At 55.4% G+C, this 69,897-nt stretch overlaps 3 protein-coding genes across 3 annotated transcripts; all 3 read right to left on the reverse strand.

Annotated features, from left to right (window-relative positions):
- Positions 1-423: 423 nt before the first annotated feature.
- Positions 424-18,891, reverse strand: ESS2 (ess-2 splicing factor homolog). Its single transcript, XM_038763103.1, has 10 exons — positions 18,699-18,891; positions 8,881-9,049; positions 8,478-8,579; positions 7,428-7,597; positions 6,895-7,012; positions 4,074-4,210; positions 2,710-2,812; positions 2,477-2,586; positions 1,588-1,703; positions 424-952 (listed from the first exon to the last, which is right to left on the reverse strand). Exons 1-10 carry the CDS (start codon positions 18,867-18,869, stop codon positions 676-678), a joined length of 1,473 nt encoding a protein of 490 aa, XP_038619031.1. The 5' UTR covers positions 18,870-18,891; the 3' UTR covers positions 424-675.
- Positions 18,892-23,310: 4,419 nt separating this feature from the next.
- On the reverse strand, positions 23,311-25,060 carry GSC2 (goosecoid homeobox 2). The gene is made up of 3 exons (XM_038762300.1): positions 24,732-25,060; positions 23,952-24,231; positions 23,311-23,412 (listed from the first exon to the last, which is right to left on the reverse strand). The coding sequence occupies exons 1-3, from the start codon at positions 25,058-25,060 to the stop codon at positions 23,311-23,313; spliced, it is 711 nt and encodes a 236-aa protein (XP_038618228.1).
- A 10,023-nt stretch (positions 25,061-35,083) lies between these two features.
- Positions 35,084-48,614, reverse strand: SLC25A1 (solute carrier family 25 member 1). The gene is made up of 9 exons (XM_038762910.1): positions 48,469-48,614; positions 41,248-41,355; positions 40,913-41,012; positions 39,442-39,580; positions 39,253-39,337; positions 39,030-39,134; positions 36,620-36,735; positions 35,940-36,013; positions 35,084-35,837 (listed from the first exon to the last, which is right to left on the reverse strand). The coding sequence occupies exons 1-9, from the start codon at positions 48,542-48,544 to the stop codon at positions 35,723-35,725; spliced, it is 918 nt and encodes a 305-aa protein (XP_038618838.1). The 5' UTR covers positions 48,545-48,614; the 3' UTR covers positions 35,084-35,722.
- Between the last annotated feature and the right edge of the window lie 21,283 nt (positions 48,615-69,897).

Raw genomic sequence — 69,897 nt, forward strand, 5'->3', positions numbered from 1 at the left:
ACCAAGCCGTGAGGCGACTGAAACATTTAGGGAAGTGGTGGTAAGGGGGGTGCTGGCTAGAGGGGGGGGGGTGGCAGTGGGAAGCCCTGGCCGAACTGGGGTGGTGGAAGTAGGGTGAGCACCCGACGCGCCGGGATGGTGGGTGACAGGAGGGGCACTGGATGCACCGGGGCGGTGGTGGCAGGGGGAGTACCGGTGACACACCAGGGAGGAGGTAGCAGGAGGAGCACCGGATGGACCAGAGTGGTGGTGGCAGGGGGAGCACCGTACGGACCAGGGAAGCGGTAGCAGGGGGAGCGCCAGGTGGACCTCAGGACCAGGGGCCCCTAACGCCCCGGGCTCCGAGCAGGCCGAGCGCCCGGTGGCTCCCGAACCCAGGCCGAGCAAGGGGGACTTGTTCGCTTTTAATGACGCAAACGGTTCCATTTCCACAAAAAATACCCCGCAGCAATCCAGGCCCCTCGACCCAGCGGCCGCCGGCCCCAGGAGGCTTCCGTGCAGTCTGCAGTCCCGCCGCCGCCGCCGGCCAAACCCCCGGTACCGCCGGCCGGGCCCAGCCCAAGCTGGACGCCGGGGCGCCCGCAGTCGCTGTAGGGGCGGGCGCAGCCTCCCCCGTGGCTCCCGGTCCGGCGGCCCCCACGTGCCGGCGGACCCCGTCTCCCCGGCCGGCGGGGGTCAAAAGAAATCGGACGCCTTCCGCCTCTTGGGGAGCTGCAGGAGATTGTCGGTGATGGAGGCGGGGTCCTGGGTGACCGGAGTCCGAGAGGCGGCCCCGGGGGCCGGGGTGCCGGTGGGGGTCTGGGGCCCGGCGACTGGGGTCTTGAAGCCAGGGTGGGCCGGCGACGGGGTGTAGCTAGCCCGCAGGGCCTTGTCGGTGAACTTGCTGGTCGTCCTGCTGACCAGGCGCTGCAGGGCGGGGGACACGGCTGGGCTCAGGCCTTTGGGGGTGAAGCTGGGGGGCAGAAAGACACCGGAGATCACGGAGCATTCGGGGGGGGCTCCCCGGCACCTACGACAACACCCCCCTCCGAGCCATCTCTATCCCGGGGGCCGGCACCCCAGCCACCCATTAAGCTCCATCGCTCCGGCCGAAGCCCCCGGGCCCGGATTGATCCAGGTTTTCCGTTCCCCGTGCCCACCAACCCCCCGCCGTCAACGGCTCATTCTCCTTCCTGCCTCTCCCCTTCTTTGTATCCGGCAGGTTGTCTTGTCTGCCCAATTCCCCGTCAGGGGCCGGGGCGGGGTCTGTGACTTTTATCTTATTCTTCCCGGCGTCCAGGGAAGCGCCCCACGGATTGCGAACACCCATAAACGCATCTAATCGGTCGGCTGGCTGATATATCCCATCTCTGAGGGTCCGGCCGGGTGCCGGGACCCAACCCCTCGTCCAGAGGCCGCCACGGCCCGCTCTCCCTCTGCCTGTTCCTGCTCCGAAAAGGGGCCAGGACCCCACGGCAGCCCCTTTTGGTCCGGAGAGAATTTCAACGGCTTCACGAGAGCTGCTCGGTGGGGCGCTGGGGTCCAGGTGTCGGCCCCGAGCCCACCCCCCAGGCTTCCCCGCCTGGGCTCCGCGCCGGCCGCGCTCACCTGGCCAGGTTCTCCGTGGCCCTCCGAAGCGCCTCCTGCTTCTTGGCTCGGTTTTTGGCGGCAGCCTCGTTGGCCATCTTGAGCCCCAGGCGCTCTCTGCGGCCCGGCTCCAGGATCTGCGGTCACGGGGACCGGTTCGGAGCCCCATTCCCCTTCCCCGGCGGCCCGGTTCCCCGCCCCACGTCCTCCCCCGGTCCCCAGCCGCTGCCCACCTCGTCCCCCAGGTCAGGCCTAATGGGCCGAGTCCTCGGGAGCCGGGATCAGCAGTGTTCTGAGCAGAAATGGGCGAACCCCCCGGGACTCACAACTGGACCCCAACACACTCATGCTAGCAGTCCACTAGACCACAAGCCGCTCGTGGGTGGGGATCTCATCTCCTCCAGCTCCGCGTCGGACTTTTCCCAGGGCTCAGGACATCCCGCCGACCGGCCGCCCCCGGGATCGACTCAAAGGCTGACTCTGGAGTCACATGTCGTGGGTTCAAAGCCCTGCTCTGCCGCTTCATCATCATCATCAATCGTATTTATTGAGCGCTTACTGTGTGCAGAGCACTGGACTAAGCGCTTGGGAAGTACAAGCTGGCAACATACAGAGACAGTCCCTACCCAACAGTGGGCTCACAGTCTAAAAGGGGGACACAGAGAACAAAACCAAACATACCAACAAGTCACTTAACTTCTCTGTGCCTGTTACCTCATCTGTAAAATGGGGATTAAAACTGGGAGCCCCTCGTGGGACAACCTGATCACCTTGTATCCTCCCCAGCGGTTAGAACAGTGCTTTGCACATAGTAAGCGCTTAATAAATGCCATTATTATTATTATTAGTCTCCCGCCAGCAGGCCCAGGCCCGCCCCCTCCCAGCAGGGGAAACGGTCAGCGAGAGGTACCTTGAAGGCCGGTCCCGGGGTGCGGTCCACGTACGGAGTGTCGGCCCCATCGACCCGCAGCGGCGTGCTTTCCACCTCCCCCCACGTCATCAGAGGAGACTCGTTCACGCCTGAGGACAGTAGCCAGTCAGGGGCTAAGCTGGGGGTGGGGGGGACGGCGGGGGGGGGGGCCAAGGGGCCGGATGGGCTCCCGAGCGCCAGGATCAATTCCCCGGGAGCAGCCCCTCTCTTACCGGGTGCCGGAGACGGGGTGATGACAAAGCCGTAGCCGTTGACTCGGGGAGACTCCTGGGGGACCAGCTCCTTGCCGTCGGGACCCACTTTGCCCTGCTTGTGCTGAAACGACAACGGGAACCTCAGCACGAGCGACTGACCGGTGTGCATACGTGCACGTTTACATATATGGGCACGCACACATACACAAACACAAACGAGCACATTCCCAGTACACAAGGCTCCGCTTCCAGAACCTGCTCAGCTTCCTCTCTCTCAGGAGAACGTGCGTTAGGGAAGCCCCGACAGGGGAGCGGGGAGGAGGGGAGAACTCCAGGCAGCCAGGCCTCAGAAGGAGAAGCAGCGTGGCTCAGCGGAAAGAGCCCGGGCTTTGGAGTCCGAGGTCATGGGTTCGAATCCCGGCTCCGCCCACTGTCAGCTGTGTGACTTTGGGCCAGTCACTTCACTTCTCCGGGCCCCAGTTGCCTCGTCTGGAAAATGGGGATTGAGACTGTGAGCCCCCCCAAGGGCCAACCTCATCACGCTGTAACCTCCCCGGCGCTTAGAACAGTGCTTTGCACATAGTAAGTGCTTAATAAATGCCATCATTATTATTATTAATAATAATAATAAATGTCATTATTATTATTATTATTTTTTTTTTTAAGGAGCAGGGTCCCTCAGGCTCAGGGCTAGGCATACGCCACAGTCTGGGCCAGCCCACCCGGCGGCAGAAGGCCCAGGCCGGGGGCGAGGGAGTGGGGTCCCCGGGGGAAAAGCAGCGTGGCTCAGCGGAAAGAGCCCAGGCTTTGCAGTCCGAGGTCATGGGTTCGAATCCCGGCTCCGCCCACTGTCAGCTGTGTGATTTTGGGCAAGTCACTTCACTTCTCTTCACCTGTATATATGTTTGTACATATTTATTACTCTATTTATTTATTTTACTTGTACATATCTATTCTATTTATTTTATTTTGTTAGTATGTTTGGTTTTGTCCTCTGTCTCCCCCTTTTAGACTGTGAGCCCAATGTTGGGTAGGGACTGTCTCTATGTGTTGCCAATTTGTACTTCCCAAGCGCTTAGTACAGTGCTCTGCACATAGTAAGCGCTCAATAAATATGATTGATTGCTTCTCTAGGCCTCAGTACCTCATCTGTAAAATGGGGACGAAGACTGTGAGCCCCCCGGGGGACAACCTCGTCACCTTGTAACCTCCCCAGCGCTCAGAACAGTGCTTTGCGCATCGTAAGTGCTTAATAAACGCCGTCATTATTCTTGTTATTATTAAGGAGCAGGGTCCCTCAGGCTGAGGGCTAGGCAGACGCCACAGTTCGGGCCGGGGGCGAGGGAGTGGGGTCCCCGGGGGTCCCCGGGGGTCCGCCGCACCTGGGCATTGAGGGCGGCCGCCTGCTGCAGCTGGGACTTGCTCAGGGCCTGGCTGAACGGGTCCCGCAGGAAGCGCGTGTTTCTGTGCAACACTTCCCGAGGCTTCTTCGGCTCGGCCTCCTCCTCGTCCGGAACACCTGGGCGACAAAACCAGGACCCCCCTCGACACACGCTCCAGCCATCCCCGCCTCGCCGGACCCCCATGGCGGCGGCGGCGGCGGTGGAGGGGCAGCGCAAGCCCCCTGACCCTGGGACTCCTCCGTGGGGTGGTCAGACGGTCCAGAGTACCTCTCACCAGCCAAAACTAAACCTGTAATTCAGGTACGTGGCTGTAATTTTTTTTGGCTCGGCGGAAAGGGCCCGGGCTTTGGAGTCAGAGGTCATGGGTTCAAATCCCGGCTCTGCCAACTGTCAGCTGTGTGACTTTGGGGAAGTCACTTCACCTCTCTGTGCCTCGGTTCCCTCATCTGTAAAACGGGGATTAAGACTGTGAGCCTCAGGGGGGACGACCTGATCATTCTGTAACCTCCCCGGCACTTAGAACAGTGCTTTGCACATAGTAAGTGCTTAATAAGTGCCATCATTATTATTATTTTTATTATTATTAAAATGGGGATTAGAACTGTAAGCCCCCTGTGGGACGACATGATCATCTAGTAACCTCCCCAGCGCTTAAAACAGTGCTGTGCACATAGTAAGTCCTTAATAAATGCCATCATTATTATTATTATTATTATTAAAATGGGGATTGAAACTGTGAGCCCCCTGTGGGACAACCTGATCACCTTGTAACCTCCCCAGCACTTAGAACAGTGCTTTGCACATAGTAAGCGCTTAATAAATGTCATTATTATTATTATTTTTTTTTTTTCGTTAAATGGGGATTAAGACTATGAACCCCACGTGGGACAACCTGATCATCTTGTAACCTCCCCAACGCTTAAAACAGTGCTGTGCACATAGTAAGTCCTTAATAAATGCCATCATTATTATCATTATTATTAAAATGGGGATTGAAACTGTGAGCCCCCTGTGGGACAACCTGATCACCTTGTAACCTCCCCAGCACTTAGAACAGTGCTTTGCATATAGTAAGCGCCTAATAAATGCCATCATTATTATTATTTTTTTAAAATGGGGATTAAGACTATGAGCCCCACGTGGGACAACCTGCTCATCTTGTAACCTCCCCGGCGCTTAAAACAGTGCTTTGCACATAGTAAGTGCTTAATAAATGCCATCATTATTATTATTATTATTAAAATGGGGATTAAAACTGTGAGCCCCCTGTGGGACAACCTGATCACCTTGTAACCTCCCCAGCACTTAGAACAGTGCTTTGCACATAGTAAGCGCTTAATAAATGTCATCATTATTATTATTTTTTTTTTTCTTTAAATGGGGATTAAGACTATGAGCCCCACGTGGGACAACCTGATCATCTTGTAACCTCCCTGGCGCTTAAAATAGTGCTTTGCACATAGTAAGTGCTTAATAAATGCCATCATTATTATTATTATTATTATTAAAATGGGGATTGAAACTGCGAGCCCCCTGTGGGACAACCTGATCACCTTGTAACCTCCCCAGCACTTAGAACAGCGCTTTGCACATAGTAAGTGCTTAATAAATGCCATTATTATTATTATTATTATTTTTAAAATGGGGATTAAGACTGTGAGCCCCCTGTGGGACAACCTGATCACCTTGTAACCTCCCCGGTGCTTAAAACAGTGCTTTGCACATAGTAAGTGCTTAATAAATGCCATCATCATTATTATTATTATTAAAATGGGGATTAAAACTGTGAGCTCCCTGTGGGACAACCTGATCACCCTGTAACCTCCCCAGCGCTTAGCACATAGTAAGTGCTTAACAAATACCATCATTATTATTGTTATCCCCCTCTAGACTGTAAGCTAACTGTGGGCAGGAATGTCTGTTTATTGTTATATTGGACTCTCCCAAGGTCTTAGTACAGTACAGTGCTCTGCACACAGAAAGCGCTCAAAAAATACAAATGAAGGAACGAATTAATGAACGAACCAGTTTCCCGCTCCCGGGGGGCCCAAGGAGCCCCTGATGCCACCCCTACCCGCCCACCTCGCCCCACACATCCTGCGACCACTGCATCAGTGAAGCGGTGAAGAGAAGCAGTGTGACTCAGTGGAAAGAGCACAGGCTTGGGAGTCAGAAGTCAGGGGTTCAAATCCCGGCTCCTCCGCTTATAATAATAATAACATTTATTAAGCGCTTACTATGTGCAAAGCACTGTTCTAAGCGCTGGGGAGGTTACAAGTTGATCAGGTTGTCCCATGGGGGGCTTACGGTCTTCATCCCCATTTTATGATGATGATGATGGCATTTATTAAGCGCTTACTATGTGCAGAGCACTGTTCTAAGCGCTGGGGGGATGGCAAGGTGATCAAGATGTCCCCACGTGGGGCTCACAGTCTTAATCCCCATTTTACAGATGAGGTAACTGAGGCGCAGAGAAGTGAAGTGAGTTGCCCAAGATCACACAGCAGACATGTGGTGGAGTCGGGATTTGAACCCATGACCTCTGACTCCAAAGCCCGGGCTCTTTCCACTGAGCCAGGCCGCTCCGCCTGTAAGCTGCGTGACTCTGGGCAAGTCACTTAAATTCTCTGGGCCTGTTACCCCATCCGTAAAATGGGGATTAAGACTGTGAGTCCCACAAGGGACAACCTGATCACCTTGTATCGTCCCCAGCACTTAGAGTAGGCGCTTGACAAATACCAAAATTATTATTATTTATTACCATCAGTGAATGTGAATACAAACGCGCTTGGGTCCTCACCAGCGGGGTAGTACATCAGGGTGTTCTTGGCTTTGTAGGCCCAGGCTTCCACTCCGGCTTGGCTGCTCTCCAGGGCCTGCTGCTCGGCTGAGGGCACGGCCAGATTCTGCTGGGATCGCTGCAGCCCGGTCGCGCGGGCACGGGGCGGAGAGGGGACCATCTCAGGACCCAAAGCTCTTGGCCCCGAGCAGACCGAGCCCGTCCCCTTCCCTCAGCCCTCGGCCGCGGGCGGCTACGACTCTCCCGCGACCACCGCTCACCCTCCCCACCTTTCCCAACCCCATCGCCCTCCACCTGTCTTGAGCCCCACCTTGAGCCCACCACCCTGCCCAGCCCCGGGGTGCCAAGCCAGAACGGGGCCTTGAGGTGTCAAGATGGTTCCCCGAGGCGGAGGGATGCCGCCGATGTGCCCGGATGGACGTGGACAGGGACGCCTGGGGGGCCGGGAGGGTGGTCAACGGAGCGGGCCTGCCCACGCTGCTGAGATCCACCCCCGCCCCAGGGGCCCCGGGCCGCTCACGGCCTCTCCCCACCTGCGCCAACTCGTCCTCCGCATCATAGAGCCAGGCGTGCCGGCTCTTCTCCTTCTCCTTGGCCACCTCCATGATCTGCTCGAACGAGGCATTGTCCTCACTCGTGTGCCTGGCCAGAAAGGCGTCCAGGCTGGGGAGGGTCTCTTGGCTCCCTTCCTTCTCTGCCTCTCCTGGCGGGGTGGGAGGGGCAGGATATTCATGGAGCCATGGAAACCAGGGGTTAGCCACCTCACTGGCCGGTCCCCCCCCCGACCACCTTGCCACCCGGCCCCCGACGGAGTCGAGCCCCAGAAGAGCCTGAGGCAGGGCAGGCTCTGTGCCTTCCGTGCCCTCCCAGCTGGGCTCGACAGCCCACGGAGCCACCAGGCCCCTGGCTCCCCTGGCCACGGTGCCCTCCTCGCTGGATCCCCCTCAGCAAGTGGGGACCCTCTCCCCTCCCCAATCCAAAGTCCTTTTCCTTTCTCCCATCCTGGCGCCCAGAAGCTGTGCCCAACGCCAGGAAGACGCCTACCCCGATACCCAGGGAACTACCAAAGCTCGGGACCCTCCCCTTCACGAGCAGCCTCCTGCCCCCCGGCTCCAGAGAGGTTTAAGGCACGTGCTCCCTCTATCCCGCCTCTTCCTCTGAACTCGCTCTCTGGAAACCGGATCGGTGCATCTCCCCCATTAGACCGTTAGCTCCTTGTGGGCAGGGGCTGCCGATCTTGCCACTTCGGCATTCACCACTCCCACCCCGCCCCTGGTCCCAAGCCCTTAGGATATGGAATTGTCCAGTGCAAAGCCCTCTCGGGGTGCTCAGCCAACAGCACTGAATGGCTGAGACCAAGAGACGGCCTCCCCTTCCCCGCTCCCCGCCAGGGCTGCCCGCCAGCTATGACCGCTAACCGGATGGCCCCCGGCCAGCAGCCGCAGGGGCCACCATCAGGGCAGGAGGGAAGCGATCGGTGCCCTCGCTCCTTCGCTCGGCACCACCCTCTCTAGAGCCCAAAGAGGCTGAGAAGGAAAAGGGCTCGGAACCGGATCCGGGTGGGCCGTCGCCTCCGGCCTTACCTTCCTCCGGTGCTCTGGCCTGGGCCCGAGGTCTGCCCAGCGACGGCGCCGCCCCTGGGCCCGCGTGCACCTCGGGGGTCTCAAACGTGGCCGGGGTCACATCTGGGAGAGGAGAAGCAGAGTGGTCAGCTGCTACGTGGCCCCTCTCCCCCAAACACCAGGAGCAGGCCCACAGTCTGGAGGAACGCCCGGCGGGTACCCAAGTCCGACCGACACCCGATGGGCATCACAGACTGAGTGAGCGAGCCAGGAGCCCGGCCCCTGGGCCTCACCCGTCCCATCGCCAGCCGCTAACCCACTGGAGGAGCTGCCCACAGAAGGCCCGGCCGGCCCCTCTCCCGACCCCGCTGCCTGAGCAACATTCCTGCCCAGCGTCCCCAGCCCCGACCCGCCAGGGACTCACACGGCAGCGGCGTGTCCCGCGCTGGCCTGCCCAACGAGGAGCCCAGCTTGATGGCGAGTTGGCGCATCTTCTCCAGGTCTCCGCTGTCCTCTGCCTCCAGGTATTCTCTCTGGGCCTGGAGCTTCTCCATATCAGGGAAAAAGTCCCTCTGGATGATCTTCTGCAGGCTCTGCCGAGACAAGAGGCCCAAGCCGGGCTTTGCTCAAGACTCAGGTCCTAACTTTGGGCACCCTGACCTGAGCTGAACACCCTCACCATGAGCTCCCGTGAAGCAAGGAGCACACCCGGTTCTTCCACCTGGACCGCACCCAGTCCATCATCAGGGCAGGGAGAACGATACCCACTGGGGTCTCATTACCACCCCTCAGCCATCACCTCCAACTGCCCCACACCCTCTTAGGAGGCTGACCACCACCACCTCCAGCTCCCCGCAAACCTCTAGCCAGTCAGTCAATCAATCGTACTCATTGAGCGCTTACTGTGCGCAGAGCAGTGTATTAAACACTTGGGAGAGTACAACACAACATAGATGCATTCCCTGCCTTCGATGGGCTTAATATAAATTAATATAAATAAGATGACAGATATGTACATAAGGCTGGGAAGGGGGATGAATAAAGGGAGCAAGTCATGGCAGTGCAGATGGGAGTGGAAGAAGAAGAAAGGAGACCTTAGTGATGGAAGGCCTCTTGGAGGAGATGTGCTTTCAGTAAGGCTTTGAAGGGGGGAGATGATGATGATGATGACATTTATTAAGCGCTAACTATGTGCAAAGCACGGCTCTAAGTGCTGGGGAAGTTACAAGGTGATCGGGTTGTCTCATGGGGGCTCACAGTCTTAATCCCCATTGTACAGAGGAGGTAACTGAGGCACAGAGAAGTTAAGTGATTTACCCAAAGTCACACAGCTGACAATTGGCGGAGACTGGATTTGAACCCATGACCTCGGACTCCAAAGCCCGGGTTCTTTCCACTGAGCCACGCTGCTTCCATCAGCCCTACCACAGAAGACGACCCTGGCGTTGGACGGCGGCAGAGCCAGCCCAGTAGGACAGCCCCGACCGACCGACGCTTTTCGGCCCCGGCTTCTCTTTCGCTCTTCAGGGAGACGGTCTGAAACTGGGCCGGACCTCCGGGGGCCCCGCCACGCTCACCCTGGACCCTGTTTGCTCCCACGCTCACCCTGCAACTGACTCCAGCCAGTTCCCCTCTTGAGGGTTTCCCAAGTCCGTCCATCCACCCATCCGTCCCTCCCTCCGTCTCCATTCGAAGGTCACCACCGAAGTCTGAGCCCTAAACCTCGCCCCACTGGGCCGCCTCACAGTCTACTCCTCCCCATACTGACTGAGTCAATCTTATTTACAGAGCGCTTACTGCGGGCAGAGCACTGTACTAAGCGCTTGGGAGAGTACAACACATCAATAAACTGACACATTCCCGGGCCACAGTGAGCTCATAGCCTAGAAAAGGAAACAGGAATTAATATAAACAAATTACAGACATGTATTTAAGTGCTGTGGGGCTGGGAGGGGGAATGAATAAAGGGAGCAAGTCAGGGTGACACAGAAGGAGGAAAGGTGGGCTTAGTCGGGGAAGGCCTCTCGGAAGCGCTGTGCCGTCAATTCTTCTTCAATCGTATTTATTGAGGGCTTACTTCAATAAAGCTTTGAAGTGGGTAGACTGTGAGCCCCACTGTTGGGTAGGGACTGTCGCTATATGTTGCCAATTTGTACTTCCCAAGCGCTTAGTCCAGTGCTCTGCACATAGTAAGCGCTCAATAAATACGATTGATGATGATGATGATGAAGTGGGGAGACGCACTGTCTATCGGATATGAGAAGGGAGGGCCTTTCCTCTCCATCCAAACCGCTACCGTGTTAATACAGTCCCTCATCCTATCCCGACTGGATTACTGTATCAGCCTCTGTTCTGACCGCCCAACCTCCTGCCTCTCCCCACTTCATGCCACTGCCCTGATTACAGAAATGTTCAGGACATGTCACCCCCCTCCTCAAAAATCTCCAGGGGTTGCCTATCCACCTCCGTATCCAACAAAAACTCCTCACTGTTGGCTTCCAAGCTCTCCATCACCTTGCCCCCGTTCTTCTGGTGGATGGGCAAGTCATTTAAATTCTCTGTGGCTCAGTTACCTCATCTGTCAAACGAGGATTGAGACTGTAAGCCCCATGTGGGATGACCTGATTACCTCGTATCTACCCCCGTGCTTAGAACGGCGCCTGGCACATAGTAAGCGCTTAACAAAAACCATCATTTTTATCATTACTATTATTAACCTTCTCAGGCAGCGTGGCTCTGTGGAAAGAGCATGGGCTTTGGAGTCGGAGGTCATGGGTTCAAATCCCGGCTCTGCCAATTGTTGGCTGTGTGACTTTGGGCAAGTCGCTTCACTTCTCTGGGCCCCAGTTACCTCATCTGCAAAATGGGGATTAAGACTGTGAGCCCCCCGTGGGAGAACCTGATCACCTTGTAACCTCTCCAGCGCTTAGAACAGAGCTTTGCACATGGTAAGCGCTTAATAAATGCCATCATTAATCTCGCCTGTCTCGCCGCCAACCCCTGCGCCACGTCCTATCTCTGGCTCGGAACCCCCTCCCTCCTCAAATCTGCCAATCACTCTTCCCCCCCTTTCAAAGCCCTACTGAAGGCGCACCTCCTCCAAGAGGCCTTCCCAGATTAAGTCCCGCTTTTCCTCAGCTTCCCTTCCCTTCTGCGTCACGACTCTCTCACTTTGCTCTTCCCCCCTTATGTATACATGTACGTATCCATAATTCTATTTATTTATACCGATACCTGTTTACTTGCATTGATGTCTGTCTCCCCTCTCTAGATTGTGAGCTCACTGTGGGCAGCGACTGTCTCTCTTTATTGCTATATTGTACTTTCCAAGCCCTCAGTACAGTGCTCTACGAGCGGTAAGCGCTCAATAAACATGACAATGAATGAACGAGGGCATTCCTGGCCAGAGGCGGGACGTGGGCGAGGAGTCGGCGACGATAAAGACGAGATCATGGCTCGGTGAGAAGGTTAGCATTACAATTCTCAATTACCGGCTCACAGCTACCCACCAATTCCATCCTCCCGGGGGGAAGCCATCAAGGAACTGCTGCTTTCGGCCCTTGGGCACAGTCTCCGAGTGTCTTCTTCGACTATGATGACACGCAAATTCGTGAAGCATTCCATATTTTTCCATTTATTTTATTTTGTTAGTATGTCTGGTTTTGTTCTCTGTCTCCCCCTTTTAGACTGTGAGCCCACTGTTGGGTATGGACTGTCTCTATATGTTGCCAATTTGTACTTCCCAAGCGCTTAGTCCAGTGCTCTGCACACAGTAAGCGCTCAATAAATACGATTGATGATGATGATGATGATCAGTGAAGATGAACGCACATTTATTTAGCCGGCTATACTTCCACACCTGCCCTACCAGCCATCGGAGCACTTGGCGAATGCCTTGAGTCTGTCCGTCTCCCCCTTAGATCGGAAGCCCCTCGTGGGCAGGGCCTGGGTCTCTTGGACAATTATATTCTCCAGAGCACCTTAATAAAGGGCTCTGTGACACCTATGCCCTTTAAAAACCTGCATATCCACCTCACCCCCAGCCCTTACAGACCTATCTGTAATCGATTTTAATGTCTCCCCCTCTAGATGATAAGCTCATTGTGGGCAGGGAAGGACTCTACCAACAATGTTGCACTGCATTCTCCTGGGCGCTTAGTACAATGCTCGGTACAAAGTAAGCACTCAGCATCGGAGAAGCAGCGTGGCTCAGTGGAAAGAGCACGGGCTTTGGAGTCAGAGGTCATGGGTTCAAATCCCAGCTCTGCCAACTGTCGGCTGTGTGACTTTGGGCAAGTCATTTAACTTCTCTGGGCCTCAGTTACGTCATCTGTAAAAATGGGGATTAAGACTGTGAACCCCCCCCCCCCCCCGTGGCACCACCTGATCACCCTGTAACCTCCCCAGCGCTTAGAACAGTGCTTTGCACATAGTAAGCGCTTAATAAATGCCATCATTATTATTATCATCACTGATTGATTGGGTGCTCAGTATTACTGACTGGGAGCCCCATGTGGGACAGGGACTGTGTCTGCTGTTATTTTAGTTCTATCTACCCCAGCGCTTAGAACAGTGCTTCACACACAACAAGCACTTAACACAAACAGTAAAAGAAAAAAGACCGTTTAGTCAATCAATTGTATTTATTGAGCGCTTACTGTGTGCAGAGCACTGGACTAAGCGCTTGGGAGGCACAAGTTGGCAACACATAGAGACGGTCCCTACCCAACAGTGGGCTCACAGTCTAAAAGGGGGAAGTCTAGTCATGTACTCTCCTCTCCACTGACCACCAGCTCACACTCTCCACTTCTCCCCGGGCCCGCTTTCCATCTCTGGCTCCCAACTCCATCTCCAGCCCTCTGCACTCATCCCTCCCCGGCTCGAATTCCTTCTCTTCCTTGAATCCGTCTAACCTCCCTTCAAAATGTCCCAAAAAGCCCCCTCCTCCAGGAATTCTCCCGCGACAGGGCGGCCCTTCTGCCTCCCCTTCGTGCAGGTTTGCTTATTTGGGCGGACTTCCAGTTTCTGCGGCGACCGTACACGGGGGGCCACCCTGGGAGGGCAGGGGCTACTGCTTTTTCTGGTCCTGTCCCCTCTAGACTGTAGGCTCGTTGTGGGCAGGGAATGCACCTGTTATATTATATCCTCTCCCAAGTGCTTCGTATAAGGCTCTGTATACAGTAAGTGGGGCTCAGTGGAAAGAGCCCGGGCTTTGGAGTCAGAGTTCACGGGTTCAAATCCCCGCTCTGCCAATTGTCGGCTGGGTGACTCTGGGCAGGTCACTTCTCTGGGCCTCAGTTATCTCATCTGGAAAATGGGGATAAAGACTGTGAATCCCCCATGGGACAACCTGATCACCTTGTAACCTCCCCAGCGCTTAGAACAGGGCTTTGCACGTAGTAAGCGCTTAATAAATGCCATCATCAGATAAACACAACTGACTGACCTACTGTCCGGCCTGCAGCCGTGCACCGGACAAACCACTCGTGGAGGTGGTGAAGACACGTCCCGCCTCACCTGAGGCACAGTGAGGACGACCCCCTCCTCAAGCAGACCCCCACCCCCCGAAGCCATCAAGGGCTGGTGCTCCCGAGTGGGTGGGAGCATCCACCTGGGGCTGCGACGTCTGGGCGGTAGCACAGATGACAAAGACGCACTCGCATCCGGACCCGGTGTCCACATGGGGCTGAGGGGTCTCGGGGCAAACCTGGGGGGGCTGCCAGGAGGAGGGGACGTTTTACTAAGCGAAGCAACACGGCATAGTGAATAGCGAACACGCCTCAAAATCAGACGGTCGTGGGTTCCAGTCCCGGCTCCACCACTTGTCTGCTGTGTGACCTTGGGCAAGTTACTTCACTTCTCTGGGCCTCAGTTATCTCCTCTGCAAAATGGGGAATGAGGCAGGGAGCCCCACGCGGGGCGGGAACTGTGCGCAGCCCTATTGGCTTGGAATAATAAAAATAATAACGATAGCATTTATTAAGCGCTTACTATGTGCAAAGCACTGTTCTGAGCGCTGGGGAGGTTACAAGGTGATCAGGTCGTCCCACGGGGGCTTCGCAGTTTTAATCCCCATTTTTACAGACTGAGGCACAGAGAAGTTAAGTGACTGGCCCGAAGTCACCCAGCTGGCAATTGGCGGAGCCGGGATTTGAACCCATGACCGCTGACTCCAAAGCCCGGGCTCTTTCCACGGAGCCACGATTCTTCCCCATCGATTAGAAAAGCGCCTGGCACATAGTAAGCGCTTAACGAACGCCACAGTTACCATTATTACCAGAGGTTCAGAGGAAGGAGGGCCCCCAGTCGACAAGTTGCAGGGTAGAAGCAGCGTGGCTCAGTGGAAAGAGCCCGGGCTTTGGAGTCAGTGGTCATGGGTTCAAATCCCGACTCCGCCAATTGCCAGCTGTGTGACTATGGGCAAGTCACTTCACTTCTCTGGGCCTCTGTTACCTCTTCTGTAAAATGGGGATTGACTGTGAGCCCCCCGTGGGGCAACCTCATCACTTTGTAGCCTCCCCAGCGCTTAGGACAGTGCTTTGCACATAGTAAGCACTTATCAAATGCCATTATTATTATTATTATTATTATTATTATTATTATTATTAAATGGGACTATGGGTGTAGTCAGAGGATGCTCTCAGACCAGATGAGAATGTGAGCCCCATAAGTGACAGGGCCAGTGTCCAAACTGATTTGCTTGTATCCACCCCAGCGCTTAGTACAGTGCCTGGCACATAGTAAGCGCTTAACAAACAGCACCATTATTATTATTATTATTATTAGAAGCAGCCTGGCTCAGTGGAAGGAGCGCGGGCTTGGGAGTCAGAAGTCGTGAGTTCGAATCCCGGCTCCGCCACTTGTCAGCTGTGTGCCCTGGGGCAAGCCACTTAACTTCTCTGTGCCTCAGTGACTTCATCTGAAAAATGGGGATGAAGACCGTGAGCCCCACAGGGGACAACCTGATCACCTGGTATCCCCCCCAGCGCTTAGAACAGTGCTCTGCACATAGTAAGCGCTTAACAAATACCATCATTATTATTATTATTATTCTCCGTGCCTCAGTGACTTCATCTGAAAAATGGGGATGAAGACTGTGAACCCCACATGGGACAGCTTAATCACCTTGTATCCCCCCCAAGCGCTTAGAACAGTGCCGTACACATAGTAAGCACTTAACAAATGCCAATATTATTATTATTATTCTCTGTGCCTCAGTGACTTCATCTGAAAAATGGGGATGAAGACCGTGAGCCCCACGGGGGACAACCTTATCACCTTGTAACCTCCCCAGCGCTTAGAACAGTGCACTGCACATAGTAAGCGCTTAACAAATGCCATCATTATTATTATTACTCTCTGTGCCTCAGTGACTTCATCTGAAAAATGGGGATGAAGACTGTGAGCCCCACGGGGGACAACCTGATCACCTTGTATCCCCCCCCCCCCAGCACTTAGAACAGTGCTCCACACATAGTAAGCACTTAACAAATGCCATCATCATTATTATTACTCTCTGTGCCTCAGTGACTTCATCTGAAAAATGGGAATGAAGACTGCAAATCCCACAACGTGATCATCTTGCATCCCCCAGCGCTTAGAACAGTGCTCCGCACATAGTAAGCAATTAACAAATGCCATCATTATTATTATTATTCTCTGTGCCTCAGTGACTTCATCTGAAAAATGGGGATGAAGACTGCAAGCCCCACGGGGGACAACCTGATCACCTTGTATCCCCCCCAAGCGCTTAGAACAGTGCCCCGCACATAATAAGCGCTTAACAAATGCCATCATTATTATTATTATTATTCTCTGTGCCTCAGTGACTTCACCTGAAAAATGGGGAGGAAGACTGCGAGCCCCACAACCTGATCATCCTGTATCCCCTCAGTGCTCAGAACAGTAAGCGCTTAACAAATGCCATCATCATTATTATTACTCTCTGTGCCTCCATCTGAAAAATGGGGCTGAAGACTGCGAGCCCCACAACCTGATCACCTTGCATCCCCCCAGCGCTTAGAACAGTAAGCGCTTAACAAATGCCATCATCATCATTATTATTCTCTGTGCCTCAATGACTTCATCTGAAAAATGGGGAGGATGACTGTGAGCCCCACAACCTGATCACCTTGTAGCCCCCCAGCGCTTAGAACAGTAAGCGCTTAACAAATGCCATCATTATTATTCTCTGTGCCTCAGTGACTTCACCTGAAAAATGGGGATGAAGACTGCGAGCCCCACAACCTGATCACCTTGTATCCCCAGCGCTTAGAACAGTAAGCGCTTAACAAATGCCATCATCATTATTATCATTCTCTGTGCCTCAGTGACTTCATCTGAAAAATGGGGATGAAGACTAGGAGCCCCACAATCTGATCACCTTGTATCCCCCCAGCACTTAAAACAGTAAGTGCTTAACAAGCGCTTAGTACAGTGCTCTGCACACAGTAAGCACTCAATAAATACGATTGATTGATCATCATTATTATCATTCTCTGTGCCTCAGTGCCTTCATCTGAAAAACGGGGATGAAGACTGCGAGCCCCACAACCTGATCACGCTGTATCCCCCCAGCGCTTAGAACAGTAAGCGCTTAACAAATGCCATCATCATTACTATTATTCTCTGTGCCTCAGTGACTTCATCTGAAAAATGGGGATGAAGACTGCGAGCCCCACAATCTGATCACCTTGTACCCCCTCAGCACTTAAAACAGCAAGCGCTTAACAAATGCCATCATCATTATTATTATTCTGTGCCTCAGTGACTTCACCTGAAAAATGGGGATGAAGACTGCGAGCCCCACAACCTGATCACCCTGTATCCCCCCAGCGCTTAGAACAGTAAGCGCTTAACAAATGCCATCATTATTATTCTCTGTGCCTCAGTGACTTCATCTGAAAAATGGGGATGAAGACTGCGAGCCCCACAACCTGATCACCCTGTATCCCCCCAGCACTCAGAACAGTAAGCGCTTAACAAATGCCATCATTATTATTATTCTCTGTGCCTCACTGACTTCGTCTGAAAAATGGGAAGGAAGACTGCGAGCCCCACAACCTGATCACCTTGTATCCCCCCAGCGCTTAAAACAGTAAGCGCTTAACAAGCGCTTAGTACAGTGCTCTGCAGACAGTAAGCGCTCAATAAATACGATTGATTGAGCATCATTATTACCATTCTGTGCCTCAGTGACTTCATCTGAAAAATGGGGATGAAGACTGCGAGCCCCACAATCTGATCACCTTGTACCCCCTCAGCACTTAAAACAGCAAGCGCTTAACAAATGCCATCATCATTATTATTATTCTGTGCCTCAGTGACTTCACCTGAAAAATGGGGATGAAGACTGCGAGCCCCACAACCTGATCACCCTGTATCCCCCCAGCGCTTAGAACAGTAAGCGCTTAACAAACGCCATCATTATTATTCTCTGTGCCTCAGTGACTTCATCTGAAAAATGGGGAGGAAGACTGCCAGCCCCACAACCTGATCACCTTGCATCCCCCAGCGCTTAGAACAGTAAGCGTTTAACAAATGCCATCATCATTATCATTATTCTCTGTGCCTCAGTGACTTCATCTGAAAAATGGGGATGAAGACTGCGAGCCCCACAATCTGATCACCTTGTATCCCCTCAGCACTTAAAACAGCAAGCGCTTAACAAATGCCATCATCATTATTATTATTCTGTGCCTCAGTGACTTCACCTGAAAAATGGGGATGAAGACTGCGAGCCCCACAACCTGATCACCCTGTATCCCCCCAGCGCTCAGAACAGTAAGCGCTTAACAAATGCCATCATCATTATTCTCTGTGCCTCAGTGACTTCATCTGAAAAATGGGGATGAAGACTGCGAGCCCCACAACCTGATCACCTTGTATCCCCCCAGCGCTCAGAACAGTAAGCGCTTAACAAATGCCATCATCATTATTATTATTCTCTGTGCCTCAGTGACTTCACCTGAAAAATGGGGATGAAGACTGCGAGCCCCACAACCTGATCACCTTGTAAACCCCCAGGCTTAGAGCAGTGCTTCGCCTATAGTAGACGGTTACCACTCATTCATTCAGTCGTCTTTACTGAGCGCTTCCTGTGTGCAGAGCACTGTACTAAGCGCTTGGGAAGTCCAAGTTGGCAACACAGAGAGCCAGCAGTGGGCTTACAGTCTAGAAGTTATTGTTAGGATGATGATGAGGCCTGTCCTCCTCGGGGGTCCCCGCCATGGGGGTCCTCACCTGGATGTATTCTTCCTCATCCAGGACTCGTTTTCCGGAGGCGGTGTCGGGCTTGGGCCGGGCCTTGGCCTTGGCCGCCGCCACCATCTCCGTCCGCCCGGGGCCCGGAGCCGGGACCGAAGCCGGGGACGGAGGTGGGACCGGAGTCCGGGCGGCGCCGGGGCCCTCCATCACGCGAGCCCGAGGCTTCAGGCCCGGACGCGGAGGACGAGGAGCCCGGCGGCGCCGGCGGCGGCGGCGCAGGCGCGCTGCGCAGCTGGTCACGCCCGCGGCCGCGGGGGCTGCTGGGAGTTGTAGTCTTGCTCCCTCCCTCTCCCCGCCCGCGGTGGCTGCTGGGAGCTGTAGTCGCGCCCCCCCCCCCCCCCCCCGCCCGCGGTGGCTGCTGGGAGTTGTAGTCTTCCTCGCCCCTCCGCGGCCAGTTGTAGTCTCGCTCGCCTCTCCGCGGCCGCGCGGGCCGCTGGGAGTTATAATAATTAATAATAATAATAATAATAATAACAATAATAATGGCATGTATTAAGCGCTTACTATGTGCCAATTTGTTGTTGTTATATGTTGCCCCCCCTCGTCCCGCTCTCCATCCCCCCCATCTTACCTCCTTCCCTTCCCCACAGCACCTGGATATGTGTATATCTGTTTGTACAGATTTATTACTCTATTTATTTATTTATTTATTTTACTTGTACATATCTATTCTGTTTATTTTATTTTGTTAGTATGTTTGATTTTGTTCTCTGTCTCCCCCTTTTAGACTGTGAGCCCAATGTTGGGTAGGGACTGTCTCTATGTGTTGCCAATTTGTACTTCCCAAGCGCTTAGTCCAGTGCTCTGCACATAGTAAGCGCTCAATAAATATGATTGATTGATTGATTGTTATATGTTGCCAATTTGTACTTCCCAAGCGCTTAGTACAGTGCTCTGCACAGAGTAAGCACTCAATAAATACGATTGATGATGATGATGATGATGATGTGCAAAGCACCGTTCTAAGCGCTGGGGAGGTTACAAGGTGATCAGGTTGTCCCCCGGGGGGCTCCCAGTCTTCATCCCCATTTTCCAGATGAGGGAACTGAGGCCCAGAGAAGTGAAGTGACTCGCCCAAAGTCACCCAGCTGACAGTTGGCAGAGCTGGGATTTGAACCCATGACCTCTGATCTCTGACTCCAAAGCCCACATTCTTTCCACTGAGCCACGCTGCTTCTCTGTACAAAGCACTTGGGAGAGTACAACATAACAGGGTTGGTAGACACAGAAGCCATGCTGAGGCTGAGGCCCAGAGAAGTGAAGTGACTTGCCCAAAGTCACCCAGCTGACAGTTGGCGGAGGCGGGATTTGAACCCATGACCTCTGACTCCAAAGCCCGGGCTCTTTTCCACTGAGCCACGCTGCTTCTCTGAGTTGTAGTCTCGCTCGCCCCTCCCCGCCCAGCTCTGGCCGTGCCGTTGAATTCATTCATGCATTCATTCGTTCAATCGTATCTATTGAGCGCTCACTGTGTGCAGAGCACTGGACTAAGCGCTTGGGAAGTACAAATCGGCAACATAGAGAGACGGTCCCTTCCCAACAACGGGCTCACATTCATTCATTCAACCGTATTTATAATAATAATGGCATTTATTAAGCGCTTACTATGTGCCAAGCACTGTTCTAAGCACTGGGGAGGTTACAAGGTGATCAGGTTGTCCCCCAGGGGGCTCACAGTCTTCATCCCCATTTTACAGATGAGGGCACTGAGGCCCAGAGAAGTGAAGTGACTTGCCCAAAGTCACACAGCTGACAATTGGCAGAGCCGGGACCCATGACCTCTGACTCCAAAGCCCGGGCTCTTTCCATTGAGCCACGCTGCTTCTCTATTTATTTATTGAGCGGTTACTGTGGGCAGGGCACTGTACTAAGCGCTCACAGTCTAGAAGGGGGAGACAGGCAAGACAAAACATGTGGACATTCGTTCTTTCATTCAATCGTATTTATTGAGCGCTTACTGTGCGCACAGCACTGGACTAAGCGCTTGGGAAGTACAAGTCGGCAACATAGAGAGACGGTCCCTACACAACAACGGGCTCACAGTCTAGAAGGGGGAGACAGACGACAAGACAAAGCATGTGGACATACATTCATTCAGTCGTATTTATTGAGCGCCTACTGTGTGCAGAGCACTGGACTAATCGCTTGGGAAGTACAAGTCGGCACCATATAGAGACGGTTCCTACTCAACAACGGGTTCACAGTCTAGAGGGGGGAGATAGACGACAACACAAAACGTGTGCATGTTAATTCATTCATTCAATGTATTTATTGAGCGCTTACTGCATGCAGAGCACTGTACTAAGCGCTTGGGAAGTACAAGTTGGCCGCATATAGAAACGGTCCCTGGCCTGCAACAGGTTCACAGTCTGGAAAGGGGAGAAAGACAAGAAAAAACATGTGGACATTCATTCATTCAGTCATATTTATTGAGCGCTCACTGTGTGCAGAGCACTGTACTAAGCGCTTGGGAAGTACAAGTTGGCAACATATAGAGACGGTCCCTGCCCAACAACGGGCTCACAGTCTAGAAGGGGGAGACAGACGACAAGACAAAACATGTGGACATTCATTCCTTCATTCAATCGTCTTTATTGAGCGCTTACTGTGTGCAGAGCACTGTACTAAGCGCTTGGGAAGTACAAGTTGGCAACATAGAGATACGGTCCCTACCCAACAACGGTCTCCCCGGCCCTCCGGCGCCAGGAAGGCCTCCCGGTTCCTCCCCCTCCAAAACCCTCCGAACCCCGGCTGCACCTACGGGGCCGCCTCGGCCAGCTGGGCGAGGGCTAGTGCAAGGGACCGACTGCATTTTGAGTGGCCAATGCATTCATTCAATCGTATTTATTGAGCGCTTACTGTGTGCAGAGCGCTGTGCTGAGCGCTTGGGAAGTACAAATCGGCAACATAGAGAGACAGTCCCTACCCAAGGGAGCTAGTGAGTCTGCTCCACGAAACACATCCCCTGGTGACCCCTCCCTGGTCAGATGAAGCATCATCATCATCATCATCATCATCATCAATCGTATTTATTGAGCGCTTACTATGTGCAGAGCACTGTACTATAGCATGGCTCAGTGGAAAGAGCCCGGGCTTTGGAGTCAGAGGTCACGGGTTCAAATCCCTGCTTCGGGCAAGTCACTTCACTTCTCTGTGCCTCAGTAACCTCATCTGTAAAATGGGGGTGAAGACTGTGAGCCCCCGTGGGACAACCTGACCACCTAGTAATCTCCCCAGTGCTTAGAACAGTGCTTTGCACATAGTAAGCGCTTAATAAATGCCATTATTATTATTATTATTGACTGGGGCTGGGCAGTGCAGTGCAGCTCCTCCCTGCCCACCCCCACCCCACCAACCCGACTGCAGCCTACTCATTCATTCAATCGTATTTATTGAGTGCTTACTGTGTGCAGAGCACTGTACAAAGCGCTTGGGAATTACAAGTTCAGGCAGGAGCCTTCCCCTCCAGCAGAATTAACATCCACTTTTGTACACACCCGACTCCTTAGGCCTTAACACATCTTCACCTCTTCCCCTATCTGCGAATTATTTCCGTGTCTGTCTTCCCCTCTAGACTGCAAACTCCTTGAGGGCAGGGAGCTGGTCTGCTGGCTCTGGCCTACACTTCTCCCAAGCGCTCATTACAGCGCTTTGCACGAGCAGGCACTCCATAAATCCTGTTGTTGATGGAGTTGTTGACTAGAGAGGGGGAGATGAGCCCAAAAGGTGAGGACCCGCTGGAGCAGTAGCCCCCGGCCGGCCAGAACAGAGGCTCAGGACAACAGACCTACTGGAGGGACGGCTCGGTACCAGCCGGGCAAGATGGGGGGTGAGGAGGGACTCCTGGGGCCATTCTGGCCCACGGCCCAGGCTGTGTGACCCGGAAGACACCATCTACCTCTCTGGGCCCTAAGTCCCTGCTTCCTTCCGTGGCGGAGAGAGGGCAGAAGCAGGCGCGTGCGAGGCCCAGGAGAGGTGACTACAGAGGAAGGATGGGGCAATTAGGGAGGCGTCCCAGTTCCTTCCCCGGCCCGGACGGCCCCTTAAGGGACAGGGAGAAGCCGGGGGCCAGAGGCAGGATCAGCCCACCACCAAGCCCTCAGCTGGCCCCTCAAGACGGGACAGTGGCAACCATGCTGCCGAAGACAGGGACCTTTATTCCAAAGGAGGAGACCCAGGCCCCTTCCCAACGACCCCAGTTCCTGACTCCCTGTGATCCCAGGCCCCAGGGAAAAGGCTCACAGCTCTGAGGCGGGAAGTCACCCTCCATATGGCCCTAGGAGTCCTACCCCCTATGCCCATCTCCAGGGACCCTGGGCCCCCCCCATCCTTAGGGACTCTGTCCCAACTCCTCCTCCCTCTGGCCCTAGGGAATCTGTACCCCCCAGCCGTAGGACCCCAGCACCCAATCCCTAGGGACTCGGACGCCCCACCAGTCCTGGGGGCTCTGTGCCTATCGCAGCCCTAGGGATTTTGTCCCCTCCATCCCCTTTCTGGGACACTCTGGATGCCCCAGTCCTCGGAATCGAGCCCCCATCCTTCTGGACGTCACATCCCTAGAGGCCTTTTCTCGCCTTCCCAGGGCCCACTAGAAACTGTCCTCAGGAGCATCAGGGCCCTGCAGCAGCAGTGCAGAAGCAGAGGCTCGTTTCTGGTGTCGCCACTTGGCCCTGCGATTTTTGAACCAGACCTGTAAGAGCAAAGAAGCTGGTCAGGAGATCCAGCTGTCCATTGGTCTGGGCCAGGGGGACCGGCCAGGGACAAGGCTGGGGCTGGGGACCTGGCAGGGGTCCGGGATGAAGGGGGGGACCAGCCAGGGGTCTGGGATGAAGGGGGGACCAGCCAGGGGCAAGGCCGGGCCTGGGGACCTAGCAGGGATCTGGGATGAAGGGAGACCGGCCGGGGGCAAGGCTGAGCCTGGGGGTTCGGACAGGTGCAAGGCTAGATATGGGGGTCCGGCCGGGGCCTTGGTTGGGGGACCAGCCAGGGGCAAGGCCGGCTTGCAGGGGACTGGCCCCGGGGGGACAGGCCAGGGGTAAGGCTGAGTCTGGGGGTCCGGCAGGGGTCTGAGTCAGAAGGACCCACCAGGGACAAGGCTGGGTCTGGGGACTCGGGCAGAAGTGTGAGTCTGGGGGCCCATCAGGAATCTGAGGATTGGGGCCCCGTGGGGAGATCAGCCAGGGGTAAGGTTGGGTCTGGGGGTCCTGCAGGGATCTGGGTCAGGCCCACCTCCACCCGCTCCTCCTTGAGGTGGATACGGCTGGCCAGGTGTTCGCGGGTGAGCACGTCAGGGTAGGGGTTCTGCAGGAACAGCGTCTCCAGGGCCTGCAGCTGCTCCTCGCTGAAGATGGTGCGGTGCCGACGCGTTCGTCGCTGCGGGGGCTGCAGCGGTGGTCCGCGGGGCCCCTTCCCCGCCCGGCCCGGGGCGGGGAGCAGCTTCACCGACCAGGGGAACCTGCAGTCTGCTGCAGGGCGGGAGGGACCTCTGAGCGCCACGTTCGACACCTTCCTGGGGGCCCGGCAGAGGCAGGATCGGGCAGGGGCTGGGCGGAGGTGGGGGCCGGACTAAGCAGGGGCCAGAAGCAATGGGGGCTGGGGAGGATCAGGGCGATGGAGACTGAGAGAGAGGGAGACAGAGACAAGGGGCGCAGAGAGAAGGACAGAAGGAGAGTAGACAGCACAGAGGGGTGGGCAGGACCCAGTGGACAGCTCAGGGAACTTGACAAGATCCAGTGGACAGCACGGGGGAGTGGGCAGGACCCTCTGAGCAGCCCAGGGGAGTGGGTAGAATCCTCCAGAAATCATGGAGCAGATGGGACCCAGGGGACAGCATGGGGAAGTGGGCAGGAGCCAATAGAAAGCAGAGAGGAGTGGGCAGGACTTACTCCCATTTCCTCCCCGGGTCATGAAAGACCCTAGGCAGGAACCCTAAGTCTCCCCACCGCTCCCCCGGGGCACCATCCCGTTCCCCTCGCATCCCTGGGCCTCGTGGGCAGGGGTACTCAATACTCGCCTATCCAAGCAGCGGGGTCCCGCGGGGGTCGGGTGCCAACTGGGTGCAGGGGAGGGCAGCAGCAGCAACAGCCGCAGCCGCAGACGGCCGACTCTGCTTCCTCCCGGTCCCGGCTGCGGTCCCGGAGCGCCCCGGAGGGTGCCCGCAGCCCGCACGGCCCGGGGTCTCCTCCGTTAGGGACCCCCGCTTGTAGGCAGAAGGGCGGGAGGGAGGTGGGATCCCGCTCCGGAGGTCGGGCCAGAATATCGTCGATGGTAAAGGAGCAGGGTTTCCGGGCGGCCCTCCGGCCCGGCGCGCCCGTGCCCGACGGGCTGGCCGAGGACATGCCCACTCCGAGGAGGCCCGGCCTGCCCTGACCCGGCCTGGGGCTCCGCCGGCCGGTGGTGGGAGGGTGTGGATAGGATGGTCGGATGGCCAGGGGAGCGGCCGTGAGGCCCAAGCTGCCCGGGTCCCGAGGGCCCGGGAAAGAGTGCTGGCTGGCGTGCCGCACCTCGCCGCCTTAAATACGAGGATTCCAATCTATAAACCCTCCGCTAATCCCCGGGAAAGAAAACGGTAAACCCCTGTGAATGAAACTAACTCCCCCTAATCTCGCCCGCTTTGTGCGGGGTCGGCGCAGGGCTCAGATTCCGTTAATCCGCCCGAAACAGAGCCTAGAGGAATCTCAGCCTGCCATCTCTCGAGTGGGGATTGAAGGAGCCGTTGTGCCCGCCCGGACGGGCGGGGGTGGCGGAGCGGAGGCCCCCCACCCCCGGATAGGGCTCCTCCGTTATCCACCCCAACACTCACCCCCCAAAAACAGGAGGGCCACTGAAAGTACTCAAGCGGGAGGCCAGAGATGGGGCAGGGAGAGGAGGAGGCCAGAGATGGGGCAGGGAGAGGAGGAGGCCAGAGACGGGGCAGGGAGAGGAGGAGGCCAGAGACGGGGCAGGGAGAGGAGGAGGCCATAGACAGGGCAGAGAGAGGAGGCCATGGATGGGCAGGGAGAGGAGGAGGCCAGAGACGGGGCAGGGAGAGGAGGAGGCCATAGACAGGGCAGAGAGAGGAGGCCATGGATGGGCAGGGAGAGGAGGAGGCCAGAGATGGGGAAGGGAGAGAAGAAGGAGGTTAGAAATGAGCAGAGAGAGGAGGAGGCCACAGAAGGGACAGGAAGAGAAGGCCAGAGACGGAGCAAGAAGAAGCAGCCAGGGATGGGGCAGGAAGAGGAGGCCAGGGATGGGGCAAGGAGAGGCAGAAGCCAGAGACAAAGAGAATCGCGTGAGGTCCGAGAGACTGAGACAGGAGAGGGAGAATAGAGACTGAGAGTCGAGGTGTGCAAGCAGTCATGAAAGAAAACGAAAGAAAGGGGAAGCAGCAGAGTTGAGCAATACGTGGTCATGGGTTCTAATCCCAGCTCCGTCACTTGTCAGCTGTGTGAATTTGGGCAAGTCACTTAGCTTCTCTGTGCCTCGGCTGTGAAACGGGGATTAAGACCTGAGCCGGACCTGGGACAACCTGATTACGTCGTATCTCCCCCGGCGCTTAGGACAGCGCTTGGCACATAGAAAGGGCTTAACAAATGCCATCACTATCATTGATACGGCAGGGCCACCGGTAGGCGAGGAGGAGGGAATGGGGGCAAGCCAATGCGCTGGGTGGGGACAATCAATCAATCAATCAATCAATCATATTTATTGAGCGCTCACTATGTGCAGAGCACTGTACTAAGCGCTTGGGAAGTACAAATTGGCAACACATAGAGACAGTCCCTACCCAACAGTGGGCTCACAGTCTAAAAGGGGGAGACAGAGAACAGAACCAAACATACCAACAAAATAAAATAAATAGGATAGAAATGTACAAGTAAAATAAATAAATAAATAGAGTAATAAATATGTACAACCATATATACATATATACAGGTGCTGTGGGGAAGGGAAGGAGGGACAGACGCAAGGGTGCAGGAGAAGGGGAAATAAGGCGAGTCGGGGAAAGTTTCCTGGAAGACACGGGATTATAGTAGAGTTCTGAAGATGGGGAGAGCAGGTGGATGGTTTGTGGTCTAGTCTTTGTCATCTCTCCCGCTGCCTTTATCTCTACCACCTCTGTGTCTCTCCTCATCCCCCTCCCATCTCTGAGGGTCTTCACCGCCGGCCCCCTTGCCCCATTTTGTCCTTCCTCCGGTTCTCTGTCTGCCCCACTGGCCGGGCCAAGCGCCCCCCGCTCCCCCCACGACCCCCTCCACCCGCCGTAGGAAGCTCTTCCCACCGCTCCTTTTCATCGCTGCCTTTCGCGGCGGAGACTGGGCGGAGAAGCCTCCTTTGATCCCAGAATTAGGGGATTTGGGGCCCGGTTTCATAAAGCCGACGTCGCGGCAATCGGCAAACGGCAATCGGGCCCATCTCGGCCGGGCCGAGGAAGCGGGGATTAGCCGGGCCCGGTTGGCCGCCGGCCCAGATAGCATCTCGGAGCCGCCGGGGAGAATGGGGAAGGAGAGGCGGCCGCGACAATAGAGATATGTGCAGAGCTGGACCGGGCCCGGCCTGTCCTTATTGGTTAAAGAGATCCTGAAACCATTATCGAGGATTAACGAGCATAATCTGCTTTGGCCATTCTTTGTCAAAAGTGAATTTAGAGTTTGGAGCTCTCGCCTTTCTGGAAGCAGCGGGGAGGGGCGGCTTCTGCCCCTTGACGTCCAGACCCCCTGAACGTGGCCTATGAACCTCCAACGTCTAACCTCCCCCCTAGTCCCCTGCTCCAGGCCCCAGACCCCAGCCCCTGGCCCCAACCCCTCGCCCCCCAGCTGGCATTCAGACCCCCTGAAACCGGCCCCCGATCCCTAATTTCCGACCCCAAACATCTTCCTACCATGGGGAGGATCCCAATTTCAATCAGCCCGGCCTCTGTCTGGAACAGCGAGGTTCCAGAAGCCTCTATGTCCGGTACCATTTTTAACACCCACCGTCGCTCCTCCTCACTTCTTGCATCCCAGTCCCATGGCTCAAAATCAATGGATCGATGGTGTTTATTGAGTGCTTAATGTGTGCCAATTCATCCCCCTTCCCAGCCCCACAGCCCTCATGTACATCCCTGTAATTTATTTCTACTAATGTCTCTCCGTCTCTAGACTCTAAGCTCCTTGTGGGCAGGGAATGTGTCTATTGTTATATTGTACTCCCCCAAACACTAAGTACAGTGCTCTGCGCACAGTAAGTGCTCAATCAATACCACTGATCGATTGACTGATTGAATGCAAAGCACTGTCCTAAGTGCTTGAGAAAGCACAATACAATAGGGTTCGTAAACATGATCCTGCTCCCAGGGAGCTCACAGTCTAAAGGGAGGGACAGGCGTTGATGGAAATGGCAGAAAGGGGAAAGAGATAAGGATACAAACACTTTGGGGGTAAGTACAGCTGAGTGCACAGGTGATAAAGAGGAGGAGGAGGATTGGGGGCTTAGTCAGGGAAGGCTTCTTGGAGGAGATGTGATTTTGGAGGCTTTTAAAGGCGGGGAGAGTGATGGTATGATGGATGTGAAATGGGAGAGAATTCCAGGCCTGAGAGAGAATGTGGATGAGGTGTCGTCAGCGAGGTAGATGAGGCAGAGGCCCAGACTGAAATAAAGAAAAACGTCCCCGCATGAGGTTCACGGTCTTAATCCCCATTTTACAGGTAACTGAGTCACAGAGAAGTGAAGTGACTTGCCCAAGAGCACACAACCGACTGGTCTTGGAACCCGGGTCCTTCTGAGTCCCAGGTCTGTGCTCTCTCCATTAGGCCATGCTGCTTCACAAGTTGCCCTGACTTGCTCCCATTTATTCACCACCCCTACAGCGCTTATGCCCATATCTGTATTTATTCACATTAATGTCCGTCTGCCCCTCTAGATTATGCCCCTATCTGTATTTATTCACATTAATGTCCGGCTGCCCCTCTCGATTGTAAAATGGTTGCGGGCAGGGAACCTGTCTGTTATGTTGTTGTGGTGTACTCTCCCAAGCAATTCGGACAATGCTATGCACAGGGTAAGGGCTCAATGAATACGTTTGATGGGTTGATTGGGAATTGACCCGATTTCTAGACTGTGAGCCCGCTGTTGGGTCGGGACCGTCTCTATATGTTGCCAACGTGTACAAGTAATAATATTTATTGAACGCTTACTGTGTGCAGAGCACTGTACTACGCACTTGGGAAGTCCAAGTTGGCAACATCTAGAGACGGTCCCTACCCAACAGTGGGCTCACAGTCTAGAAGGGGGAGACAGACAACAAAACAAAACATAGAAACCAAATAAAATAAATAGAATAAATATGTACAAGTAATCATATTTATTGGGCGCTTACTGCACGCAGAGCACTGTACTGAGCGCTTGGGAAGTCCAAGTTGGCAACAACTAGAGACGGTCCCTACCCAACAGCGGGCTCACGGTCTAGAAGGGGGAGACAGACGACAAAACAAAACATAGAAACCAAATTAAATAAATAGAATAAATATGTACAAGTAATCATATTTATTGGGTGCTTACTGCGTGCAGAGCACTGTACTGAGTGCTTGGGAAGTCCAAGTTGGCAACATCTAGAGACGGTCCCTACCCAACAGCGGGCTCACAGTCTAGAAGGGGGGGACAGACCACAAAACAAGACAGATTAACAAAATAAAATAAATAGAATAAATATGCACAAGTGATATGCACATCATTTAACATAATCAATAGAATAGTAAATATGGACAAGTGAAGGGGGAGGGGAGGGGGTGCTGGGACTCACTTGCCAAGCGCTTAGTACAGTGCTCTGCACGCAGTAAGCGCTCAATAAAGACGATTGAATGAATTTGAATTTATTGAGCACACAGTAAGCGCTCAATAAAGACGATTGAATGAATGAATGAATGAATCCCATGCAGCCTGTGCGGGAGCGGCGAGCAGAGAGACGTCGGGGCCGCGAGGGGGCGCTGCGGGGACCTAGCGGGACCGTGGGGGCGGGGCCGCCAGGGGGCGCTGCAGGGACGACAGGGCGGCCAGTGGGACCGCGGGCGTGGAACCGCGAGGGGGCGCTGCGGGGACGGGGCGGCCAGGAGACGGCAGCGGGACTGCGGGCGTGGGACCGCCAGAGGGCGCTGCGGGGACCGAGCGGGACCGCGACCGCCAGGGGGCGCTGCAGGGACAGGGCGGCCAGGAGACGGCAGCGGCACTGCGGGCGTGGGACCGCCAGAGGGCGCTGCGGGGACCGAGCGGGACCGCGGCGGTGGCACCGCCAGGGGGCGCTGCAGGGACGGAGGCCGGGCCGAGAGATACTAATGATGGCATTCATTCATTCATTCATTCATTCATTCATTCATTCAATAATAATAATGTTGGTATTTGTTCCACCCATCTGGCTCAGTGGAAAGAGCCCGGGCTTTGGAGTCAGGGATCGTAGGTTCGAATCCCGGCTCCACCAATTGCCAGCTGTGTGACTTTGGGCAAGTCACTTCATTTCTCTGGGCCTCAGTGACCTCATCTGGAAAATGGGGATGAAGACTGGGAGCCCCCCGTGGGACATTTATATTGATGCCTGTTTACTTATTTGGATGTGTCTATATAAATTTATAAGCGGTTAGTACAGTGCTCTGCACACAGTAAGCACTCAATTCGATTGATGATGATGATTTGTTAAGCGCTTACTATGTGCAAGGCACTGTTCTAAGCGCTGGGGTAGATACAAGGTAATCAGGTTGTCCCACGTGGGGCTCACAGTCTTCATCCCCATTTTACAGATGAGGGAACTGAGGCCCAGAGAAGTGAAGTGACTTGCCCAAAGTCGCACAGCTGACAAGTGGCAGAGCCGGGATTTGAACCCACGACCTCCGATTCCAAAGCCCGGGCTCTTTCCACTGAGCCACGCTGCTTCTCATTCATTCATTCAATCGTATTTATTGAGCGCTTACTGTGTGCAGAGCACTGTACTAAGCGCTTGGGAAGTCCAAGTTGGCAACATATAGAGACGGCCCCTACCCAACAGTGGGCTCACAGTCTAGAAGGGGGAGAGAACAAAACAAAACATATTAACAAAATAAAATAAATAGAATATGTACAAATAAAATAGAGTAATAAATACATACAAACATATATACAGGTGCTGTGGGGAGGAGAAGGAGGTAAGGGGGGATGGGGAGGAGGAGGAGGGGGGAAAAGGAAGGAGGGGGCTTTAAGTGCTTACTATGTGCAATGCACTGTTCTAAGCGCTGGGGAAGATACAAGGTAATCAGGTTGTCCCATGAGGGGCTCACAGTCTTCATCCCCATTTTCCGGATGAGGGAACCGAGGCCCAGAGAAGTGAAGTGACTTGCCCGAAGTCACCCAGCTGACAAGTGGCGGAGGCAGGATTTGAACCCACGACCTCTGACTCCAAAGCCCGGGCTCTTTCCACTGAGCCCCGCTGCTTCTCTTCGATTGGACAGACCTCCGGGGTGAAGAGCGATATCGAGGGAGGGAGAGATGGGGAGAAAAAGATCGAGAGAGAGAGAGAGATCAAGGAGAGAAATCCCCCACCCCTTTTCCTCTTCTCTACCCTCTTCCTCTCCCCACAGCTCTTGTGTATATTTGTACATATTTATTACTCTATTTGTTTTATTAATTATGTGCATATAGCTATAATTCTATTTATTCTGATGGTATTGACGCCCGTCTCATAATAATTATGGTATTTGTTAAGCGCTTACTATGTGCCAAGCACTGCTCTAAGCGCTGTGGTAGACACAAGGTAATCAGGTTACCCCATGTGAGGCTCACAGTCTTAATCCCCATTTTACAGATGAGGTAACTGAAGCACAGAGAAATTAAGTGACTTGCCCACACTCACACAGTTTAGCTAAGTGGTGGAGCGGGATTAGAACCCACGACCTCTGGCTCCCAAGCCCGTGGTCTTCAACCAAGCCACGCTGCTTCTCCTTCCGCTTGTTTTGTCTTTAGACTGTGAGCCCACTGTTGGGTAGGGACTGTCTCTATAGGTTGCCAACTTGTACTTCCCAAGCGCTTAGTACAGTGCTCTGCACACAGTAAGCGCTCAATAAATACGATTGATTGATTTTTGTGGTGTCGTCTGTCTCCACCCCTTCTAGACTGCGAGTCCGTCGTTGGGGAGGGATTGTCTCCGAATTGTAATTTCCAAGCACTTGGTCCGGTGCTCTGCACACAGTAAGCGCTCAATAAGTACGATTGAATGGATGAATGAATGAATCTAGGAGAGAGATTGGGAGACTGTGGGAGATGAGGAGCGGAGTGGGGGGCAGTCAGAGGTGGTTTGGGTGGCGGATCGCGGGAGGCCGGGCCGCTCGCTCCCCGACATCCGATGGCGGGGGTGTCCCCTGCGGCTGCCCCCAGAGCCCGGCCGCCACGGCCAAGGCCAAACCCAAGCTCATCAAGTTCTCGGAGGAAGAGACGTCCCAAGCACTTAGCAATAATAATAATAATAATAATGGCATTTATTAAGCGCTTACTACATTTAAAGCACCATTCTAAGCACTGGGGAGGTTACAAGGTGATCAGGTTGTCCCACAAGCTCACAATCTTAATCCCTATTTTACAGATGAGGTGACTGAGGCCCGGAGAAGGTGACTTGCCCAAAGTCACACAGCTGACAATGGGCGGGGCAGGGATTTGAACTCATGACCTCTGACTCCAAAGCCTCTCTAGTCCAGTGCTCTGCACACAGTAAGCGCTCAATAAATACGACTGAATGAATGACGGTGGCGGAGGGCCGCCTGCGCCCGGGCAGTCCGGTCCCCGCCAGGCGGCCGCCCCTCTGCCACCCCCAGGCCCGCCAGCAAGCCGGGGAGGAGCGGGAGGAGGAGATGGTCACCGACCTGAACCCGCTGCCCCCGCAACAACGTGATGCTGGACGCCCGCAAGATGGGCACCGCCGCCACCGCGGCCTCAACCGAAGCCCCGCTGCTCCCCCAGGCCCTCCTCTTCCTCCACGTCTCCGGCGGCAGCACCCCCGGACCGCTGACCGGCCGGGACCCGAGGACCAGCCGCTCCCCGGAGCCTGCTCGGACCAGACCTGCCCGTCCAAATGCCCGTTCATTCCCTCTGCCCACGGTGGCCGGGGCCCGAGGCCCATCTTCGGGAAAATCAAGGCTGGGGGTCCCGCGATTCGAGGGACCCTCTCGCCTCTCCCAGGCCCAACGACCTCCACAGAGCCCCCACGACGGCAGGGAGCGGCCGGGGCACCGGGCACGCGTCCAAAGCGGGCCCAGCCCCGGCGACGGAGCCAAATCAAAGCCCGGCGACTTCCTGGACCGGGGTGACTCTTCTCTCCCCTCTTCCCGAAAACACACACTCCCACCGCGTGCTCAGCAGGCCCGTTCTCCAAACCTCGAGCCCTTCCAGGTGCGGACAAGGGAAGCAGCTGATCCCGGCATGAAAGAAGTCCCTTCTGTCTGGTCTCAGGTCCAGGAAGAAGTGGCTGGGGCGGGGGGAAGGGGGCCTAGGCTCACGCTCCCACTCTGCCCGGCCTGTAACTAGACTGTGAGCCCGCTGTTGGGTCTCTATATGTTGCCAACTTGTACTTCCCAAGCGCTTAGTACAGTGCTCTGCACGCAGTAAGTGCGAAATAAATACGATTGAATGAATCAATGTAACTGCCACCTCTCGTCCCTAAATTTGCTTTCCTTTCCATCCGGGACCAAAGACCTGCTTGTCCCGGCCCTGCCCCCACTCCCTGCCAGAGGAACGGGAGAGGCAGAGGCGACTGCCGACGGAAATCCTGCAACGGCGGCCGGAGAAGCTTTTGAGAAGCAGGGTGGATCAGTGGAAAGAGCCCACGCTTTGGAGTCAGAGATTATGGGTTCAAACCCCGGCTCGGCCAATTGTCGGCTGTGTGACTCTGGGCAAGTCACTTCACTTCTCTGGGCCTGTTACCTCATCTGTAAAATGGGGATTAAGACTAAGCCCCCCATGGGACAACCTCATCACCTTGTAACCTCCCCAGCGCTTAGAACGATGCTTTGCACATAGTAAGCGCTTAATAATAATAATGGCATTTATTAAGCGCTTACTATGTGCAAATCTTAATAAATGCCATCATTCTTATTCCTATTATTTTCCTGGAGAAGGAGAAGCTCGTCCCAGAGATCGTCAAAGCCAGGCTCCCGCTACGCTAGGGCCAGACTAGCTGCGGCTAGGCCCCGGGGACCTTGACCGCAGGTGCCACAGCTGTCGGATACCCAAGGGGCTGGGGAGCAGGAGCAAGGCCCAGCCCCAAAATTAGAGGTTTTTCTGGCAGGCCCGCGTCTGGTTTCCCCTCGCAGGCATGTAGGCTGGGTACTAATAGAGATGTTGCCACCCATAGTAAAAATAGTGTTATTTGTTAAAGGGCTTTCTGCACAGGTAGAATTCAAACAAGGCCCTAACCGCGCCTCTCGGTCCTATTTTATATATGAGCAAAATAAGGCCCGGGGAAAGTGGAGCTAACTTATCTAAGGTCACAAACCAATCAAGTGGTGGGGGTGGGCTTAAACCTCAGGCCTTCTAACCCCCAGCCCCGTGCCCTCTCCTCCAGTCCATCCGAGGCTGGGGTGCCAAGAGGGGGACGGAGTGGTGAGGAGGTCTGCTCCCCCTGCCCGATGCCGAGTCTGGCAGAGCTGGTGTCGGGCGGAGGGAAAGTCGACAGCCCCCATGGCGAGGCCCATCCTCGGACACCCCGCCGCCGAGGGTCTCCAGCTCAACGACGTGGTGACTCCCAATCCTGCCGGCAGGGCTATACGGCCCAGGCCATCCAGGCCCCCAGGATGGGGGGCAAGGAGGGGAGGGACCACTGCAAGGTTGCCCAACCCGCTCAGAAGACTGACCGTGCGGCCCGTTCGCCCGCTGTACAGTTGGGACGGCACAGTCTGAGACGGCCCGGCCCTGCCCGGGAGGCAGAGCTGCTGCTGGTTGAGGGGAGCACCCATCCCACTCCCCTCTTGGTGCCCACCCAGCCAAACCCTTGCCCCCACAAGCCGGCTCAACACAGACCCCTCCGAGACCCCAGCCTCAGGGCCACGCGCCGAACTGCCCCACCGCACATTTGGAGAAAATCTCGTGCCCCGACTCTCCTCCAGTGACCCAGCTTGAACCACCCAACACCAACTCTGACTCCCCCAATGATGCAGCAAGGACCACCCAACACGCCAGTGACCGACAGACCACCTAACTCCCTTTGGCCCCCCCCGATGACCCACCCTGGACCACCCCTGACCTCTGACTCCCCTCTCCATCCACGGCTCCCCCAGTTCCCCAGCACGAACGCCCCTCCGGAAGTCCAGCCCAAAGCCCCCGGGACCCGCTGGTGTTCCCGGTGTCCGGCACGCGCCGCGGCCCCCCACCACCACCACACGAGACCCGCCGGCTCTGCACCAGTTTCCGGTTTATTGGGGTCTGGAAAACCCTGAGTCGGTGGGACGGGGGCCGGGGCCACGTGGGGCAGATCTTTGCCCCCCAGTGAGGGCCACGAAAAGGGTCGGCCCCCATCGGTCCCTCGGCCCTCGCGGTCGGTTCCGACACGCTCCCTTGCCGGCTGGGCCCCCGAGAGCCCTGGGGAATGGTCAGGCACCTAGACGGACCCCAGGAGGCAGCTTTGGTGAGGGGCACAGCCCGGTGAGGGGCACAGGGGTCCCGGTCAGCCCAGCCCGCGGCGGGTGGGGGGAATCTCTGCCCACAGAACCCTCCGGCCCGGAGGAACAAGCAAACCCCGGGGGTGAAGGGCAAGACAGACCCGCACGGAACGGACAACACAGACACACGACAGGCAGGACGGGGACGAGTACGGGATCGACGTGTTTGGCACACATGGCACTGGAATCATCGTGAGTGTGTGGGGGAAGGGTGGTCAGTCCAGCCCAAGGGGACGGGTTCCGCCCCGCTCCGGCTCCCCCCTCGCCCGCCCTCTTGGACCGAGGGCTAGCGAAGGGGGGTGGAGGGCCACCGGGTGGAGCGGGCCGGGGCGGGGGCGGCACCGGGCCCAACCCCCTGCCCCTCCGAGGACTCCCTCAGTCGGTCTTCCACACCTTGTTGAGCAGCTTCACCACCTCGTCGTAGATGACGAAGACGATGGCAACGTCCAGGCACACCCGGCCCAAGCGGGGCACTGTGCCCTTGTAGAAGCTAGGGACCGAGACAGGGTGGGGGCAGTTGGGGGCGGGGAAGTGGCCACAGAGGGCCTGCCCCCCCGCCCCCCCCCCCCCCCACCTCCCCTTGCCAACTCACGCCTTGACCCCCTCGTGGCGCAGGATCTGGCAGCCGCAGTCCCACGTGCTCTTATATTTCTGTGCCTCCAGCCCCTGCGGACACACGAACACACACATGTGATGATGGGGATGACGACTGTTAAGCGCTCACTAGGTGCAAGGCACCCATCTAAGCGCCGGGGAGGATACGAGGTGATCGGGTTGTCCCACGTGGGGCTCACAGTCTTAATCCCCATTAACAATAACAACGGTATTTGTTAAGCGCTTACTATGTGCAAAGCACTGTTCTAAGCGCTGGGGGGATACAAGGTGATCGGGTTGTCCCACAGTCTTAATCCCCATTTTACAGATGGGAGAACTGAGGCCCAGAGAAGTGACTTGCCCAAAGTCACGCGGCTGACAACTGGCGGAGCCGGGATTTGAACCCCTGCCCTCTGACTCCCAAGCCCGGGCTCTTCCCACTGAGCCACGCTGCTCCCCCATTTTACAGATGAGGTCACTGAGGCACAGAGAAGTGACTGGCCCGAAGTCGCGCAGCTGACAAGTGGCGGAGGCGGGATTCGAACTCGTGACCTCTGACTCTCAAGCCCGGGCTCTTTCCACCGAGCCACTCCGCTGTGTATGTGTGTACGTATGATCCGCCCACCTCTCTACAACGCCCCGGACGGGGCTAGCCCGGGGGCAAGAAGGGACCACTACCTGCATCCGGGTCTTGATGACATCCAGAGGCGTGTTGCCGAAAACACTGGCGGCACCAGCGATGGCACCAAACAGCCCAGTCACCAGAGGGTTAATGGGCTTGTTTGGATCGGGGCCTGCGGGCAAGGAGACGGAGTGGTCACCTGGGCCTAGGGCCGTATGGCGGGGGGGGCAGAACATCATCATCATCATCATCAATCGTATTTATTGAGCGCTTACTACGTGCAGAGCACTGTACTAAGCGCTTGGGAAGTACAAATTGGCAACATATAGAGACGGTCCCTACCCAACAGTGGGCTCGCAGTCTAAAAGGGGGAGAACAGTGTGGTTGGGGAGGGGGGCAGCGCGACAGTGGGGTTAGCAGGAGGGTGGCACGGTGGCGGGAAGCACTGGGGTGGGTGGCACGGCCTTCCTGCCTTCATTCAATCGTATTTATTGAGCGCGTACTGTGCGCAGAGCACTGTACTGAGTGCTTGGGAGAGTACAATATAACAACAGACACATTCGCTGCCCACAACGGTCTTACAGTCTAAAGCGGGGGGAGACATATATATATATATATATATATATGTGTGTGTGTGTGTGTGCGTGTGACGTATATAAATAAGTCAAAGATAGATATATATGTAAAGACCGTAGGGCTCGGAGGGGGGATGAATAAAGGGAGCAAGTCGGGGCGACGCAGCACGGACAGGGAGGAGAGGAAAGTGGGGGCTCAGTCAAGGAAGGCCTTCTGGAGACGGGCCTTCGATAGGGCGGTGAAAAGGGGGAGAGTCACTATCATCATCATCAATCGTATTTATTGAGCACTTACTGTGTGCAGAGCACTGTACTAAGCGCTTGGGAAGTCCCAGTTGGCAACAGATAGAGACAGTCCCTACCCAACAGTGGGCTCCCAGTCTAAAAGGGGGAGACAGAGAACAAAACCAAACATACTAACAAAATAAATAGAATATCGGATTTGAGGAGGGAGGGCAAACGAGGCCAGAGGGAGGACGGGAGCGAGAGATAGATCCAGCGCTTAGCACAGTGCTTTGCACACAGTAAGCGCTTAACAAATGCCATCGGTGTTATTGTGAGTTAGAGGTACAGTGGGAAGGTTAGCGTTAGGAGAGCAAAGTGTGCGGGCTGAGTTGTAATGGGAGCGTACTGAGGTGAGGGTGCAGGCAAGGAGATTGAGTGTTTTAAAGCCAATGGTGAAGAGTCTTTGTTTGATGCAGAGGTGAATGGGCAACCACTGAAGGTTCTCGAGGAGCGGGGAAAACACGTCCCAAACGTTTTGGGAGAAAAATGATCCAGACAGCAGAGTGAGGTATGGATTGGAGTAGGGAGAGGCAGGTGGCTGGGAGGGCAGCAAAGAGGCTGATACAATAATCAAGATGGGAGAGGAGAATGGCGGCATTTGTTCAGCACTTAGTACGTGCACAGCACTGTTCTGAGCACTGGGGAAGATACAAGGTGATCAGGTTGTCCCACGTGGGGCTCACGGTCTTAATCCCCACTTTACGTATGAGGTGACTGAGGCACAGAGCAGTTAAGTGACTTGCCCAAAGTCACACGGCGGACGAGCGGCTGGGCCGGGATTTGAACCCCTGACCTCTGACTCCCGAGCCCGGGCCCTTTCCTCTGAGCCACGCTACTTCTCCGTAATAAATAACCGTACAGGATAAGTAACTGTATTAATGTTGGCGGCAGTTTCGATGGAGAGGAAGGGGTAGAATTTAGCGGTGTTGTGAAGGTGGAATCAACGGGATTTAACGACCGACTGAATATGTGGGTTGAACGAAAGAGAGGAGTCAAGGGTAAGGCCAAGGTTACGGGCTTGGGAGACAGGAAGAGTGGCGGTGCTATCTACGGTGATGGCAAAGTCAAGGGGAGGAGAGCATTTGGAAGGGAAGACTAGGAGCTCTGTTTTGGACGCGTTGAGCTTGAGGTGATGGGAGGCCATCCAAGCAGAGATAGTCTTGAAGGCGGGAGGAAAAGTGGGACTGCAGAGAGGGAGAGAGAGATCAGGGCTGGAAGTGTAGATTTGGGAGTCATCGGCACAGAGGTGACAGCTGAAGCCATGGGAGTGAACGAAGGAGTGGGCGTAGACGGAGAATAAATAAAATAATAATGATAGCATTGATTAAGCACTTACTACGTGCAAAGCACTGTTCTAAGCGCTGGGGAGGTTACAAGGGGATCAGGTTGTCCCACGTGGGGCTCACAGCCTTAATCCCCATTTTCCAGGTGAGGGAACTGAGGCCCAGAGAAGTGAAGTGACTTGCCCAAAGTCACACAGCTGACAGTTGGCGGAGCCGGGATTTGAACCCATCAGAAGGGGACACGGACCTGAACCTCGGGGGCCTCACAGTTAGGGGGTGGGAGACAGAGGGGGAGCCCGCGAAAGGGCCCCCCCCGCACTCACCACGGTACCAGTTTCGAAGCGAGGTCATGACGAAGAAGCGGATGGCCTGGTTGGAGCCCTGCTTCAGGACGGTGGCCGTGAGCCCCTGGTACGTACCCCGCAGCCCTGGCCGGAGACAGCGCCGGGGCCGGGGGCTCAGACCCTCGCCGGCACCCCCCCTCGCGCCCGCTCCCCCGAGGTCCATCGGCGTCGACCCCCGGCCCTCCACCCGCCCTCCCCATACCTTGCTCCCGCACGATTTCTCGGACCCCGTGGAAGAAGCCACGGTACTTGGGCTTTGGGGAGCACTGGTCATGGATGAACTTGACCTGTGGGGCGGGGAGGGGGGCTGGGTGTCTGCTCGGGGGGGCCGGAGCCCCCCTGACACCTCCCAGGGGGGGCTCTCCCGACCGCCCACCCCACCGCCCGGTACCTTGACCGTCTCCATGGGGCAGACGACAACCACGGCTTCGGCCACGCCGGCTCCCAGCCCGCACAACAGCCCCCGCGTGCTGTCCAGCTTGCCCTGGGCATCGCGCATGTGGTTACTGAGGAACTCGAACATCCCAAACCTGAGGGCACGGGGTCAAGGGTCAGCGGTGGCACCACCCCTGCCACTTGGGGACCCGGGGTCGGCCTCGGTGCCAAGGGAGCGGAGAGCTGCCGTCACCCGGGGTCAAAGGTCTGGGCCAACATCAATGCAGGAGTTGGTTTTGGGTATTTTTTTTTAACTTTAAGCACTTACTACATATATAATAATAATAATGTTGGCATTTGTTAAGCGCTTACTACGTGCAAAGCACTGTTCTGAGCGCTTGGGGGGATACAAAGCGATCAGGTTGCCCCACGTGGGGCTCACAGTCTTAATCCCCATTTTACAGATGAGGGAACTGAGGCTCAGAGAAGTTAAGTGACTTGCCCAAGGTCACACAGCAGACATGTGGCAGAGCCGGGATTCGAACCCATGACCTCGGACTCCAAAGCCCGGGCTCTTTCCGCTGGGCCACGCTGCTTCTCCAAGCAGCGTCAAGCACAGTTATATGTCAAGCACAGTTCAAAGCACCGGGACAGATACAGTTTAATCAGGCTGGATCCAATCAATCAATTAATCAATCGTATTTATTGAGCGCTTACTATGTGCAGAGCACTGTACTAAGCACTTGGAAAGTACAAATTGGCATCACATAGAGACAGTCCCTACCCAATCCAATCCCTGTCCTTCCTGGGGCTCACTGTCTAAAGGGGAGGGAGAACAGGTCTTGAAACCCCATTTTGCAGATAAGGACACTGAGGCAGAGAAGTGACTGGCCCTAGTCACAGCAAGCAAGTGGCTGAGCCAGGATTAGAACTCAGGTCCTCTGACACCCAAGCCAGTCACGCTGCTTTCCTGTGCAAAGCGCACAGATCGCTGCCCCCGAAACTCGACGGCAAACCCAAGCCCCTCAGGTTGTGGCTACAGGCCTTGGGGATGGGGCAACCAGAGGCTGTGAGCCCGCTGTTGGGTAGGGACCACCTCTACATGTTGCCAACTTGTACTTCCCAAGCGCTTAGTACAGTGCTCTGCGCACAGTAAGCGCTCAATAAATACGATTGAATGAATGAATGTATTGGGCTGCGGGAGGGTCTCAGTTCCTGCCTGAGCCCAGGCCAGGAATATGGGGGTTAATCGGGGAGGATGGAGAATGCAGAACTAAGGGGTCCCGGGAGGGAGGAAATGGAGGCACGGAGTGGGCGTGGGGGGAATGGGCAGGGCTGGGGGGGAGACGCAGCGACCGCAGAAACAGAGACACGGATAGAAGGCGTGAGCTGAGTGTAGCGAGGAGAGCAGGGAAGGGAGGACCGATAAAGCCGGGGGTCCCGGCATCTGAGCCGCCCGCTCCCCACTCCGACCCCCGGGGCCTCACCTGACAGCGGCCTTGGGGATGGAGCCATACAGCAGCGAGCTCAGCCCCCGGTAGAGGCCCCGGACGCCATGGCCCTGGACCGTCTGCTTCACGCAGTCTCCTGGAGGTCGGGATGGGGGGGGGGGGAGAGACCAGAGGGGGACCGGTGGCTAGGGCCTGAGCCAGCGTCCCACCCAAGGCACCCCGGACGGCCCCGGGCCCACCCATCCCTTCACCCACCTCCCGGGCCTAAATGCCAGCCCACCCCCTAACGCGCCCATTTCAGCCCAACCTCAGCGTCCCAGCCCCCCTGCAGCCGGGACCCCCGTCCCCCACGGCCCAGTCCGCCGCCCCACCTATGCCCCTGTAGCGGGGTGGGTTGGCCTTCTCGTCCAGCTGCAGCTGGGTCTTCACGTACTCCGTGGGGAAGGTGATGCAGATTTCAATGCCGCCCGCCAGGCCGCCTGTCGGGACGGGGGGAGAGCTGGGTCTCCCGGCCCCCCGATGCCCGCCCTCCCTCCCTCCATCATCATCACCATCAATCGTATTTATCGAGCGCTTCCTATGTGCAGAGCACCGTACTAAGCGCTTGGGAAGTACAAATTAAGGCTGGGGCTTGAGGCGGGCAGGACCGGAGCCCAATGAAGGTTGCTCTTTCACCCCTCCTCAATCCTGCAATCTGGCGGGGAGGGGAGGCAAGAAGGCAGATTCCAAAGGTGCTTCCCCCTGAGCCCCTTCTTTCCTCTCCCCCTCGTCCCCCTCTCCATCCCCCCGTCTTACCTCCTTCCCTTCCCCACAGCACCTGTATATATGTATATATGGTTGTACGTATTTATTACTCTATTTATTTATTTATTTTACTTGTACATTTCTATCCTACTTATTTTATTTTGTTGGTATGTTTGGTTCTGTTCTCCGTCTCCCCCTTTTAGACTGGGAGCCCACTGTTGGGTAGGGACTGTCTCTATGCGATGCCAATTTGTACTTCCCAAGCGCTTAGTACAGTGCTCTGCAGATAGTAAGCGCTCAATAAATACGATTGATTGATTGATTGATTGAAAGGAGGAGGGAGAGGGGGGGGAAAAGGAGATGGAGAAGGGGGGGAGGAAGGGTCTGTCTGGCTGGCCAGGCCGGTTCTCTTCCCCTCCGTCCAAGCTCTTGCCACATCAGCCGCCCCCCTTTCCCCCCCCCGCCTGCCCACTCGCAGCCAACGTGACTCAGTTGTGGCTCCCAATCCAACCCCCTGCCCACGGTCCCCGGCCTGCCGGTGGTGGTCGCCCCCGCGGCCCTCCGGGACCCAGGCCGGCCCGCCTCCAGCCCAGAAGGGCCGCATCCGCCTGAACCGGCCCGGTCGCGGTCGAGGCGGGCTGCCCCGCACCCCCTGGGCCGCCGGACGCCCCCACATCCGTGTCGGCACGTAAGTGAGCCCGCACCGGGGCAAACCGGGCCGGGAAACCCGCACCGAGCCGGACCGGGGGCAAAGGCGGGAGATAATAATAATAATAATGGCATTGATTAAAGCGCTTACTACGTGCAAAGCACTGTTCTAAGCGCTGGGGGGATACAAGGTGATCAGGTTGCCCCACAGTCAATCCCCATTTTACAGATGAGGCAACTGCGGCACAGAGAAGCAGCGTGGCTCAATGGAAAGAGCCCGGGCTTTGGAGTCAGAGGTCACGGGTTCGAATCCCGGCTCCACCACGTGTCAGCTGTGTGACCTTGGGCAAGTCACTTCACTTCTCTGAGCCCCAGATCCCTCATCTGTCAAATGGGGATTAAGACTGTGAGCCCCCCGTGGGACAACCTGATCACCTTGTATCCCCCCAGTGCTTAGAACAGTGCTTTAAACATAGTAAGCGCTTAACAAATGTCTAAAAAAAAAAAAAAGTGAAGTGACTTGCCCAAGGTCACACAGCTGGCAGTTGGCGGAGCCAGGATTTGAACCCATGACCACTGACTCCAAAGCCTGTGCTCTTTCCATTGAGCCACACTGCTGCTCTAAGAAGGGCTAGGCTGGACCGTCGTGTACCCGCCCGGTGTTCGCGACCCGTGGAGATTCATTCATTCAATCATATTTAATAATAATAATGATGGCATTTGTTATACACTCACTATGTGCAAAGCGCTGTTCTAAGCACTGGATAATAATAATGATGGCTTTTGTTAAGCCCTTGCTATGTGCCAAGCACTGATCTAAGCGCCGGGGGGATACAAGGTGATCAGGTTGTCCCACATGGGATTCACAGTCTTAATCCCCATTTTACAGATGAGGTCACTGAGGCCCAGAGAAGTGAAGTGACTTGCCCAAAGTGATACAGCAGATGAGTGGCAGAGTCAGGATTAGAACCAATGACCTCTGACTCCCAAGCCCGTGCTCTTTCCACTGAGCCACGCTGCCTCTCCAAGCATTTATTGAGCGCTTACTGTGTGCACAGCACTGTACTATGTGCTTGGGAAGTAGAAATCGGCAACATATAATAATAATAATATTGGTATTTGTTAAGCGCTTACTATGTGCAAAGCACTGTTCTAAGCGCTGAGACGGTCCCTACCCAACAATGGGCTCACAGTCTAGCAGGGGGAAACAGAAAGCAAAACAGAACAAGTAGAAAGGTGACAATGCCATCAGAATAAATAGAATTATAGCCATATACACAGATTAAATAAAACAAAGATAGTAAATATGTACAAATAAAATGGTGTCAATGCCATCAGAATAAATAGAATTACAGCCATATACACATCATGAATATAGTAAATATGTACTAATAAAATAGAGTAATAAATATGTACAAATATATACAGGTGCTGTGGGGAGGGGAAGGGAGTAGGGCAGAGGAGGGTGCAATGGGGCTCTAGACTGTGAGCCCACTGTTGGGTATCGACTGTCTCTATATGTTGCCAACTTGTACTTCCCAAGCGCTTAGTACAGTGCTCTGCACACAGTAAGCGCTCAATAAATGTGATTGAATGAATGAATGAATGTCCATATGTTTTGTTTGGTCGTCCGTCTTCCCCCTTCTAGACTGTGAGCCCGTTGTTGGGTAGGGACCGTCTCTCTACGTTGCCAAGTTGGCTTCCCAAGTGCTTAGTCAGTGCTCTGCACACAGTAAGCGCTCAATAAATACGATTGAATGAATGAATGAACGTCCACATGTTTTGTTTGGTCGTCCGTCTCCCCCTTCTAGACTGTGAGCCTGTTGTTGGGTAGGGACCGTCTATGATGCCAACTCGGACTTCCCAAGCACTTAGTCCAGTGCTCTGCGCCCAGGAGGCGCTCAATAAATACGACTGGATGAATGAATGGGGGTCAGGAGAGGAAAAAAAGCGGGGGGCTCAGTCTGGAAAGGCCTCCTGGAGAGGGTGAGCTCTCTGTAGGGCTTTGAAGCGCTTAGTACAGTGCTCTGCACATAGTAAGCGCTCAGTAAATACGATTGATGATGAAGGGAGGAAAATAACAAGGAACGCTTCACGAACGTGCATGTCATCGCGTGGCAATGCGCGGCGCCTGCCCCGGGACCCGTGGTTGCCCCGGGCTTAGTAGCCCGGCCAGGCTGTCATTCATTCATTCAATCGTATTTATTGAGCGCTTACTGTGTGCAGAGCACTGGACTAAGTGCTCGGGAAGTACATCTAGAGACGGTCCCTACCCAACAGCGGGATCGCAGCCTAGAAGGGGGAGACAGGCGACAAAACAAAACATATCAACAAAATGAAATAAATGGAATAAACATGTACAAGTAAAATTAAAAAAACAGAGTAATAAACATGTACAAACAGATAAACAGGTGGCAGGCTGTGGTTGCGGGGCTCCGGCCGGCAGGGGGCGCCGGATCCCCGGCCCCCCGGCAGGCTGTGGTGGCGGGGCTGCGGCCGGCAGGGGGCGCCGGACCCCCGGACCCCCGGGAGGCTGTGGTTGCGGGGCTGCGGCCGGCAGGGGGCGCCGCGGACCCTCCCCCCGCCTCCCGGCCCACCCCCCGTAGCGTCCCCCCGGAGGAGACCCCCCGAATCCCACCCCCAGCCAGGCTGTGGTTGCGGGGCTGCGGCCGGCAGGGGGCGCCGGACCCCCGGACCCCCGGGAGGCTGTGGTTGCGGGGCTGCGGCCGGCAGGGGGCGCCGCGGACCCTCCCCCCGCCTCCCGGCCCACCCCCCGTAGCGTCCCCCCGGAGGAGACCCCCCGAATCCCACCCCCAGCCAGGCTGTGGTTGCGGGGCTGCGGCCGGCAGGGGGCGCGGCGGCCCCCGCCCCCGGCGCCCCCTGGCCTGCCCCCCGTATCGTCCCCCCCCCGGAGGAGACCCCCGAATCCCACCCCCCCACCCGCCGGCCCCCCGACCCCAGCCCGGGTGTAGTTGCGGGGCTCCGGCCGGCAGAGGGCGCGGAGGGGACCCCTCCCCTCGTAGGGGACCCCGGCCCCAGGACTGCCCCCCCCCCCCCGTATCTTCCCTCCGGGGGGGACCCCCGAATCCCACCCCCCGCCCGCCGGACCCTTGGACCCCCCCCCAGCCAGGCTGTTGTTGCGGGGCTCCGGCCGGCAGGGGGCGCCGCGGACCCCGCCCCCCAGAGGAGACCCCGCCCCCTGCACTGCCCCCCGGATCGTCCCCCCCCCGGAGGGCACCCCCGGACCCTCCCCCCCACCCCCCCAGCCAGGCTGCTGTTGCGGGGCTCCGGCCGGCAGGGGGCGCCGCGGACCCCGCCCCCCCAGAGGAGACCCCGCCCCCTGCACTGCCCCCCGGATCGTCCCCCCCTCGGAGGGCACCCCCGGACCCTCCCCCCCCCCCCCAACCAGCCAGGCTGTCGTAGCGGGGCTCCGGCCGGCAGGGGGCGCATCGGACCCCGCCTACCACAGGGGACCCCGCTCCCTGGACTGCCCCCCGGATCGGCCCCCCGCCCCCCGCCAGGCTGCGGGTGCGGGGCTCCGGGCGGCAGGGGGCGCCGCGGACGCCCCCGCCCCCCGCCAGGCTGTGGTTGCGGGGCTGGGGCCAGCAGAGGGCGCCGCGGACCCCGCCCCTCGGAGGGGACCCCCCCCCCCGGTCCCCTGCATCGTCCCCAGGCAGGCTGGGGTTGCGGGTCTCCGGGCGGCAGGGGGCGCCGCGGACCCCGCCCCTCGGAGGGGACCCCCCGGCCCCCCGCATAGTCCCCAGCCAGGCTGGGGTTGCGGGGCTCCGGGCGGCAGGGGGCGCCGCGGTCCCCGCCCCCTGGACTGTCCCCCCCCACACACAACCCGGGAGGGGACGCCCGAATCCCACCCCCCCACCCCGGGCCCGCCCCCCGCCAGGCTGTGGTTACGGGGCTGCGGCCAGCAGAGGGCGCCGCGGACCCCGCCCCCCCCCCCCCCCCCCCCCGGCCCCCCGCATCGTCCCCAGCCAGGTTGGGGTTGCGGGGCTGCGGCCGGCAGGGGGCGCCGCGGACCCCGCCCCATGGACCGTTCCCCCCACCCACCCCGGGAGGGGACCCCCGAATCCCACCCCCCGCCCCCAGCCAGGCTGTGGTGGCGGGGCTTCGGCCAGCAGAGGGCGCCGCGGACCCCGCCCCCCCCCCCCCCGGCCCCCCGCATCGTCCCCAGCCAGGCTGGGGCTGCGGGGCTCCGGCCGGCAGGGGGCGCCGCGGACCCCGCCCCCTGGACCGTCCCCCCCCCCCGGGAGGGGATCCCCGAATCCCACCCCCCGCCCCCAGCCAGGCTGTGGTTGCGGGGCTGCGGCCAGCAGAGGGCGCCGCGGACCCCGCCCCTCGGAGGGGACACACCCCCCCCCGGCCCCCCGCATCGTCCCCAGCCAGGCTGGGGCTGCGGGGCTGCGGCCGGCAGGGGGCGCCGCGGACCCCGCCGCCCGGCCTACCCCCCCCGGAGGGGACTCCCGGCCCCCCGCCCCCAGCCAGGCTGTGGTTGCGGGGCTGCGGCCGGCAGGGGGCGCCGCGGACCCCGCCCCCTGGACTGTCCCCCCGGATCGTCCCCCCCCACACACACACCCCGGGAGGGGACCCCCGAATCCCACCCCCCCACCCCGGGCCCGCCCCCAGCCAGGCTGTGGTGGCGGGGCTTCGGCCAGCAGAGGGCGCCGCGAACCCCGCCCCTCGGAGAGGAACCCCCCGGCCCCCCCGCATCGTCCCCAGGCAGGCTGGGGTTGCGGGTCTCCGGGCGGCAGGGGGCGCCGCGGACCCCGCCCCCTGGACCGTTCCCCCCCCCCCCACCCCGGGAGGGGACCCCCGAATCCCACCCCCCGCCCCCAGCCAGGCTGTGGTGGCGGGGCTGCGGCCAGCAGAGGGCGCCGCGGACCCCGCCCCTCGGAGGGGACCCCGCTCCCCCGCATCGTCCCCCGCCAGGCTGGGGTTGCGGGGCTGCGGCCGGCAGGGGGCGACGCGGACCCCGCCGCCCGGCCTACCCCCCGGAGGGGACTCCCGGCCCCCCGCCCCCAGCCAGGCTGTGGTTGCGGGGCTGCGGCCGGCAGGGGGCGCCGCGGACCCCGCCCCCTGGACTGTCCCCCCGGATCGTCCCCCCCCCCACACACACCCCGGGAGGGGACCCCCCCAATCCCACCCCCCCCACCCCGGGCCCGCCCCCAGCCAGGCTGTGGTGGCGGGGCTTCGGCCAGCAGAGGGCGCCGCGAACCCCGCCCCTCGGAGAGGAACCCCCCGGCCCCCCGCATCGTCCCCCGCCAGGCTGCGGTTGCGGGTCTCCGGGCGGCAGGGGGCGCCGCGGACCCCGCCCCCTGGACTGCCCCCCCGGATCGTCCCCCTCCCCACCCCCCGCCCCCAGCCAGGCTGTGGTGGCGGGGCTGCGGCCGGCAGAGGGCGCCGCGGACCCCGCCCCTCGGAGGAGACCACCCCCCCAGCCCCCCGCATCGTCCCCAGCCAGGCTGGGGCTGCGGGGCTGCGGCCGGCAGGGGGCGCCGCGGATCCCGCCCCCTGGACTGTCCCCCCGGATCGTCCCCCCCACACACACACCCCGGGAGGGGACCCCCGAATCCCACCCCCCGCCCCCCGCCAGGCTGTGGTGGCGGGGCTGCGGCCAGCAGAGGGCGCCGCGGACCCCGCCCCTCGGAGGAGACCACCCCCCCGGCGCCCCGCATCGTCCCCAGCCAGGCTGGGGCTGCGGGGCTCCGGCCGGCAGGGGGCGCCGCGGACCCCGCCCCCTGGACCGTCCCCCCACCCCGGGAGGGGATCCCCGAATCCCACCCCCCGCCCCCAGCCAGGCTGTGGTGGCGGGGCTGCGGCCAGCAGAGGGCGCCGCGGACCCCGCCCCTCGGAGGGGACCCCGCTCCCCCGCATCGTCCCCCGCCAGGCTGCGGTTGCGGGGCTGCGGCCGGCAGGGGGCGCCGCGGCCCCCGCCCCCCCGGACCGTCCCCCCGGATCGTCCCCCCCTCCCCACCCCGGGAGGGGACCCCCGCATCCCACCCCCCGCCCCCGGGCCCGCCCCCCGCCAGGCTGCGGTTTCGGGGCTCCGGCCGGGCGGCGCCCCCCGGAAGCGCGTCCCGGGCTCCGCCCCCGGGCCCGGCCGCCCCGAAGGCTGCCCGGGGGGCTCCCCGGAGGAGGAGGCGGGGGGGGGGGGGGGAACGGACGGACCCGGGCAGGGCGGCGCTCACCTGCCAGGATGGCTTTTCCCGGGTGCGTCAGTTTCGCCTTCTCCGAGGCGGCGGCGGCGGGCGGGGAGCGACCCATGACGGGACGGGCCGGTCCGGTCCGGTCCGGTCCGGGGGCAGCGGGGGGCCGGCTCGGTCCCTACAGCCGGCGGCGGTGGTGTTAGAGGGACGGGCCGGGCCGCGCCGGGGGGCGGAGGGAGCTTCCGAGCCCGGCCCCGCCCCCGGGCCGCCCATCGCCCGACCCCCGGGGACCCGCCCCCTCTCCCCGCCCCCTCTCCCCGTAACAATAATAATAATAATAATAATAATAACGATGCCATGATTGAGCGCTTACCGTGTGCAGAGCGCTGGGGAATTTACAAGGCGATCCGTCTTCATCACGGGGGGCTCACAGTCTTCGTCCCCGTTTCACAGATGAGGGGACTGAGGCCCGGAGAAGTGACTTGCCCCAAGTCACACGGCTGACGGGTGGCGGAGCCGGGATTTAATAATAATAATAATAATAATAATGGCGTTTATTAAGCGCTTACTATGTGTAAAGCACTGTTCTAAGCACTGGGGAATTTACAAGGTGATCAGGTTGTCCCACGGGGGGTTTACAGTCTTAATTCCCATTTTACAGATGAGGGGACTGAGGCCCGGAGAAGTGACTTGCCCCAAGTCACACAGCTGACAAGTGGCGGAGCCAGGATTTAATAATAATAATAATGGTGTTTATTAAGCGCTTACTATGTGCAGAGCACTGTTCTAAGCGCTGGGGAATTCACAAGGCAATCAGGGTGTTCCATGGGGGGGGGGGGGGCTCACAGTCTTAATCCCCATTTCACAGATGAGGGGACTGAGGCCCAGAGAAGTGACTTGCCCCAAGTCACACGGCTGACGAATGGTGGAGCCGGGATTTAATAATAATAATAATGGTGTTTATTAAGCGCTTACTATGTGTAGAGCACTGTTCTAAGCACTGGGGAATTTACAAGGTGATCAGGTTGTCCCACGGGGGGTTTACAGTCTTAATCCCCATTTTACAGATGAGGGGACTGAGGCCCAGAGAAGTGAAGTGACTTGCCCCAAGTCACACGGCTGACGAGTGGCGGAGCCCGGATTTAATAATAATAATAATAATGGCATTTACTAAGCACTTGCAATGTGCAGAGCACTGTTCTAAGCGCTGGGGAATTTACAAGGCAATCAGGGTGTTCCATGGGGGGGGCTCACAGTCTTCATCCCCATTTTACAGATGAGGGGACTGAGGCCCAGAGAAGCGAAGTAACTTGCCCCAAGTCACACGGCTGACGAGTGGCGGAGCCCGGATTTAATAATAATAATAATAATGGCATTTACTAAGCGCTTGCAATGTGCAGAGCACTGTTCTAAGCACTGGGGAATTTACAAGGCCATCAGGTTGTCCCACGGGGGGCTCACAGTCTTCATCCCCATTTTCCAGATGAGGGGACTGAGGCCCAGAGAAGTGAAGTAACTTGCCCAAAGTCACACAGCTGACGAGTGGCGGAGTCGGGATTTGAACCCATGACCTCTGACTCCAAAGCCCGGGCTCTTTCCACCGGGCCACGCTGCTTCTCTGCCATCCCCTCCTCCAGGCCCCCGCCGCTCCGCCCCCAGTCCGGCCGTCAATCAGTTTTATTCCTTGGGCGGTTACTGCGTGAAAAACACTGTATTTATTCATTCATTCATTCATTCATTCATTCAATCGTATTTATTGAGCCCCCCCGTGGGACAACCTGATTCATTCATTCATTCATTCATTCAATCGTATTTATTGAGCGCTTATTGTGTTTAGAGCACTGTACTAAGCGCTTGGGAAGTACAACTTGGCAACATATAGAGACGGTCCCTACCCAAAAGTGGGCTCACAGTCTAGAAGACTTCATGCGAAGGTTGACAGGCAACCACTGGAGATCTTTGTGGGGGGTGACATGCCCAGAGCGCTACTATGTGCAGAGCACTGTACAAAGCGCTTGGAAAGTACAATACAGCAATAAAGAGAGACAATCCCTGCCCACTAATAATAATAATGATGATGATATTTGTAAAGCGCTTCCCAAGCACTGAGGTAGATACAAGGTAATCAGGTTGTCCCACATGGGGCTCATGTCTTAATTCCCATTTTGCAGATGAGGTAACTGAGGCCCAGAGAAGCTAAATGACTTGCCCAAAGTCACACAGCTGACAAGTGGCAGAGCCGGGATTAGAACTCACCTTTTAACCTCCCAGCGCTTAGAACAGTGCTTTGGACATAGTAAGCACTTAATAAATGCCATCATCATCGTCAGCTCTTACTGCATGCAGAGCACTGGACTAGGCTCAGTGGAAAGAGCCCAGGCTTTGGAGTCCAAGGTCAGGGGTTCAAATCCCAGCTCTGCTCATCACCAGCTGTGTGACTTTGGGCAGGTTACTTCACTTCTCTGGGCCTCAGTTCCCTCATCTGGAAAATGGGGATGAAGACTGGGAGGCCCCAGGTGGGGCAACCTGATCACCTTGTAACCTCCCCAGCGCTTAGAACGGTGCTTTGCACACAGTAAACACTTAATAAATGCTATCATTATTATTATTATCATTACTAAGCACTTGGAAAGTACAGTACAGCAATAAGGAGAGCCAATCCCTGCCCACACTGGGCTTACGGTCTAGACGGCGGGAGGTGGACAGCAAAACAATGATAATGATAATGATGGTATTTGTTAAGCACTTACTGTGTGCCAAGCACTGTTCTAAGCACTGGGGAGGTTACAAGGTGATCAGGTTGTCCCACGGGGCACTCACAGTCTTAATCCCCATTTTAGAGATGAGGGAACTGAGGCCCAGAGAAGTGAAGTGACTTGCCCAAAGTCACACAGCTGACAATTGGCAGAGCTGGGATTTGAACCCATGACCTCTGACTCCAAAGCCCGGGCTCCTTCCACTCAGCCACACTGCTTCTCTAAACAGGCGTCAGTATAAATTAGTACAGTGCTCTGCACACAGTAAGCGCTCAATAAATATGATTGAATGAATAAATAGAATTATAGATATATACGCATCAAAACAGGTAAACAGATATTAATATAAATAGAATTATAATTATGTACATATCTATCCAAGCGCTGTGGGGCCTCCCTGTCAGCAGGGTTATCTGCCAGACACACGCATTCTCTCGGCCTTCATCTCCGGAGAGGAGATCTGCCCCCAGTCCTTGCTCTCTCATTCATTCAATGATTCAATCATTTATTTTCAATTGGATTTATTGACTGCTTACCGTGTGCAGAGTACCGTACTGTTTGGGAGAGTACAATATAACAATAAACGGATACGTTCCCTGTCCACGGAGACCGTACAGTCTAGAGGGCAAAACAGATGTTAATATAAATAAATAAATTACAGATATGTACCTAAGTGCTGTGGGATTTGGAAGGAGGGTGAATAAAGGGAGCCAGGTGAGGCAGAAGAGAGTGGGAGAAGAGGAAAGGAGGGTTTAGTCCGGGAAGGCCTCTTGGAGGAGATACGCCTTCAATAAAACTTTGAAAGAGGGGAGAGTCATAATCTGTCGGATATGAGGAGGGAGGACTTAAGCGCCAGCCATGTGTAAAATACAGTGCTAAACTGTGAGGGAAAAGATAGGTGAGCCTTAAAGGCGTGAAATAGAAGAGAATTAGAGAAGAAAATGAGTGACAGACCCATGAGGAAGGATGAAACACTAAAAACCATAAAATGACATCCAAATTCAATCGTATTTATTGAGCGCTTACTGTGTGCAGAGCACTGGACTAAGTGCTTGGGAAGTACAAGTTGGCAACATATTGAGACAGTCCCTACCCAACCGTGGGCTCAGTCTAAAAGGGGGAGACAGACAAAACAAAACATATTAACAAAATAAAATAAATAGAATAAATATGTACAAGTAAAATAGAGTAATAAATATGTACAGACATATATACATATATACATCCAAATGAGAAGCAACATGCCCTAGTGGACAGACCTTGGGGCTAGAAGTCAGAAGGTCCTGGGTTCTAATCCCCGCTCCACCACCTGCCTGCTATGTGACCTTGGGCAAGTGACTTAACTTCTCTGTGCCTCAGTAACCTCATCTGTAAACTGGGGATTAGACCGCGAACGCCTCGTGGGACAGGGGCTGTGTCACACCTGATTGTGTGAGCCCCCCATGGGACAACCTGATCACCTTGTAACCTCCCCAGCGCTTAGAACAGTGCTTGGCACATAGTAAGCGCTTTACAAATACCGACATTATTATTATTATTATTATTATTAGCTCGTATCTACCCCAGTGCTTACTATAGTGCCTGGAACATAGTCAGGGCTTAAAGGATACCATAAACAAAAATACCAAACGAGCAAACAAATCAAAAAACCGGGACAGCAGTAAATTCTGCCAGAGCTGCAGGGCCGTGGAGCCCGAGCAGCAGAGTTCAGGAAGACTCCTTGGGGTCACGGACCCCAACGGCCAACAAACACCTCACAAACACACCTCACTCCAGCAAACTAACCCAGCGGCTACAACCGTGGCCCCCCGGAGCTAGAAAGCTGGCAAAAACCGCACGCTGCCCCTGCTTCCTCTCCGTGTCTTCCCCTCCTTGGCTTTCTCTCCGTGTCCCATCGGAGAAAAAGAGCCTTGGTGGAGGTGGCGGAGCGGAGCGGGAGATGGGGGAGAGACAGGGGAGACCCTTGGCAGGCATCCCTCCCCTCCTCCAAAATGGATAAAAATAATAAAATAATTGTGCCAACCTGCCAAAGCTTTGTACTGGCCTTGCACTGGCTCAGCTCTCCCTGGCCCTGAACTGGCTCTGTTCCAGCTCTTCCTGGCCCTTCACTAGCCCTGCACCAACTCTCTGTGGCCCTACACTAGCCCCGCACCAGTTCTCTGTGGCCCTACACTAGCCCTGCACCAGCTCTCTGTGGCCCTACACTAGCCCTGCACCACCTTTTTCTGGCCCTTCACTGGTCCTGCACCAGCTCTCTGTGGCCCTACACTAGCCCTGCACCGGCTCTCTGTGGCCCTTCACTAGCCCTGCACCGGCTCTCTGTGGCCCTACACTAGCCCTGCACTGGCTCTCTCTGGCCCTTCACTAGCCCTGCACCATCTATCTCTGGCCCTTCACTAGCCCTGCACCAGCTGTCTCTGGCCCTTCACTAGCCCTGCACCAGCTCTCTGTGACCCTACACTAGCCCTGCACCAGCTCTCTCTGGCCCTTTACTAGCCCTGCACCAGCTCTCTCTGGCCCTTCACTAGCCCTGCACTAGCTCTCTGTGGCCCTTCACTAGCCCTGCACCAGCTCTCTGTGGCCCTACACTAGCCCTGCACCAGCTCTCTCTGGCCCTTCACTAGCCCTGCACCAGCTCTCTGTGGCCCTTCACTAGCCCTGCACTAGCTCTCTGTGGCCCTTCACTAGCCCTGCACCAGCTCTGTGGCCCTACACTAGCTGTGCACCAGCTTTCTCTGGCCCTTCACTAGCCCTGCACCAGCTCTCTCTGGCCCTACACTAGCCCTGCACCAGCTCTCTGTGGCCCTTCACTAGCCCTGCACCAGCTCTCTGTGGGCCTTCACTAGCCCTGCACCAGCTCTCTCTGGCCCTTCACTAGCCCTGCACCAGCTGTCCCTGGCCCTTCACTAGCCCTGCACCAGCTCTCTGTGGCCCCTCACTAGCCCTGCACCAGCTTTCTCTGGCCCTTCACTAGCCCTGCACCAGCTCTCTGTGACCCTACACTAGCCCTGCACCAGCTCTCTCTGGCCCTTCAGTAACCCTGCACCAGCTCTCTGTGGCCCTTCACTAGCCCTGCACCAGCTTTCTCTGGCCCTTCACTAGCCCTGCACCAGCTCTCTGTGGCCCTTCACTAGCCCTGCACTAGCTCTCTGTGGCCCTTCACTAGCCCTGCACCAGCTCTCTGTGGCCCTTCACTAGCCCTGCACCAGCTCTCTGTGGCCCTTCACTAGCCCTGCACCAGCTCTCTCTGGCCCTTCACTAGCCCTGCACTAGCTCTCTGTGGCCCTTCACTACCCCTGCACCAGCTCTCTGTGGCCCTACACTAGCCCTGCACCAGCTCTCTGTGGCCCTTCACTAGCCCTGCACCAGCTCTTCCTAGCCCTGCCCCCGTTCTGCACCAGCTCTCCATTGCCCCGCACCCACTCTGCACCACTACTCCCTGGGCTCTCCCCAGCATTTAAATTGGTTCTCGTCCCCCATCCTGCCCCAGGTCGCTACCTTCTAACTGGACCTCGCTCAAGCTATTCTCCTGGCCTGAAGTGTCCCCCTGACCCAAGGCGCTCAACACCTCACTCTGGTCAACTCTACTCCCTGCTGCTCCTGCCTCTGTTACAGCAGAAGCTCCTTGTGGCCAGGGAATGTGTTTTATACTTCTGTAGCGCCATTCCAAGTGCCTACTACAGCACATAGCCCCCAGGGCCCTCCCTGCATCCGGTGAGCTCCAGGGCAAGCCAATCTCTGGGGGGGTCAGATGTCAGCTGGCTCCCACCCGGCCAGACCTCACTAACTGGACACTCCGATGGCAGCAGGCTCCGGCCAGGCCCGAGCGGTCTCCCCGTGAGGGGAGACCTGACCACGGGAATGCCTGTTTGGGACTAAAGCAATGGCCACCTCTGCCCTTATTCTGGCCCGAGATGAGTAGTACAGTGCTCTGCACACAGTGAGCACTCAGTAAATATGACAATGAATGAATGAGTCAGAATGAGCCCATTGGTGTGCCTTGGGATCGGGCCAGCCCTGGTCCTGACACCCCTCTCTGGGGGGCTGCTGGAACCCGGCTGACCTCTGCCCTGACCACCCCCCTCCACAGGCTGAAGACACGAGACCGTATCACTGAGGTCACTGAAATCACAGGGCCTTTTAGAGGAGAGAGGCTGAGGGGAAGGGTCACGCCCAGCTCCATGTGGCCGGAAGGAGGATCTGACCGAGGATCTAACCAGCAGTGTGGCTTCTGATCCCTTCAGACTGATCCAGAGCTATTTCCATGGAGACAGTCGCTCTGCTGCTGACCCAAGCTGGGCTTTTTGAGTCAGGAGAGGGGGCAGAGAAGGAGGAGCTGGGAGAGTCAAACAGGGGGGCTGAGTTCTGGCTGGCCCCAGCAGGACACCACAGTTTTTCTGTGGGGGAGCTGACTTTAATCCTCCGGGTGAGCCCGGGGCCCCCGCTCCCTACGAGCCCTGGTGCTTCCCCACGGATCCGACGCCATCCGTGGCTGACCAGGCAGGAAAGGACCCATCATTTCACCCTGGCACCCGCTCAACACGTAGTTAGACCGCAGCCGACTGACCAGCTTTTTGGGCACTCCTCCAGCGTTGCAGGCAGGGCCAAGTGGACAGATGAGCTGTCTGGCAGGCAGACAGTGGAGATGACAGATCAGTCTTCAGGACACCGCCACCGTTCTCCAGCTCTGCAGAAACAAATTCTTGGTCTCAGGGCCGGGCCTGGGGGGGACCGAGTGTGGGGTCAGGCCTGAAGCCGGGGGCCGCACGGACTCTGCCCACCCCACGCGCAGGGGTTGGAAAGCGTGGCTGCCCAGTGGTGCAAGAGGGTGCATTGAGGTGGGGCAGGGTAGAGCAATGATCAACAGCAACTCTGGATGGCCCCAGGACCCCTGCTTCCTTCAGGCCCACGGTGCCCCCCTGCCCTGGCTTGCTCGTGGACAGAGTGGCGGTGGCAGTGACTGCCATGAGTCTAACCAGTGTTTAGAACAGTGCTTTGCACATAGTAAGCGCTTAACAAATACCAAAATGATGATTATTATTATTACTGCGTGAACTTCACCCCAAAGCTGTCTGCAGGCGCGACAACAGGAGAGGAAGCAGAGCATTCGTCTGGAAAACTGGGAGTGTGGGGGCGGTGCCCAGGGGCACTGGGGTCTACAAACAGCATCAAGTGCTGCCCAGGAGTGAGGGAGGAAGGGAGAGCAGGGTGGCGGTGGAAAAGCGGGGTTGGGGTGGGAAAGTTGGAGAGGGGAGTAGGTGGGTGGAGAAAAAGATAGAGAGGGAAAGGGAGAGAGGGAAGGGGGGTGAGTAGGGGGCCTGACAGAAAGCAGAGGAGGGAGGGGAGGGGAGGGCTCAGAGATTGGCTTGTCGGACTTGCTAAATCCAACATACCACTGACCGCTCTCTCACAATCACCCTTTCCCCCCACCCCCAAGGGGGTTGGCCAGCCCAGAGGGAGCCCAGACCCTGCCCTCTCAGTGCTGGCCAGGCTGGGCAGGGGGAGTGAGCCAAGACCCCACCCCTGCAGCTCTGGCCAGGCAGCAGAGCCCCCGTTTGCGACCCGACACCAGCCCTGGACCTGCCCCCGCAGGTTGGCTCAGCCCAAACGGGATCTGGACACCCCTTACTCAGTTAAATCTGGTCAGGGTCACTCACGCCTGGACAATTCTAAAGGAATCAGATCGACTTCCAGGAGGCCTAGGATGTTTCTGTGTCCGGCCCGCAGCCAGGGGCCCCGGGCTCTCACTCCTCCACTCCTGCTCGGGTTTGTAGCCAGGTCCCGAGGTCTGCTGGCCGAGGGCCTGGGGTCTGCACACAGTAAGCGCTCAATAAATGCGATCGAACGAATGGGGTCCGCAGTCCGTGGTCCACAGTCTGGGGTCTGTGATGTGGGAGTGGGGTCCGCATGCCGCACTAGGGCTGACAGCCCAGCCTGAAGCGCCTGTCCTGGACCCGGGACCCTCAGGGGAGACCACGAGCCAGCTGCCCCCGTGAGCCGGCCACCCCCATGAGCCCGCTGTCTCCGAAGGCCGACTGCCCCCACAAGCCAGCTGACTCCAGAGGGCCTGGAGATAAGGACCACCCCAAACCAGTACGCAGTAACTGGACCTTGACAGAGAATCACGATCCAATCCAATCCAGTCCGGCCCCTGCCCAGCCTTGTCCATCCCACCTGGTCCAGCTCTGTCCGGGCGTGCCATCCATGAAACAGACAAGATGGAGGCAAAAAAGTAAATTGGCATTAGGGGGAGGGTAAGGGAATGGGATTCCGTCAATGGAACTGCAGTCGCATACTAGGACCTTGAACGGGCAGACCAAACACACGTACGTGCGCACATTTGGGCTAGTGGGTGGGTGGTGGGAACGTGGGCGGGAAAGTGCACTTGAGGGACGGTTCCCAGGAGCCTGCCAGGCCACACACTGAAAAATCAATCAATCAATCGTATTTATTGAGCGCTTACTATGTGCAGACAGCTACCAATCAATCTGCGCATCAGGCAGAAACTCCTAACCCTGGGCTTCAAGGCTGTCCATCACCTCGCCCCCTCCTACCTCACCTCCCTTCTCTCCTTCTACTGCCCAGCCCGCAACCTCCGCTCCTCCACCGCTAATCTCCTCACCGTGCCTCGTTCTCGCCTGTCCCGCCGTCGACCCCCGGCCCACGTCATCCCCCGGGCCTGGAATGGCCTCCCTCTGCCCCTCCGCCAAGCTAGCTCTCTTCCTCCCTTCAAGGCCCTGCTGAGAGCTCACCTCCTCCAGGAGGCCTTCCCAGACTGAGCCCCTTCCTTCCTCTCCCCCTCGTCCCCCTCTCCATCCCCCCATCTTACCTCCTTCCCTTCCCCACAGCACCTGTATATATGTATATATGGTTGTACATATTTATTACTCTATTTATTTATTTATTTATTTATTTATTTTACTTGTACATTTCTATCCTATTTATTTTATTTTGTTGGTATGTTTGGTTCTGTTCTCTGTCTCCCCCTTTTAGACTGTGAGCCCACTGTTGGGTAGGGACTGTCTGTATGTGTTGCCAATTTGTACTTCCCAAGCGCTTAGTACAGTGCTCTGCACATAGTAAGCGCTCAATAAATACGATTGATTGATTGATTGATTGATTGATTGCAGAGCACTGTACTAAGCGCTTGAAAGAAGGGAGAAAACTCATTCTGGGCCTTCAGTAACCAAAGCGTGGGGGCGGGGAGTGCGTGTGTTTGTTGGGTGAGGGGTGGTTGTGTGTGTGTATGGGGGAAAAACAAGAGTCCCCTATGGACTCTGACCTGTATCCTTTAAATCACTTGATAGTCACCTGAGCCCCCGGCACTTTATGTCCACATCGTTATACTCTGCCACTTCCCCGATCTGTCATTTCTTTTAACGCTCCTCTCCTCCAGGAAACTCTAAGTTCCTCTTAGGCCTATCAACTCCATTTTATCGCGGGTGTGTTTTCTAATGGCATTTATTAAGCGCTTACTCGGGGCAAAGCACTGGACAAAGCGCTTGGGAGAGAACAGCACAACAGTGTTGGTGTGCTCATTCCCTGCCCAATATTCATTCATTCAATCGTATTCATTGAGCACTTACTGTGGGCAGAGCACTGTACTAAGCGCTAGGGAAGTACAAGTTGGCAACATATTGAGACGGTCCCTACCCAACAACTTCACAGTCTAGAAGGAGATTGCACCTCTCCCAAGCACTTAGTAGAGCAGCAGAGTAGAAGCAGTGTGGCTTCTACTCTGAGTCCGGATTTGGGAGTCAGAGGTCATGGGTTCCAATCCCGGCTCCGCCTCTTGTCAGCTGTGTGACTCTGGGCAAGTCACTTCACTTCTCTGTGTCTCAGTTGCCCCCTCGGTAAAATGGGGATGAAGACTGTGAGCCCCAAGTGGGACAACCTGATCAACTTGTATCCTCCCCAGCGTTTAGAACAGTGCTTTGCACATGGTAAGCGCTTAACAAATTCATTCACTCAATCGTATTTATTGAGCGCCTACTGTGTGCAGAGCACTATACTAAGCCCTTGGGAAGTAAGCTGTGTGACTTTGGGCAAGTCACTTAACTTCTCTGTGCCTCGGTTCCCTCATCCGTAAAATGGGGATTAAGACTGTGAGCCCCACGTGGGACAACCTGATCACCTTGTATCCCCCGGCGCTTGGAACAGTGCTTTGCACATAGTAAGCGCTTAACAAATGCTGTCATTATTATATTATTATTACAAGTTGGCAACATCTAGAGATGGTCCCTACCCAACAACGGGCTCACGGTCTAGAAGAACAAATAGCACTGTGGGACAACCTGCTCAACTTCATTCATTCATTCATTCAATCGTATTTATTGAGCCCTTACTGTGTGCGGAGCACTGTACTAAGTGCTTGGGAAGTACAAGTTGGTAACGTATCCAACATATATATATATACACATATATATATGTGTGTGTGTGTGTGTGTTATATATATATAACACATATATATGTGTGTATTATATATATATGTAACACACACACACACATATATATATGTGTGTGTGTGTTACATATATATATAAAACACATATATATATGTGTGTATTATATATATATAACACATAGGTAACTTGTATCCTCTCCAGAGCTTAGAACAGTGCTTTGCACATAGTAAGCGCTTAATAAATGTCATTATTATTATTATTAGAGGGGTTCTGGCCCGGTAAGTGCTCAGTAAATAGGCCTGCCTGCCGTTGGGGGGAAGGGAACGACGCGCTCAGCCGCCGGTATCTTGGCAACCGGTCAAAGGTCAGAGCGCGTGCGCGGTGATGCGCGCGCTCCCGACTGCCAGCCGCGAAGCGCATGCGCAAGGGGAGGGGCGCGCGCGCAGAGGGCGGGGCGCGCGCGCGCGGCGGTGGGCGGGGCCCCGCCGGCTCTGCGCTTATTGGCCGTGGCCCGATCATTCATTCATTCAATCGTATTTATTGAGCGCTTATTGTGTGCAGAGCACTGTACTAAGCGCTTGGGAAGGACAAGTTGGCAACACAGAGAGACAGTCCCTACCCAACAGCGGGCTCACGATCGGATAAGAATAACAACAATAACAGTTATGGTATTTGTTAGGCGCTTACTACGTGCCAAGCACTGTTCTAAGCGCCGAGGTAGACGCAGGGTAATCAGGTGGGACACCGACTTGACACCTGTCCACATGTTTTGTTTTGTCGTCTGTCTCCCCCTTCTAGACTGTGAGCCCGTTATTGGGTAGGGACCATCTCTCTATGTTGCCAACTTGGACTTCCCAAGCGCTTAGTACAGTGCTCTGCACCCAATAAGCGCTCAATAAATACGATTGAATGAATGACTGTCTACATGTTTTGTTGTCTGTCTCCCCCTTCTAGACTGTGAGCCCGCTGTTGGGTAGGATCCCTCTCTATATGTTGCCAACTTGGACTTCCCAAGCGCTTAGTACAGTGCTCTGCACACAAGAAGCGCTCAATAAATACAATTGAATGAATGTCTACATGTTTTCTTGTCTGCCTCCCCCTTCTAGACTGTGAGCCCGTTGTCGGGTAGGGACCGTCTCTAGATGTTGCCCACTTGGACTTCCCAAGCGCTTAGTACAGTGCTCTGCACACAAGAAGCGCTCAATAAATACAATTGAATGAATGTCTACATGTTTTCTTGTCTGCCTCCCCCTTCTAGACTGTGAGCCCGTTGTCGGGTAGGGACCGTCTCTAGATGTTGCCCACTTGGACTTCCCAAGCGCTTAGTACAGTGCTCTGCACCCAATAATGGCTCAATAAATACGATTGAATGAATGAATGAATGTCTACATGTTTTGTTGTCTGTCTTCCCCTTCTAGACTGTGAGCCCATTGTTGGGTAGGGACCGTCTCTAGATGTTGCCCACTTGGACTTCCCAAGCGCTTAGTACAGTGCTCTGCACCCAATAAGCGCTCAATAAATACGATTGAATGAATGAATGAATGTCTACATATTTTGTTGTCTGTCTCCCCCTTCTAGACTGTGAGCCCATTGTTGGGTAGGGACCGTCTCTAGATGTTGCCCACTTGGACTTCCCAAGCGCTTAGTACAGTGCTCTGCACACAATAATGGCTCAATAAATACGATTGAATGAATGAATGTCCACATGTTTTGTTGTCTGTCTCCCCCTTCTAGACTGTGAGCCCATTGTTGGGTAGGGACCTTCTCTCTATATGTTGCCAACTAGTACTTCCCAAGCGCTTAGTACAGTGCTCTGCACACAGTAAGCGCTCAATAAATATGAATGAATGAATGAATGTCCACTTGTTTTCTTGTCTGTCTCCCCCTTCTAGACTGTGAGCCCGTTGTCGGGTAGAGACCGTCTCTATACGTTGCCAACTTGTACTTCCCAAGCGCCTAGTCCAGTGCTCTGCACACAGTAAGCGCTCAATAAATATGATTGAATGAGTGAATGAATGAATGTTCACATGTTTTGTTGTCTGTCTCCCCCTTATAGACTGCGAGCTCGTTGTCGGGTAGGGACCGTCTCTATATGTTGCCAACTTGTACTTCCCAAGCGCTTAGTACAGTGCTCTGCACACAGTAAGCGCTCAATAAATACGATTGAATGAATGAATAAATACGATTGAATGAATGAATAAATACGATTGAATGAATGAATAAATACGATTGAATGAATGAATGAATGGTCCCGGAGCTCAAAAGCCAAGGGGATGCCAGAGAACATCATTCAGTCAGCCAGTGAAATGTTTTTACTGAGGGCTTACTGAGTGCAGAGCACTGTACTAAGTCCCTAGGAGAGTACAATACAACAATACAACAGACACATTGCCTGTCCACAGCGAGCTTACAGTCTAGAAAAGGAGACAGACTTTGATAAAATAAATTACAGATATGGACATAAATGCTGTGGGACTGGGCAGGGGGATGAACAAAGAGAGCAAGTCAAGACAATGCAGAAGGGAGTTAATAATAATAATACTAACTGTGATATTTGTTAAGCCCTTACTATGTGCCAGGCACTGTACTAAGTGCTTGAGGAGACTCCCGGCAAATCAGGTTGGATACAGTCCCTTGTCCCATATGAAGCAGCGTGGGTCATCATCATCATCATCAATCATATTTATTGAGCGCTTACTGTGTGCAGAGCACTGTACTAAGCACTTGGGAAGTACAAGTTGGCAACATATAGAGACAGTCCCTACCCAACAGTGGGCTCACAGTCTAAAAGAGGGAGACAGAGAACAAAACCAAACATAGTAACAAAGTGGAAAGAGCACGGGCTTTGGAGTCAGAGATCATGGGTTCAAATCCTGGCTCCACCAATTCATTCAATCATATTTATTGAGCGCTTACTGTGTGCGGAGCACTGTACTAAGCGCTTGGGAAGTACAAGTTGGCAACATATAGAGACGGCCCCTACCCAACAGGGGGCTCACAGTCTAGAAATTGTCAGCTGTGTGACTTCGGGCAAGTCACTTCACTGGGCCTCAGTTCCCTCATCTGGAAAACGGGGATTAAGACTGTGAGCCCCCCGTGGGATAACCTGATCACCTTGTAACCTCCCCAGTGCTTAGAACAGTACATAGTAAGCGCTTAATAAGTGCTATCATTATTATTATTAGTATATGAGGCTCACAGACTTAATCCCCATTTTCCAGATGAGGTAATTGAGGCCCAGAGAAGTGACTTGCTCAAGGTCACACAGCAGACAAGTGGCAGAGCCAGGATTAGAACCCACGACCTTCTGACTATCCACTAGGCCGTGATGAAACACGTCTGGCGGCCTGCCCCAGACGTACCTTCCGGGCAGAGGTGGCTCCGATGGCTGTTTCTGCTAGCATCCCGGCCAGCATCATCATCATCATCAAACGTATTTATTGAGCGCTTACTGTGTGCAGAGCACTGGACTAAGCGCTTGGGAAGTACAAATTGGCAACATAGAGAGAGAGTCCCTACCCAATGGCGGGCTCACAGTCTAAAAGGGGGAGACAGAGAACAAAACCAAACATACTAACAAAATAAAATAAATAGAACAGATATGTACAAATAAAATAGAGTAATAAATAAGTACAAACATATATACATATATACAGCAGCACAGTTACACTGAGCTCACAGCCGTGGGCACAGAGCCATATCCTGGCGCCATTCACAATGCCGTCCTCCTCCGCATCGGACGCGGCCCGGCGGCTCTGGGCTCGGCACGGACCGTCCTGACCTCCGGCCAGATTCCGGAGAGGGAGGACGGGATCAATTTAGAAGAGGGCAAACCGGTAAGATAGCCGAGGACGGGATCAATTTAGAAGAGGGCAAACCGGTAAGATAGCCAAGAGGGAGGCCGGTGGAAGGCTCGGGACTCTTAGGGTGCACAGGAGCAGGTGGAGGTGCCCACTGTTGGGTAGGGACCGTCTCTATATGTTGCCAGTTTGTACTTCCCAAGCGCTTAGCACAGTGCTCTGCACCCAGTAAGCGCTCAATAAATACGATTGATGACGATATAGGACTCTGGGATGGGGAAACAGGGAAACAGCAGGAGGGAAGGATGACACGCAAATTCATGAAGCATTCCGTATTTTTCTGATGACTTGACACCCTCCTTCCCTTCCCCACAGCACCTGGATATATGTATATATGTTTGTACATATTTATTACTCTATTTATTTATTTTGTGAGGAGCTCGGCGAGGGTGCTGTCGGTTGGAGTAATAATAATAATAATGATGGCAGTTCTTAAGCGCTTACCACGTGCAAAGCACTGTTCTCAGCACTGGGGAGGATACAGAGTGATCAGGTTGGCCCACGTGGGGCTCAGTCTTAATCCCCATTTGATAGATGAGGGAACTGAGGCTCAGAGAAGTTAAGTGGCCTGCCCAAGGTCACACAGCAGACATGTGGCAGAGCTGGGATTAGAATCCATGACCTCTGACTCCAAAGCCCGTGCCCTTTCCACTGAGCCACGCTGCTTCTCAGCATTTTATTTATTCCTTATTATTATTACTCTATTTATTTTACTTGTACATGTCAATTCTATTTATTTTGTTAGTATGTTTGGTTTTGATCTCTGCCTCCCCCTTTTAGACTGTGAGCCCACTGTTGGGTAGGGACTGTCTCTATATATTGCCAACTTGTACTTCCCAAGCGCTTAGTACAGTGCTCTGCACACAGTAAGCGCTCAATAAATATGATTGATTGATTGATTATTTATTTTACTTGTACATATCTATTCTACTTATTTTATTTTGTTGGTATGGTTTTGTTCTCTGTCTCCCCCTTTTAGACTGTGAGCCCACTGTTAGGTAGGGACCGTCTCTATATGTTGCCAATTTGTACTTCCCAAGCGCTTAGTACAGTGCTCTGCACACAGTAAGCGCTCAATAAATACGATTGATTGAGTGGAGATTGGAGTTAACTGTTAACTTTTAGACTGTGAGCCCACTCTTTTAGACTGTGAGCCCACTGTTGGGTAGGGACTGTCTCTATATGTTGCCAATTTGTACTTCCCAAGCGCTTAGTACAGTGCTCTGCACACAGTAAGCGCTCAATAAATACGATTGATTGAGCGGAGATTGGAGTTAACTGTTAACATTTAGACTGTGAGCCCACTCTTTTAGACTGTGAGCCCACTCTTTTAGACTGTGAGCCCACTGTTGGGTAGGGACTGTCTCTATATGTTGCCAATTTGTACTTCCCAAGCGCTTAGTCCAGTGCTCTGCACACAGTAAGCGCTCAATAAATACCATTGATTGAGCGGAGATTGGAGTTAACTGTCAACTTTTAGACTGTGAGCCCACTCTTTTAGACTGTGAGCCCACTGTTGGGTAGGGACTGTCTCTATATGTTGCCAATTTGTACTTCCCAAGTGCTTAGTCCAGTGCTCTGCACACAGTAAGCACTCAATAAATACGATTGTTGATGATGATGATGATGATGACCACATGGTTTGTTTTGTTGTCTGTCTCCCCCTTCTAGACTGTGAGCCCGTTGTTGGGTAGGAACTGTCTCTATATGGTGCCAACTTGTAATAATAATAATGGCATTTATTAAGCTCTTACTATGTGCAAAGCACTGTTTACAAGGTCATCAGGTTGTCCCACGGCGGGCTCACAGTCTTCATCCCCATTTTACAGATGAGGGAACTGAGGCCCAGAGAAATGAAGTGACTTGCCCAAAGTCACACAGCTGACAAGTGGCGGAGCCGGGATTAGAGCCCAACCTCTGGCTCCAAAGCCCGGGCTCTTTCCACTGAGCCACGCTGCTTCCCAAGCGCTTTGTACAGTGCTCTGCACACAGTAAGCGCTCAATAAATACGATTGAATGAGTGAATGAATGAACACGGTCGCTCCCGAACACATCTGGAGATGAGACCTTCCCTCCTTCAGGGTGATCTCCACTCCGGCCACACTGAGGGTCCTAGAAGGAGCAGCTATATTGTGGACGGGACAAGAGCAGGTGGCAGAACATTGCTGCAGCCTTGAAGCATTATGGCCTAATGGGTAGAGCACGGGTTTAGGAGTCGTTAGGACCTAGGTTCTAATCCCAGCTCCTCCACTTTTTTTTTTAATGGTATTTGTTAAGCGCTTACTATGTGCAAAGCACTGTTCTAAACGCCGGGGAGGTTACAAGGTGATCAGGTTGTCCCACGGGGGGCTCACAGTCTTAATCTCCATTTTCCAGATGAGGTAACAGGCACAGAGAAGTTAACTGACTTGCCCAGAGTCACACAGCTGGGATTTGAACCCCCGACCTCTGACTCCAAAGCCCAGGCTCTTTCCACTGAGCCACGCTGCTTCCTCACCTGTCTCCTCTATGACCTTCGGCCAGTCTCTGCGCCTCGGTTTGTTCATCTGTAAAACGGGGATTAAGACTGTGAGCCCCAAGTAGCGCAGGAACCGGGTCCAGCCGGACAAGCTTATATCTACCCCAGCTCTTAGTACAATGCCTGGCACAAAGCAAGCGCTTAGATACCGAAACAAAACAAAATAAGAAAAAAAAAATCCCACTAAAACGCTGACTTCCCTGGGCTTGTTGAACTTGGAAACCCGGTGAGGGGGGCTGATGGGAAGCGGTGATTTTGCCCAGTTGGCCCTGAGGCGGGTCAAGGAGAGGCACTTTCCGGGCTCAGGCTCCCCGTCACATGCACACGTATGACGAAGAAGCCCAACTCCATCATCTGGTAGGGGAGTCCAAGCTCGGCTCGGGCCACGGAAGAGACCAGCTGAAGGGGCGGGCGGCCCCGGCCGCACTGCCACCTTGGCCGTGCTCCTTCCCCAAAGGGTCAGGCATAACCCCTCCCCTCCAGCCCCCCAAAGAGACTGTGAGCCTGTTGTTGGGTAGGGACCGTCTCTATATGTTGCCAACTTGTACTTCCCAAGCGCTTAGTACAGTGCCCTACACACAGTAAGCGCTCAATAAATACGACTGAATGAATGAATGAACCCCTTCCCTCCACTGAGGGAAGCCCATGAATCCGCGCCAGGGTAAAGTTGCAATCTATCAATTATATTTACTCAGAACTCTGTACTAAGCACCCGGGAGAGTACAATATAATAATAATAATAATAATAATGATGGCATTTATTAAGCGCTTACTATGCGCAAAGCACTGTTCTAAGCGCTGGGGAGTTTACAAGGTGACCAGGTTGTCCCACGGGGGGCTCACAGTCTTAATCCCCATTTTACAGATGAGGGAACTGAGGCCCAGAGAAGTGAAGTGACTTGCCCAAAGTCACACAGCTGACAGTTGGCGGAGCCGGGATTTGAACCCATGAACTCTGACTCCAAAGCCCGGGCTCTTTCCAGTGAGCCACGCTGCTTCTGGTAGTGCTGTTACCACTATAACGGAGGTGGTAGACACATCCCCTGTCCACAGTGAGTTTACAGTCTAGAGGGGGATCCAGACAGTAACACAAATAAATTGTGGATGTGTAAAGAAGTGGGGCTGAGGGGGGCGTGAATAAAGGATGCGAATCCAAGTACAAGGGCGATGCGGAAGGGAGAGGGAGTAGGGGAAATGAGGGATTGGTCAGGGAAGGCCTCTTGGAGGAGATGTGATTTTCATAGGGCTTTGAAGGTGGGGAGAGTGATCGTCGGTTTAGATAGTGTTTAGATAGGAAAGGGCATATTTTAGCAATGATGTGATAGTAGAACCAAAAGGATTTGGTGGCAGATTGAAGCAGCTTGGGGTAGTGAAAAGATCACACGCCTGGGAGTAAGAGGACCTGGGTTCTACTCCCCGCCCTGCCACTTTACCGGCTGTGTGACCCAGGGCAAGTCATTTAACTTCTGTGTGTCTCTCCTGGAAAATGGGGATTCATTACCCATTCTCCATCGTGCTCTCTGTGCACCTGATTATCTTGTATTTACCCCCAACGCTTAGTATACTGCTTGGCAATTAGTAAGCACTTATATCACTTATATGTGGTTGAATGAAAGAGGTGAGGTCAAGGATTATGTCAAGGTTACCGGCTTGTGAGAGGTTTCTTTTTTTTTTTGATGGCATTTGTTAAGCACTTACTATGTGCAAAGCACTGTTCTAAGTGCTGGGGAGGATACAAGGTGATCAGGTTGTCCCACTTGGAGCTTACAGTCTTAATCCCCATTTTACAAATGAGGTAATTGAGGCCCAGAGAAGTTAAGTGACTTGCCCAAAGTCACACAGCTGACAATTGGCGGAGCCGGGATTTGAACCCATGTTGGATGGAGGTGCTGTCTACCCAAACTACCTTCCCTTGGATGACCAAATTGATGCCCTCAACACCATCCTCTCTACTGAACTCAACTCACTCGCTCCTCCGCCCCTTTGTCAATCTCATATCACTAACCCACAACCCTGAATCACCTCCACGGTCGACTTCCTTTAATTCCGTGCATGAGCTGCAAAGCGCTGCCGGCAGCAATCTAGATAGCGGGCCAACCTCGTCCACTTCAAGTTTATCCTTGCGTGCTTTATCTCTGCCCCCTCCTCTGCCTGGCAAAATTATTTCTTCAATCTATTGACATCCACGCCCACTGCCCTCGCCAGTAGCTCCAGACATTTAACTACCTCCTCAAATCCCCTTTCCCCCAACTCCCCCATCCCTTGCCACTTACTTGATCGAGAAAACCGAAACTATCAAGTGTGAGCCCCCTAAAATTTCCCCGGCCCCTCCTACCTCCAGCCCCTTCTTCGCCTCTCCCATCTTTCCCATCACTATCTCAAGAAGCAATCTCTTGGTTTCTCTCAAAACCCACCCCCTTCACCTACATATCTGACCCCATCCATTCGCACCTTATCAAAACACTTGCTCCCCTCCCTTCTTCCCTCCTTGACCACCATCTTCAACTGTTCTCTCTCCAGTGGATTTTTCCCCACTGCTTTTAAACATGCCCACATCCCCTCCATCCTAAAAAACCCTCCCTTGATCCCCCAGCTCCCTCCGGTTATCATTCCATCTCCTTCCAACCATTCCACCCCAAACTCCTGGAGCAAGTTGTATACACCTGCTACGTCAAGTTCCTCTCCTCCGATTCTCTCCTTGACCCCATCCAATCTGGCTTCCATCCCCTTCACTCCACAGAAACTGCCCTCTCAGAGGTCATCTATGATCTCCTTCTTGACAAATCCAATGTTCTCTACTCCAACATAATCCTCTTCGACCTCTCAGCCGCCTTCATCACTGTCAACCATCCCCTTCTGGAAACATTACCCAACCTTGGCTTCCTCTCCTGGCTCTCCTCCTATCTCTCTGGCCACTCATTCTGTTTCTTTTGCGGGCTTCTCTTCTGCCTCCCACCCCCTAACTGTGGATGTACCTCAAGGTTCAGTTCTGGGTCCCCTTCTATTCTCCATCTATACCCACAACCATCTCCATGCAGATAATGTCCAAATCTATAACTCCAGCCTTGTCTCTCTTTCTCTCTCTGTGTGTGTAGTCTTGCGTTTCCTCCTACCTTGGGAGAGTACAATATAACAGACACAATCCCTTCCCAAGATGAGCTTACAGTTTAGACATATTTGATATCCTGACCTATTTGAGCTGTTCCCTGTTAGAAGGCAGTGGACTGGGAGATTTGGGAGAGGAAATGGTCCAGGCTGGTGGAACAGCATAAGTTGGGGTGAGAGTGTGAGCGTGGAGTGAGCGTGAGAGCATGCAGTGAGCGTGTGAGCATGAGTTGGAGCGTCACTCCTCAGGTCAGAGCAGGGGCCTGAGAGATTGACAAAAACAGACAGGGGAGTGAGGAGCGGGTGAAGAGAATTCCTTGTTCGATGGAGAGGAACGGTCAAGAGTCCAAAAGAAAGAGTCCTGCTGGTTATGTAGAAAAACGGGGCACCACCAGAGGTTTTTGAGGAGGGACACGTGGCCGGCCTCTAACTGTGAATTAACTCCTTATCACGGTGGGAGAGTTTGCCTACGCTGATTAAGTTTACAGCAATGCCACGTAAGCCTGCCCATGACAGAAAGTCTAGGCCGAAGAGTCAGATAAAGTCGATTCGCCTATGCTGGGCGGCGACCACATGGGAAAGAGTCAAAGGCGGGTGATCGAGTTATCAAAATGTTGATCAAAGATTACTGCAGAGACTCAGGTTTTTACTGCGCAGAAGAAGGCAATGGTAATCCACTTCCGTATCTTTACCAAGAAAACTCTATGGATACACATACCGGAACGACCTTATGACAGACGAGGGGACATTTTGAAGAGGGGGTGTCCATGGAGTAGCTATGGTTCAGAAACGACTCAAAGGCATTTGAAGAAGTGTGGCCAGTAGTC

This window comes from Tachyglossus aculeatus, chromosome 21 (genome assembly GCF_015852505.1).
Source record: "Tachyglossus aculeatus isolate mTacAcu1 chromosome 21, mTacAcu1.pri, whole genome shotgun sequence".
Classification (NCBI taxonomy): Eukaryota; Metazoa; Chordata; class Mammalia; order Monotremata; family Tachyglossidae; genus Tachyglossus; species Tachyglossus aculeatus.

What these genes read in the sequence shown, in the direction of transcription:
- GSC2 (XM_038762300.1), bottom strand. Translation starts at nt 25,060, where the DNA reads ATGTCCTCGGCCAGCCCGTCGGGCACGGGCGCGCCGGGCCGGAGGGCC. An exon ending in CCCGCTGCTTGGATAGGCGA is followed by an intron (nt 24,232 to 24,731) that starts GTATTGAGTACC and finishes CCGGGCCCCCAG; the next exon opens with GAAGGTGTCGAACGTGGCGC. An exon ending in TCAAGGAGGAGCGGGTGGAG is followed by an intron (nt 23,413 to 23,951) that starts GTGGGCCTGACC and finishes TTGCTCTTACAG; the next exon opens with GTCTGGTTCAAAAATCGCAG.
- SLC25A1 (XM_038762910.1), bottom strand. Translation starts at nt 48,544, where the DNA reads ATGGGTCGCTCCCCGCCCGCCGCCGCCGCCTCGGAGAAGGCGAAACTG. An exon ending in GGGAAAAGCCATCCTGGCAG is followed by an intron (nt 41,356 to 48,468) that starts GTGAGCGCCGCC and finishes CCGTCCCGACAG; the next exon opens with GCGGCCTGGCGGGCGGCATT. An exon ending in GCTTCGAAACTGGTACCGTG is followed by an intron (nt 36,736 to 39,029) that starts GTGAGTGCGGGG and finishes CCTTGCCCGCAG; the next exon opens with GCCCCGATCCAAACAAGCCC.
- ESS2 (XM_038763103.1), bottom strand. Translation starts at nt 18,869, where the DNA reads ATGGAGGGCCCCGGCGCCGCCCGGACTCCGGTCCCACCTCCGTCCCCG. An exon ending in GCGGGACACGCCGCTGCCGT is followed by an intron (nt 8,580 to 8,880) that starts GTGAGTCCCTGG and finishes CTCCTCTCCCAG; the next exon opens with ATGTGACCCCGGCCACGTTT. An exon ending in CCTGATGTACTACCCCGCTG is followed by an intron (nt 4,211 to 6,894) that starts GTGAGGACCCAA and finishes TTTGTCGCCCAG; the next exon opens with GTGTTCCGGACGAGGAGGAG.